At 36.7% G+C, this 69850-nt stretch overlaps 3 protein-coding genes and 2 long non-coding RNA genes across 5 annotated transcripts; 3 read left to right on the top strand and 2 right to left on the bottom strand.

Annotated features, from left to right (window-relative positions):
• Positions 1 to 18682: 18682 nt before the first annotated feature.
• LOC140991125 (FHA domain-containing protein FHA2) lies at positions 18683 to 28292 on the top strand. Its single transcript, XM_073461075.1, has 3 exons — positions 18683 to 19536; positions 27140 to 27297; positions 27867 to 28292. The coding sequence occupies exons 1-3, from the start codon at positions 18846 to 18848 to the stop codon at positions 28074 to 28076; spliced, it is 1059 nt and encodes a 352-aa protein (XP_073317176.1). The 5' UTR covers positions 18683 to 18845; the 3' UTR covers positions 28077 to 28292.
• Positions 20090 to 27133, bottom strand: LOC140991127 (uncharacterized). Its single transcript, XR_012177800.1, has 2 exons — positions 25943 to 27133; positions 20090 to 21116 (listed from the first exon to the last, which is right to left on the bottom strand). It is a non-coding gene; the product is annotated as an uncharacterized lncRNA (long non-coding RNA).
• On the top strand, positions 21108 to 26233 carry LOC140991126 (uncharacterized). Its single transcript, XR_012177799.1, has 2 exons — positions 21108 to 25257; positions 25399 to 26233. It is a non-coding gene; the product is annotated as an uncharacterized lncRNA (long non-coding RNA).
• Positions 28293 to 33803: 5511 nt separating the features above from the next.
• On the bottom strand, positions 33804 to 37080 carry LOC140991005 (uncharacterized). Its single transcript, XM_073460907.1, has 4 exons — positions 36883 to 37080; positions 36556 to 36669; positions 35579 to 35683; positions 33804 to 34189 (listed from the first exon to the last, which is right to left on the bottom strand). The coding sequence occupies exons 1-4, from the start codon at positions 36986 to 36988 to the stop codon at positions 33948 to 33950; spliced, it is 567 nt and encodes a 188-aa protein (XP_073317008.1). The 5' UTR covers positions 36989 to 37080; the 3' UTR covers positions 33804 to 33947.
• Positions 37081 to 58682: 21602 nt separating this feature from the next.
• On the top strand, positions 58683 to 59285 carry LOC140991227 (uncharacterized). Its single transcript, XM_073461167.1, has 2 exons — positions 58683 to 58850; positions 58899 to 59285. The coding sequence occupies exons 1-2, from the start codon at positions 58683 to 58685 to the stop codon at positions 59283 to 59285; spliced, it is 555 nt and encodes a 184-aa protein (XP_073317268.1).
• The last annotated feature ends 10565 nt before the right edge of the window (positions 59286 to 69850 follow it).

Here is a 69850-nt window from a genome sequence, read left to right as displayed (position 1 = left end):
CACATAAGGGATACATCTCATGGGGGTGGGAACGGGCCATAAACCAGGCCCACTTTAATAATATCAAATATTAACAAAATGAATAAAAACAGTAAAATATCCTAACATACACCTAACACATTGGTCAAGGCTCTCGATCATCCTTCATGCATTTAATATCAGATATTAACATCAATTAATTAAACAAATTTAATTAACTGATAAATCATATCTAATAATTTTATCACTAACCACCACAATTATTAAAGAATTTAATAAATTAAATAAACACTTTTATTTAATTTCCAATTAAATCAATAATAATTGATTTCTTGTAAAAACTCATTTTTACCATAAATAATTAAAATCATATTCTAATTATTTATTTTTCAAGAAAATTATTAATTTTAAAAATTAATTTTCAAAATAAAAATTGAATCAATTTTCAAAAATATCAATTTTGCCCAAAATTTGAAAAATCAAAAAATTGCACCCTAGGCCCAAACAGTTCAAGCCCATCATCCAACACACTTCCTGAGACGATCCCGGGCAGCCGCCCTCGCTGCCCGAACGTTTCGGGCAGTGGCGGCACCCCTGTGCGCGCAGGCGCGCACAGGCGAGCGTGGCGCTGTGCACTGCGCGCTGGCGTCCCTACGCTGCGCGCTGCCGTGCGCGTCCCTGCGCGCACGGACTGCCCGGAACAGTTCCGGGCAGATTAAAATTTTTTTTTTTTTGTTTTCTGAAAAAAAATAATTCTTATGGTGCATCTATTTTCTGATAATTTTCTTGTGTGGTTAGAAACAAATTATTCAATATAAAACCATACTATTTAGAAAAACCTGGCTCTGATACCACTGTTGGATCTCGGTTTTCTACGTGCCCAAACGCAGCGGAAGTTTTAAAATTTTTATTTTATTTTGAAAACAAAATAACTTTTGGACACTCGTATGGTTTTCACGAATTAAACATACATAGGATGTTCAGAAAATTATACATTTGTGAATTAAATCACTGGACTCCAACTAATCCGGTATAAACGGATTAGCTCTTGTTGATTCCTTCGAACTTTCTTCAAGAAATCCTCCTATCAAGTCCACGACTAGATAATGTATTCCTCTTACAATTTGCACTAGAAAATATGGAAGATATTTTACGTAGGAGATTGAAATTTGAGAGGCGGCTCATACTATGAAAAGAAATCAAGGAGGCCGAAATTTTGGAGGAAGAAGAAGCTGAATTTCGAAAATTGCTTATTGTGGTGGCTAGGGTTTTGACTCTCCATCCCTATTTATAATAATCCATGACCTAATTATTATAGTATAATAATTGAGCCCTTAAATTAACATTAATGGGCTTGATTAATTAATTGGAATAGTCCAACTAATTTAATCAATTAATCAAGGTCCATTAACAACTTTAATTATTTAATATGTTGGACTTCTACTCTTGCAAGCCCATTAAACTTATTACCAACCATATTTAATTTATTAATTAATAAGCTCAACTTTTGAGTTTAATAAATTAAATCATTTATAAATTCAACATTTTTATTTATTATGCAAATTATAAATTCAACTCCTTGAATTTATATCACCTCCAAAATTTAATATCTAATAAACCCAACATTTTGAGATTAATAAATTAAATACTCAAATTTTATACATTCAACTCTTTGAATTTATTCTCTCAAAATTTAATTATCATAAATTCAACTTCTTGAATTTACTATATAATATAAATTCAACTTCTTAAATTTATTCTCTCAACGGGAACAAACGATCCAGTACTTGTGTGACCCTCAATGGTTCAGAGATACAGCTAGCCGTGGGTTCACAACTCTTTGTGATTCAGGACATAATCCTTTATTCGGGCTTACCCTAGTTAGCCCCATTCTTTTCATCAACACTTTGATCAAGAATGTCAGAACTCATTTCTGATTACACCCATCAGATCATGGTAAGAGCGTCTAGTAGCATCGCCCCATGATCCCCTAAGTATCACTGATAGTGCCTGCAAGAACCAGTCGATTATGATTAACGTACATTACGGTCCCTTCATCTCATATATCCCGATCGAATCTGCAACCATTGGTTCATCGAGAGTTGCATATTAATTCGATAACTATTTGATAACTATAAATAGTGGCATCGCATGTACCGTTCGAGAACTCCTTCTCTAACGTACATCTCATACTCTGGCCAGAGATTCCATGCGCTATAATTTCATCAGATCACATAGGATATCCACACCCGCAGGTGAGCCGTGAATCCCCGACTACAATGCACTGGCTCCTATATGTTTCGCAACTGTACCCAACCTCGCCACCTGATGACTCTCCTGGAGCCAGTAACCGAGTCAAAGCACAGCCCTCGCATATAGAGCCTCAGTGTTGTCCCGGGTTGTAAGGACTAATGGTGTACAATCATAACCACGGACTTATCCTCTCGATGAATGATAACCACTTGGAAAGTCCGAGGGAGGGTAGTTCGGTATAATCATCATATGACTACTCACCTGCATGTTTGGACATCTCTATGCCCTTACCAAGAAACGCAGTACACAACATCACAGATGATAGTCTCGAGCTCAAGCGACCTTTATCCCTGTTTTAGGCGGCTAAATTGACTAGGAACGAATTTAGATCATACAGTATTTACAAACGAGTTTCAACATCGAATTACGATTCATTTGTATTAAAGTATAATCAAGGTCTTTATCTATGTTTGATAACATGGGTATACAGATAAAGAAATAACAAACCATAAAATAATGAATTATATTAAAATAAAGATTGTTAATTACAACTGAGTCAATAAAATCCCTAGTCAACAGTTGGCTTGCAGGGCATCTACTCTAACACCCAAGTCCCTGAACTCGCGCACAAAGCACAGCACCAGATATGTACATGCTTGGCCGAGAATCCTTCCTTGACATGAGCTCCATGTTTTCTGTTGGTAGCCCTCTAGCCATCGAGCCACCCCTTGAACCAGCCCACCAAGCACTCTCCTAGGACCCTAAGGACCAAACCTAGCTCAGCCCAAAGCCCCTGGCCGAACCTCTTTCTTCTTGCACAGCAGCAACAACGTGCTCTGTTCCCTTCAAGCTCTCGGGTAGGAGTCCCTCTTGGATAGGACTTCTCCCAGCCCACTTGTCTTGAGTCCTAGCATGGCTAAGACTCTCTCCCCGACTCATACCTGGTCCTAGCCCAGCCCCGGTCCCATCCGAACCCAAGCCAAGCCCTTAACTCCCAAAACCGAGCCCTCAACCCACATGTGATACCTGCTGGTTCCATCTACTGTTATGTTCATGATGTGCAACGTTTTCGTTGTGTTCTTTGGACTCTAACTAGTTTAAAAACATGCTTAATCCATACCCTAACCATGGCAGCCCCTTAACTCAAATTAAAACATGATTTTGGTAATTTAAAACACGACTTTAGAACACATGCACATGGAGGTACGAAAATTCAACATGCTGCTATGTTTTTCAGAAAAATTCATGCATAAAACAATTAATATGATGTGTTGATGGTTTGAAGGAAGAATAGGCGTGCCTTTACGTAATTTACGCACGAAAAACCGTTGACGATGACGAAGAACGGAGCAAGAACCTTGGCTAAGAATTTCCCTTGGAAATTCTCGAAAGTTTGCCTTAATTTCTAAGCATGTGTGTGCCTTGTAATCAAGGTATAGATTTCAGAAAAGAGCCGAGAAGAATTGTAGGGTTATAGGAGTTTTATCATATTATATATACTAATTAATTAGTAACAAGGCTTTAAGCCTATCAAGCCAACAAATTAAGCCCATTAGTCCAATTAAGATTTAAATAAAATATTAAAATAGTTTTTGGTAAAATAGTTGGTAGATTAAATAGCCGGGTTGCTAAAAAGTTCATATTTTTGTTGAAAAACCAACACCGATAAAATTTATATCCTGGCGTATAAAATCACCTCAAAACCCCTTATTTTCAAAAATAAGAAAAAACCCACATTAATATTTTAAATAATTAAAAACAATTATTTACTAAAAACATTTTACGTTTTTCAGCTCCCGGTCTCCGTTCTTCGATCGCAACTTGAAATTTCCTTAAAATACAGTTTTATGTAAAAATGGAAATTAAATCATATTTAACATAAAATCATGCATGTCACATAATTAAATAAGCAATTAATATCAATTAATTAACCAATTTCAGAATTCCTAGATTTGCATGCCATTGGTTTACGTCGTCTAAATTTTTGGACCTTACAATTCCTCTCCCACTTAAATAAAATTTCGTCCTCGAAATTCGCTTATACATACTAACCCTAAGTTTTGATTCTAATATCCCAAAATCCATGCTTCCGTTGCGCTACTCTGGTCAAACCGAAGCTCTAAAATGTTCTTATGTCTTCTTGATCCCAATTAATTTCTAATAACCAATTTAACATTGCATGCAATAGTAGGCAATATAAAAATGTTAAACGACTAGGTTACCCATGTTAAGCATAGTGTCCGCCCCCTTTTCCGCTTCTTTGGCATTCATAGCATATGCTCGTCCCCTAGTAGGTGCATTCTTCTTTGGGCAGTCAACGGCCTTGTGCCCTTCTTCCTTGCATATGAAGAACTTTGTAGTACCCCACACACATGGTCCATAGTGTAGTCGATTGCACTTCTTGCATGGTTGCCCTTCTGCAGGCTTCGGTGCTGCAGGTGGTGGCTTGGGTGGTCCTGGTTGTTGGTTTTGTCCTTGGGACTGTTGGGGCCCTTGAGGTCTAGGAGAACCCGTATAAAGCTTCTTGTTAGGCTGATTATTATTTTGATGTTGTTGCCTCTTACGCTGTAACTCAAACTCGATGTCCTTCAAAGATTGCTCAGCCTGATATGCATAGGTAACTGCTGTAGGATAATCCACAGGACACATCATCATAACCTTATCCCGAATGGTAGGTCGAAGGCCATCCATGAAATGTCTAAGCTTTTCTTCCGCATCTCTAGCAATAAGGGGTACAAAGTGACAACCCCTATCAAATTTCTTCACAAACTCAGCAACAAACACGTCTCCCTGACGGAGGCTCATAAACTCTCTCTTCAGCCGGCCTCTAGCATCAGCAGTAAAATACTTCTCGTAGAATATCGTCTTGAATTGCGCCCAAGTAAGAGTAGAAAGGTCAACACCGTGCTCGGCTCCTTCCCACCATAGAGAAGAGTCATCCCTCAACAGATAAGTGGTACACCTCACACGGTCCGCATCTCCCATGTCCAGATAGTGAAAGTGTACCTCGAGTGATCGGATCCAACCCTCAGCAATAAAAGGATCGGCAGTGCCAGAAAATTCCTTTGGTCCTAGCCTCCAGAACTGAACATATATGTCATGCTGTGGCCTAGGTGCCTGCTGCATCTGTTGCAACTGATGTTGCAGCTGCTGCTGCTGTAACTGCTGCTGCTGTATCTGTTGCTCGAAGAGACGAGCCATTCCTTCTAGTGCTCGAGTAGCAGCATCCCTCGGAGGAGGTGGTGGGGGTGCATTCCCTTGATGGTTCACATTGTTCTCTGCTCGGTTCTCATTACTAGGGGCACGTCTAGGAGGCATCTTATCTGAACGTTTTCCAAATTCTAACATAACCAACATACATTTAAATCTAGGTTTTCTAATCATGTGACATATCGTAATTCATTTTAGCAATTTAAGCATGCAAAGTGTACATACTCAAAAAGCTAGTAAACATATAGCATAATCATATTATTCATGTCATCATGCAGGTAACATCATATCGAGTCATATAAAAGCATGTAAAACTTACAAATTGAAGCTTGACGACTGATCTTTCCGGCGCTGATGGTGGCACAACCCTTTACAGGACCCTTGGCTCTGATACCAACTGAAACGTCTGCCCTTTTTATTGTNTGAAATAGTGTTGAAAATAAAATCGTCTACTGTTTTACCAAACCTAAAAAGCAATAATTTGAAAAGAATAGCCCATACTAAACCTTTCAAAAATCCCTCAAAAGCATATATAAAATGTCGTAAAAATCTTTAACTTAAAATCGTAAACTTAAATGCGGAAATAGAAGCGCTGGTCCTCGGGTTACGTGCACCGACAGTCCAGCAAAGTCACCCATCAAGACCTCCAACATCATAATTATTAATATCACCTGCATCAACACACCTAATGAGTCTAAAGACTCAACACATCCTACCTTTAATAACAAGTAATACGTAATACAGTTAACATATAACAGTGAAAAATACTTGTACTAAAAATATCATTTTCATGAAGATGCATAAACATAAACATTTTCGTAAATATTTTCATGATGCATAAAACTTTAAATAAAAACGTTTTCATAATCTTACGCATAAACATTTTCATATAAACATAAACATATTCATATTCATATCCATATTCATATCAACATATTCATGTCCTCATATTCATATTCATATTCGTGTATGTTGAATTCAGTTCGTGATTGTGACTCGTATTCTTGATCGTATTGGGCGATGGATCCATCTAAAGAAAACCACAGTACTGGGCGGCGGGGACACCAGCGACACTCTCACCCGTCAACTGGGCCTTGGCCAACGTATTAACATATTCATATTCGTATCACGTATTCATATTCGTATCACGTATTCGTATCCGTATCCAAGAAAACACGATCGTCGGGCTCCCACTGGGACCATAACCCTCACGATATTTCCAACATGTAGTAGTCACAATCCCTTGACATCCTTCAACATGTTATCATCACTTAATAAAAATCATGTATATACATATCGTTTTATTTTTGAAACCAAGCATGCAACATATCTTTTAAATGCTCATATTTAAATCATAAAAATCATAGATATTTAAAAATCGTAATTTAACATATTAAAATCATAAAAAGCCATAAACGTTTTAAAATCAACATTTTAACGTCATAAACATTTAAAATAACATTTTGACATTTAAATCATAAACATTTAAAATACCCATTTAACATATGAAAATCCTTAAACATTTAAAATAGACATATTAACATATAAAAATTCATAAACATCCGCAATCATTGAAAATAATCATGTTAGCATGTAAAACAACATTCAGGGCACTGCCATGACGTTTACTAATTTCTAGGTGTGAAAAGACCGTTTTACCCCTGGACTCGACATTTTACGTTTTTGACTTTTTCTTAATTCCATTAACTCTAACATGTCCCAAATAATTATTTAAGCCTACATTAATTTTCTCATATTTTTATTTAGCTTAAATCGAGGACTTTTAAATAAATCTTTAAATGTGACGTATTAATGCATTTTAATCTCGAATTAAATCAAACCTTAATATAAAATTCCCAAATTAAAAACTTAGACTTATAATAATTATTTAAGCTTAAACCAAATTTTCCATAATTTTATAAAACATAAAACTAGGCGTTTCAATTAACTCGTTAATTAGCGTTTCGTGCGGCGATTAAATCCCGAACAAATCCAAAACCCATTATTTTGATCCCAAATTTTAAACATAACATTTTAAAGATTTATTCTACCCTTCCAAGTCATGAGCCACCCCCGTGGACCCATGGATTAAATTTTACTTCTTAAATTTTCGTTTTGACACCTTATCGAACGCACCGAGCCATCTCTTAATTTACTCGAGCCACGCCCAAGCCACCTTGAGCCAAAACTTAGCCAACCTATCTAGGGACCCTACTGTGCAATCCCAACCCGTAAAACAAGCCCTAGCCCGTTCAAAAGCCCCCTGGAACTTGACCCGAATTCTGCATGTTTTTGTGTGTGTGTCTCCTAAGATATTTAGGACTCCTAATTGAACTAGGACACTTCCAGCCCCTAACCACTTGACCCCTCATGACCTTAACCTTCCCTGGACCATGCCCACCCCAAGCCCAGACCAACCCAAGACCCTGAACTCGCGCACAAAGCACAACACCAGATACGTACATGCTTGGCCGAGAATCCTTCCTTCACATGAGCTCCATGTTTTCTGTTGGTAGCCCTCTAGCCATCGAGCCACCCCTTGAACCAGCCCCCCAAGCACTCTCCTAGGACCCTAAGGACCAAACCTAGCTCAGCCCAAAGCCCCTGGCCGAACCTCTTTCTTCTTGCACAGCAGCAACAACGTGTGATGTTCCCTTCAAGCTCTCGGGTAGGAGTCCCTCTTGGATAGGACTCCTCCCAGCCCACTTGTCTTGAGTCCTAGCATGTCTAGGACTCTCTCCACGACTCATACCTGGTCCTAGCCCAGCCCCGGTCCCATCCGAACCCAAGCCAAGCCCTTAACTCCCAAAACCGAGCCCTCAACCCACATGTGATACCTGCTGGTTCCATCTACTGTTATGTTCATGATGTGCAACGTTTTCGTTGTGTTCTTTGGACGCTAACTAGTTTAAAAACATGCTTAATCCATACCCTAACCATGGCAGCCCCTTAACACAAATTAAAACATGATTTTGGTAATTTAAAACACCACTTTAGAACACATGCACATGGAGTTACGAAAATTCAACATGCTGCTATGTTTTTCCGAAAAATTCATGCATAAAACAAATAATATGATGTGTTGATGGTTTGAAGGAAGAATAGGCGTGCCTTTGCGTAATTTACGCACGAAAAACCGTTGACGATGACGAAGAACGGAGCAAGAACCTTGGCTAAGAATTTCCCTTGGAAATTCTCGAAAGTTTGCCTTAATTTCTAAGCCTGTGTGTGCCGTGTAATCTAGGTATAGATTTCAGAAAAGTGCCGAGAAGAATTGTAGGGTTATAGGAGTTTTATCATATTATATATACTAATTAATTAGTAACAAGGCTTTAGGCCTATCAAGCCAACAAATTAAGCCCATTAGTCCAATTAAGATTTAAATAAAATATTAAAATAGTTTTTGGTAAAATAGTTGGTAGATTAAATAGCCGGATTGCTAAAAAGTTCATATTTTTGTTGAAAAACCAACACCGATAAAATTTATATCACGGCGTATAAAATCACCTCAAAACCCCTTATTTTCAAAAATAAGAAAAACCCACAATAATATTTTAAATAATTAAAAACAATTATTTACTAAAAACATTTTACGTTTTTCAGCTCCTGGTCTCCGTTCTTCGATCGCAACTTGAAATTTCCTTAAAATACAGTTTTATGTAAAAATGGAAATTAAATCATATTTAACATAAAATCATGCATGTCACATAATTAATTAAGCAATTAATATCAATTAATTAACCAATTTCAGAATTCCTAGATTTGCATGCCGTTGGTTTACGTCGTCTAAATTTTTGGACCTTACAAGATCCCTTCTTCTTTTATCAATATAACTCTTTTGGCGACTCTGGGCAGTCTTCATCCTGTCTCGGATCTTGACCACCACATCTGCATTCTGCTGAACAATCTCTGGACCAAGTTCTGCTCTTTCACCAACTTCATCCCAATGAACCGGTGATCTGCACTTCCTTCCATACAGTGCCTCGTAGGTAGCCATACCTATAGATGCTTGGAAACTGTTGTTGTATGTATACTCCACTAGAGGTAGTTTCGATTCCCAATTTCCATGGAAATCGATCACACAAGCTCGTAGCAAATCTTCTAAAATCTGAATCACTCGCTCAGACTGGCCATCTGTCTGCGAGTGAAAAGCTGTAATGAAGAGCAACTTCGTCTCCATGGCTGCATGTAGACTCTTCCAAAAGGACGATGTGAACCTCGAGTCCCTGTCGAACACGATAGTAACTGGGATTCCGTACAGTCGAACGATCTCCCTGATATAGAGCTCCGCATACTGCGTCATGGAGAAAGTCGTCTTCACTGGTAAGAAATGCGCTGGCTTAGTGAGTCGATCCACTATAACCCAGATGACTGACCTCGGTAACCCAACAACGAAGTCCATAGTGATATTCTTCCATTTCCACTCAGGGATAGGGAGTGGCTTAAGCATCTCTGTTGGCCTCTGATGTTCAGCTTTCACTTGTTGGCAAGTGAGACATTCTGATACTCATCGGCGGATGTCTCTCTTCATGCCTGGCCACCAATACAGAATCTGCAAATCTTTGTATATTTTGGTACCTCCGGGATGAATGGAATACGGAGATACATGTGCCTCTGACAGAATATCATCTCTGATGGAATCAACATTAGGCACCCACATTATCAGACACTGAGTAGAGTACACTGCCCTTGGCTTCATCCTTCAGTCTCCATTTCTGCAATCGCTCATCTGAAGGCTGTCCTCTATGGATTCGGTCTAGTAAATCAGACTTGACTGTCAAATTAGACAGCCTAGGAGCTCTGCCCTCACGATAAACCTCTAGGCCAAACTTCTGAATCTCAGACTGAAGGGGTCTCTGTACTGACAACTGTGCTATGACTGCAATTTTTCTGCTCAAGGCATCTGCCACAACGTTAGCTTTCCCTGGATGGTAGCTAATTTCGCAATCATAGTCTTTCCCCAACTCTAACAAACGTCTCTGTCTCATTTTTAATTTTTTCTGCGTGAAGAAATACTTGAGACTCTTGTGATCAATGAATATCTGACATTTTTCGTCGTACAAGTAGTGTCTCCAAATCTTCAATGCAAAGACAACGGCGGCTAATTCTAGATCATGAGTCAGGTAATTCTTCTCGTGCACCTTCAACTGCCTGGAAGCATAATCTATAACCCGACCGTGTTGCATCAACACTGCGCCTAACCTGAGCTTAGATGCATCGGCGTATAACACAAAATTACCTTGCCCTGATGGCATGGCTAGAACTGGCACTGAAATAAGAGCTTGCTTTAAAGTATCAAAGCTCTTCTGACACTCTTCACTTCACACGAATTTAGCATTCTTCTTGGTCAGTGAAGTGAGTGGCACTGCTATTGACGAAAATCCCTGAATAAACTTACAGTAGTAGCTGGCTAAGCCCAGAAAACCGCGGATCTCTGACGCATTCTTCGGCTCAACTCATTCCTTAACGGCTGCCACCTTTGCTGGATCCATCTCAATCCCACTGATAGACACTATGTGACCAAAAAACGCTACCTTCTCCAACCAAAATTCACACTTATTGAACTTCGCAAATAATTTGCGACTCTGCAAGATCTGTAAGACCGTCCTCAAATGCTGGCTGTGCTCCTCATGGCTCTTCGAGTAAATAAGAATATCGTCAATGAATACTATGACGAATTGATCAAGATAAGGCTGAAATACTCGGTTCATGAGGTCCATGAATATAGCTCGAGCATTCGTCAGTCCGAATGGCATTACTAAGAACTCGTAATGCTCATACCTGATTCTGAAGGTCGTCTTATGAACATCTTACCTTCAGCTGATGATACCCAGATCGAAGATCTATCTTAGAAAACATTGTAGCCTCCTGCAACTGATCAAACAAGTCCTCGATCCTTGGTAGTGGGTATTTATTTTTTATTGTTATCTTGTTAAACTCTAGGTAATCGATGCACATTCTCATGCTCCCGTCTTTCTTCTTCACAAATAGCACGGGTGCGCTCCAAGGTGAGAAACTAGGGCAGATGAATTCTTTGTCCAAAAGCTCCTGAATCTGCTGTTTGAGTTCTAACATCTCAGTTGGAGCTAATCGGTACGGTACCTTAGAGGTTGGCACAGTGTCTGGCATAAGATCGATTGCAAACTCCACCTCTCTCTCTGGTGGAAGACCCGTGAAGTCATCTGGAAAAACGTCAGGAAAATCTCGGACTACTGGTACCTCAGATATAGACGGAGAGGGTACGTCAGGTGCGGAAAGAATGCTGGCCAAGAAGGCCTGACACCCCTTAGAAATAAGTCTCCGCGCCTGCATGCAGGAAATCATGCGAGGGAAACCTCTCCATCTGTCTGGCTCAAACAGGAACTGTTTCATGCCCAATGGTCTGAACAACACTGACCTCCTCTGAAAATCAATAAGAACTCTGTTCTTCGTCAACCAGTCCATTCCCAAAATAATATCAAATTCTGACATCGACAACACTATTAGATCGGCATATACCAGGTGGCCCTACAATTCTACATCAATATCTCGGACCACACTAGTAGCTGATAGCTCTTCCCCTGATGGGACTGTCACTGAATAGATCACGTCGAGCCCAATGGACTTGAGGTCCAAATAATTAGCGAATGTTTCCGAGATAAAGGAGTGAGTGGCCCCTGAATCTATCAGGACCTTTGTGGTTAATCTCTTTATGAAAATGTTTCCTGAGAGACATTAGCACAACACAAACTTATAACCCAAAAATTCAAACCTTAACCCCACGCAATGAAAAACACCTGAAATATTAACTAGCACACTAATAATCCACAATTCAATACGAAGCATGCATAACAAGATTAAATATTGTGCTGAATTAAATAATTTTACCGGTCAACAACGTCGTGTCTGGGTTCGCCTCCTGAGCATGCATGGCGAACACTCTACCCTGAGTCGGCTGCCTCCACGGTGGGCAGTCCTTTAACATGTGGTCACTTGCTCCACATTTGAAACATTTGTCTGACCCATATAAACATTGCCCTGGATGTTGGCGGTGGCACCTCGGGCACACTGGATAATCATCGGGCTTCTGGGGAGCCTATTGCTGGGGAATAGGACCCTTGCCTTTTTGTGGTCCCTGAAAAGGCTTCTTCCATGGCTGCCCCTGGAATGGCCTCTTAAACTGAGGTCATTGCTGCTGCTGCTGTGGTACCTGATAGGGCCTCTTGCCCTGTCTATTGTTCTCAATGTCCTTCTGATGCTGTTCTGCCGTCAAAGCTCTAGACACGGCGTGTAAGTAGTAGGACCAGCAACTCGGACATCACGGCGCAATATCGGCCGCAATCCATCCATGAAATGTCTCGGCTTCTCCCGGGCATCATTAGCTATCAAGGGTACAAAGTAACACCCCCTCTCAAACTTTCTCAAAAACTCTGCTAACTTGTTGTCTCCCTACCGCAGCGCCATGAACTCCCTGGTCAACCTGGATCGTACTTCCTTGGTGAAGTACTTGGAGTAGAACACTTCTTTAAAACTGTTCCAAGTCAAGTCTGCAGGTTAACTAATACTGACGCACTTTCCCACCAAAGCCTAGCGTCACCTGACAGAAGGAAAGTGGCACATCTAACCTGGTCTGCATCCTACAGCTCAATAAAATCAAAAATCACCTCGATGGATTTAATCCATCCCTCAGCCACTATCGGGTCGGTAGTTCCCGAAAACTCCTTCGGATCCAACCTCCGAAATCTTTCATACACAACTTCAGGTTGGGGCCTCGCCCCTGCGTCAGCTGCAGCTTGGTTACCTGCAAACTGCGCGAAGAACTACGTCATACCTGTAAGCATCTGCGCCTGCATATCCGAAGGTGGACGAGGAGGAGTGACCCTCTCTTCATCTTGGGCTTCTCGGTTCTCCTCCTTTGCTTCGTGGTTAACCATACGTCTAGGAGGCATACTGTTCTAAAATTTACCCAACACGTAAACCCAACATGCATGAACATAATATCATAACATAAGATGCACGTAATTTCAATTTAAATATGCACATGCTGAAATCATGACTTGATGCTTACTAAATGAAATAATTCAAAACATTAAAACTTACAGACTTGAGGTGTGGCTTCGTGAGCTTTTCGCAACTGGCAGTAGGCATAACCCTTTACAAAAACACCGCTTTGATACCAACTGTAACGTACAGAAACTTTTAAACTAATTAAAATTTGCGGAAGAATTAAAAATCTTCTTAAATACGAAAATAAATTATCACTTCAGTCATCAACTCATTATTCATTCCAAAATATTTGCAACAAAAGATCTCAAATAAGGTTTGATAAAACACTTGTTTAAAAAAAATCGTAAACGGTAACGTGAAATCAAAGTATTTGAAACTTTTCATAAATTCTTAAAAAGACTTGGGCGGTCCTCGGGTTTAGCCTCCTGCTCAGTCCAAGCCAGCTCCTTGGTCCCCATCCTTAGTCTCCTCAACATCCTCCTCACCTGCATCGATCAAGTCTAGTGAGTCTAAAGACTCAAAACGTATAAACTTGAATTAACAAGTAATATGTAATAAAACCACACGCATCTTCAAAACAGAGCGTACTTACTAGAAACATGAACTTGAACATGATAACAAAAACGTGCTTGGAACTTGAACGTAATAGCATAAAGTAGACGTGCCATAGTCATGAAAATTTTCGTAACATGCTTGCATCATACATACTTGAGCATACATAGCATAATTTTACGTAGAGACATGTTTCAAAGCAAGTGAACAATACATAATGTGCCTGATCAGACCAAACCACAGTACTGGGCTGACAGGAAAAATCCACTGCCACATACATGAGATCTCCGTTCATGCTTTAACGGGTGGATTGGTCCCTGATCATGATTTACCGCTTTTCAATCCTGATCTAAACCCGTTCATGCTTTAACGGGGTGGATTGGTCCCTGGTCATGCTTTACCGCTTTCCAATCTCGTACATAATTTGGTCACAAGACATTTAGCATACCTCAAAAACTTAAAAATATTTTCTTTTGCACGTCGAATATACTTACAAAGCGTTGAGGGTGGAGTCTCGTTCGGGGCCACTGCTGCACATACTAACAAGATTTCAAGCACTTAATTTCCATACTTAGACATAATAATTGTGCTCACCACCCAAAATGACAATTTTCTTATGACGTTCTAAATCGCTCGGGACTTGACCTCATTTAATCATTGTAATAAGCCATGACATCAACCCCCGAAACAAATCCTAAAATGATGTGTGAACATTTCCCAAAACATAGAAGACATGAGCCTAAAATACTGTTTTAAAAAGTCATAGCCGAGCGCCTAGGCGTTGGACGTTGCGGCAGTGCCTAGCGCCGCGGCGCTAGCATTGCCGCATGCCTAGCGCTGCTGTGCCACAAGGGCAGCGCCGCGGCACCGAGCTTGCGTAGAACGGGCGCTGCGGCGCTCCCTGGCGGGCGCTACAGTGCTAATCCTGCGCACAACCAACCCTAAATAACACTTTTTGATGCAATTTTAAAAGTCACGCACAAACGACTCGAACCGATGCAACGAGACTCATCTTAGGACGCTATGACAAGGATTTAACTCAAACAAATGCTCCCAAAACAACGACGCACAACAACTACGCAACATAACCCATAAACATGAATTTTGATACCAAAATACTTTCTATGACTTCTAATGCAACCAAGTGCTTATCGACCCGAGACGAAACACCAAACATCAACCCCACATCATACTCACAATACTTAAAAGCAGCAACAGTCATCCAACGTTCCCAACTAAGCCTGCAACAAATAAACTTCAAGAATACATCAATAACATAATTTTCATAAAACGCAATTTGAGCAGTCCCACGAAAAACGCCATAACTCACTCAATTTTTATCCAAATATTTCGAATTTTATATCAAATAGAGGGTATCAAAATGTTTACGATTTATATGTTGAAAATTTTTCCAAAAACAAGACCGAAAAATTGCAGTACTCGAATATACAGCAAAAACGAAATTTTTAGATCCAAAAACGTTCAAAATTCGATCGAAACATTCCCTGCTCAAACTTTGCATATCACACATGGATTTTTACGCATAAAAACATCGCAACACATACTATGACATGATCAACGCAGTAAAAATAGAATATACATGTCTTTTGATATGAAAAACTCACGATACGGCGATACCGAAGCGGAAACGGAACGAGAATTGATCCGGGACGATTGTGGCTGGATTTCCTTGAATAAAATACACGAAAATTTGCTGGAGATTGGAGAGGGAGGGGCGGCTGCTCTGAACTCAAGGAACCCTAGGTTTCTCCAATAAAAATCTGAAAATATAATGTGTATGTGTGTGTTGTGTGTTTAAGCGTGTAAGTGTGTGTGTGCGTGTGTTAGTGATGTGTGCGTGAGTTTTGGGTTAATTAGTGAATAAAATTGTGCTTAATTAATAGTTAACAAACTAATTAAAATACTAACCCCTTTTTAACTAAAAAGAAAACTCTCTTAATTTAAAATAAAAAGCACAAGTAACAATTACTTCAAAGTTTAAAATTTTAAAATCACCTAATAATTAAATTAGGCTTTTAAAATACTAAAACTAATTAAAATATTTAAAATGCCCCAATCCTAATTTAAAATAAATTACCACATTTAAAATCGTCAAAAATCATCGTCGGTCTCTTTTCCTCGATCTCGCATCGAATAATCGCTTGAAACATGAAACTCGAGAAATGATTTTAACGTGCACCACATAAACATAAATAGTTAAAAAAAATAATGTATTTAAATAAATCATGAATGGCAAATAATCAATTTAAATTTTAAAGAAATGATTTAACAGTTAATTAAGTGCATGAGTTTTACGTGTACTGATTTTGGGCTCTACACAAAGCATGCTTGAAACGATGCACAAACACGAGGGACTCGAGGTGGAAGCCGGAGGGCGTTTCTTTGCAAGAACAAGCCCAAAGCTGTGCCTTCAGCTGGTGTTTTTCTCTGAAACCGAGGGCACTGAAATCTGAATGGGTGTGTCTTCTGTTGGGGAGGGGATTGGGATTAGGTTTAGGTTAAGGGGTGGGTTAGTGCTAATCAAATAATAATCACATGTTTAATGGGCCCTAATTTGCTTAGTAAAGGTTTAAAAAGATAAGTAATCCCACTAAGCTTAAAGTTAGGCCCATTAAATCCAAACGCACTCCCGAAAAATATTTCGTGTTGATAAGATTTTGAAAATATTAGTCGAACCCTTAAAAAGTCTCTCGATTCGATAAAATTTGCGTACCGTTAAAAAATTAAAATCTTGCAAGTAAAAATACCCAAAAATTCCCATTTTTGAAAAATACACTTAAAAACGCTTCAACTTAATTTATAAAAATAAATCGTGTGATAAAAATGATTTTCCTGAAAATTCTCTGGTCTCCGATCCTCGTTCTAGAAACCCTATTGAATGAACTTTCAAAATTTCGTGAATCAAATCCTATCATGCATGAATTATGCATAAAATACATAAAAATAATTAAACACATAATTAAAAAAATAAAATCCTAGATTTCATGCATTCAGGTTACGAGAATTAAATTCCTGGACCTTACAACTAGCTGGACTGATGGTGCACACAATTCGAGGATCGACACTAGTTTTTTCGCACTTATGTTTATGACTTATGCTAATGATTTAAGTTACTTTTAAGATTTTAATGCTTATGATACTTTTGAGAGGTTTTGAGAGGATGCTAGAGTTAAGTTTATTTTTGAAAATGTTAGTTAGATTTGGTTGACGATTTACGATTTTATGTTTCGAATTACTTTTCTTTGGATTTTCAAATAATAGTTGGTTGATTTATTTTTAAATGGTGCAAAAAATATTATTTAAATATATTTATAGATAGGTATGGATTCGGCCGAATAGATGGAAAAAAAATTTCTACTACTTTTTAAGAAAAACGAGTACTGGACATTTCATATTATGTCAGGCGAAGCATGTTTTATGAAAATGTTTATGAAGGAAAGTTACGTCATATTTATTTATGCCTAGGTAATTTATGTATCAAGTATGTTTAAATTGCATGATTTTTTATTATGTAGTATTCGTTATTCATGGTTTTTTGCATGATGAGTCTTTAAACTCACTAAACTTGATTTATGCAGATGACGTTGTCGAGGAGACTGGAGGTGATGATCAGTGAACAGGCTCGAACCATAGGCAGTGCACGATCGATGGACTTGCAGTTTATAAGCTTTATGCATGTTCAAACTGATTTAATATTCTGATTTATTTTATTGCATTTTGGTTGGGAAAAAAATTATTTCTTTGGATGTTTTAAAATATTTTATGGATGTCGACGTAAATCATTTTTTTTACGCATCAAAATATTCAGAATTTGAATTGTTTATATTTTTTTAATTTTCAAATTTTAGTTTTATTTGTTTGGAATTTTCGAAAATGATGTATATGTTTTAAGTGAGTTTAAAAATTAAGAGTTATGGATATAATTATATAGAATTTTTTTTATTTTTCGCATATTTTAAATAATACGTGAGAGTCATTACAAAAACAATCAATCCATACGCCAAAAAAAAAAGTCAATGATTGACATTTGAAAAAAATTATTATTTATGTCACAAAATAACAAGTAATCAATATCACAAAAAAATCATAAAAGATTTCATTGTCACTCATTAAATTTTACATAAAAAAAATCACGTACTCAAACAATATTAATAACATGAATATAAACTTAATTATAAAAATTAAATAAAAATGTAAAGTATTAAAAACACATCAAATACTAGTTTTCAATTTTCAAAAAACAAATTTTAATAATAAATATATTGACGTAACAATTTAAAAAAAAATTAAAATTTTCAAATACGGTGAGTCGACCCACTCCATCCTATCCATGACCTAAACAAATTGATCCGTTTTGAATCGTCTCCAAACAAGCCACTAACAATTTAACACAATCAATTTTTTTTTGAGTGATACTACATATACATCCATATTTGTAAATCAATTTGTACAACATAAAAAATTCAATACAAAAATTCAATTTGTCACAATCTCACTATATANCAATAAAAAGTAATACTTTTAGCATAAAAAATAATATTTTTTCATAAATGATCCAAATAAGATATTCGACGCACGAAATTGATCAGTGAGACCGTCTTATAAGAGTTTTGGTGGATTGTTAGATAGATAGATGTAACATGATGATAATAATTATATTTGGTAGCATGATTATATCGGAGTCTTGGGCGGAGCTTTCAAACCAGATGGCCTTTAATTTGTTGATTTTATGTTTTCATGTATTTCTAATTTCTCAATCCAAATTCCTAATTCCAAATTGAAAACCCTAATTTGTTGTTTTTTCGCCTTCTACAATACACCATAACTCAATTCTGAACAAAACAATGGGGAGCAGCGGGGGTAGCGATGTGGAGGCTGGGTTCGCTAAGCTACAAGGTGAAGATTTTGAGTACTATATGCAGACGTACTCCATAATCCTAGGTCGCAACTCCAAGAAGTCTTCAGTAGACGTGGACCTTTCCTCTCTCGGCGGTGGAATGAACATCAGCCGCAACCATGCTCGCATCTTCTATGACTTTCAAAGGCGTCGTTTCGCCCTAGAGGTCCTTGGCAAGAACGGATGCTTCGTCGAGGGTGTTCTGCATCTCCCTGGCCATAACCCTGTTAAACTCGACTCACAGGACCTGCTCCAAATCGGAGACAAAGAATTTTACTTTTTGCTACCGGTTAGGAGCATTCTTGGTGGGCCTATTGGTCCAAGGCACCATGTGGGTAACTATCAAATGGGGGGATCTGGGAATCAGTATCATCATGTTACTCCGAGTCAGCAGCAACATTTGGGGTTGCCGCCTCCTTCCGGAGTTGGAGGGATGGGGTATGGCAAGCAGGGGAGGGGAAGGGCTGAGTATTATGAGGAGTACAACGAGGAGGAAGGTGGTGGAGGCGCTGGTGGTGGTGTGGATGATGCGTCTTCGGGAGGCAAGAGAATGAAAAGAGGTGATGGAGTCGATGGTTCCTATAGTGGTGTTTATGGATATGGTTCTAGTGGGAAGGCTGGGAGCTCAGGGCGATTAGGTAAGTTTTTTACACGCAATTTGATCTGTTACATTAAGCCCCCGTCAAACTATGAATTTGGAAATTTGCATTGTTTGATGTTAGAATTTGAGTTTCACGTCTCTAGCTTCTACAATTTGAAATGTGTATAATTTGCATTGCATATTGCATATCATATCTTATGATTAAATTTATTTATCTGCCTCCTTGACCGTGGGCTCCCAAAATTAAATAATCTAGCTGTTGATAAATTTTGGTTGACTCAGGCATAATGCAGTGTTTCTGAAGGCATTAGGCACCTGATTTCATACCAATAATTTTGGTGGAATTCTTGACTCAGAGGCCGCACGTTTGAATGTTGAGTTATTTGTTCTGTTTACAGTCTATGGTGATTGGAAAGAGTGGAATCACTGAGGCCAACAAATTATATTCTTTGGCTTTGGTTGATGGACCGTGAATTTGAATTTTGCTTTTGTCATCTTTACCTGGATGTTTTGGTCTTCAGATAAAATTTTAGAATTTGCCTAGAATTAGATTTCTGGTTTTAAATGATTGTTTTTCTTTTCTTTCCCTTTTGCCCTTTTGCTACCCTTGTATGTGTTCAAGATCTTGACCTGCTAAATTTGGAGTACATTAAACCATTGTCTTATTCAATTTGTTAGGGGTATTGGATTCGAGTAGATGATTAAGAAGTATTTTGCATCTTCAGTACTCATTCTACTTATGCCACCATAGGCAATACTTCTTTTCCTGTTTGTCAGCTCTTTTTCTGTTCAATTTAGGTCAAAACAGCTTTGCAGTAGTTTGATGTGTTCGTTGCATCTAACACACGCTGCACACTGCACATTCCGCCGTGTTGAGCTTTCTCACCTTGGAAAGTATCATATTTAGGTATTCCATATTCAAGGGCGTCACTTAGAAATGGGATTTAGGCTTCCTAATTTTCATTGGTGAATATTGCTTTTTCCTGACAGACAAACAAAAAAATAAGTTTTTGTTTTTATTCGATGCATAACTTCCCTAAAACATCCTTTGTAGAAATTGTGTCTGAATTGCCATCCTGGAGGATAATTTACTTATCCCATCAACTATAATTCGATTTTTTTAATTTGATCTCTTGTTGACGTGATTCATTTGACTGCTTTAAAGGCTTCAATTATCTTTGATTGATTCATTCGGTAAACTTTTGTCTCCATGCGGACTTGACAAGAGTTTGTTTCACATACCATTCCATAATGTTATAATCTATGATATCATATTTTCGGAGAACTCGATCAGTATTTGTTAGATCATTTAGTATTGGTGATAACAAACAATAACTTATTGTATTAGTTCTAGCTTCCTTTTGATATATATTACAAGTACTTGAACGATTAAGAAGAATCCATTTAACCGGTCATGTAATGCTAAGTTATTCAACCACTTTATCATCAGAAGCGTAATTGATCTACTCGACCGCTCATGCGCACTAGTCTCTGGCACATGGACTACTCGACTTTTTTTATCCAAGAACATTAATCAACGGTCAAATAAAGTTATCTTCAGATACAAGCCACATATCTTACAATGATCTCACCTACTTTATCAGAAAAGTTGGTAGACTGATCATGCGCGACAAAACATGATATTAGTAGATCAAACTGTTTTCCTTAAAAGTCTATAAGCAGAGCTAGTTACTTTTTGCCGTCAATGTTCGTTTCTTCTCATATTTGGTAAATGTCAAACTGGTCATTAATTAAAGTGTAGGATATATAAGGAAAAGTCGGCGACAACAATACTATTGCAATAATGCTCATTAATTGAGCTACATTGAAACGTTGAATGAAAAGATTGAAGAAGTACTGTATATAGAGAATGCCAAGAAAACAGAACAACAACAAGATTTGTACACACTTGAAACATTCTCTGAAAAGATTTCCGAGCACTCGTCATCCTCACAAGATATACACTGCTCAACAGTCCACTCATCAAAGAACATTCATCAGATCTTCAAGGATTATCGAGGGCTTATGTCAACTCACTCGGTCGTTTTTGCCAAGATCGTTTGAAGAGTTTTTCGACAGATTGAATCGAAGGATTAATTATTTTACTTCATTCGTGTTGTATTGGTTGTTAGACTGCGAGTCTCAAATGTTTGTGAGAATACTAGGAGTTTCAACTTAGGCATTTGATAAGTCCTAAGATTGAAGTGGGTTGTTACAAAGTGTTGTAAAACCAAATTCTTCCAATGAAATCCTTCTTAAGTGGAAGGAGTGACGTAGGAGCTTGAGTCTCCGAACATCCATAAAAATATTTGTGTCATTTCCTTGTCGCTTTATTAATACTCTATATTTGAGTATATAATCTTCATAAGAACTATCAGACCATTTTCCACACAGATTTGTGGTCTGACCGTTTCTTAAAGTGTTGATAAAATCAGGTCTTGTATAGCTAACACTCTCTAGATCGGTCGCATTATTTTACAGATTTTAAACAAAATTTTAAAAAGAGTTTATTCAGGCCACTTAAACTCTTATCCGATATTAACAAGTGCTATTAGAGCGGGTTTTTCACAACTTCGATATTTATATACTCAAATGACTTCTTTCAATAAGATTCAAATGTTTTCTAAAGAAGATTACGAAGACTAGAAAATTCGTAAAAAGGAACACTTATCTGCACAGAATGATGACATGTGGCATGTTATCACTGAAGGACCAATGAAGATTGTAAAGACAAATACAACCGTAGCAATATCTGAGGGTGCTCCACAGATTGTGGAGAAACATCGATTTGAATGGATCGTCGAGGATAAGAATAAGGTCGGTCAATCTTGACAATGTGGCCAAAGATATCTTTTATAAAACTCTCTATTAAAATATGTTTAATAAAATTAAAACTTGTTCAACAAGTAGAGAAATTTGGGAGAAGTTGACTCAACTTTGTGAGAGAAACGACCAGACAAAGAAGAACAAGCTAACCGCGGCCATTCAGAAGTTCGATATTGCCAAGATGAAGCCTGAAGAAACTCTTATGTATTCAACAACTCCTCACAGATTATGGGATCCAGTCGATTGAAGCTCCTATATTTTGCGACAACAAAAGTGTTATTGTCATAACATACAATCCCGTGATGCATTTCAAAACAAAGCGCATTGATATTAGACATTACTTCATAGAGAATCATGTCATAAAAAAGGAGATTCGACTGGAATACATCTAAGCCGATCAACAGACAGCAAACATTCGCACCAAAACGTTATCGGATGCTAAGTTTTCTTACTTTAGAAACATTATTTGTTTGGTAAACCTATCTTAATGCATATGTTAAGGGGAATAATCGTTGACATTTCATCATATTATAATGAAGTAAAGACATGTCAAGCGTGATAAAACAATAGTCCAGCTGGCACAAAATGTTTTTCATCAAAATGGTTGAATGACTTTTGGAAACTGTGATTTTATCTGACCCTGACATTTAAATGTCTTCATTATTATATTTAAATTGATTTGAGGGAAAAACGTTTCATATTAAAATTACTTACAACTTTCACACACGGTTTTATTTCAGTGATGTTTCATCTGTCCTTTTAAAATTTCAAAATTCAAATATCCACAACAGTACTGACACGCGTACTGTTGTGATTGTCTCATTAAATCAAATATATACCTCATTTTCTACCTTTACACATGTTTACGCACACAAATATTTTCAAAAGCTTTCTGCAAATTTAGTTCTCTTAAAATTCTCTGTGCTTTCATGTATTTCTTCTCAAATTTTCTTATCAGATTCAAATGTCTATCCAAAAGACTTGTCTTACCATCGATTTTGAACCAATTATCTCCATTAAGAACGAGACTATCTCTTCCGTTCTGGAGATGCTCGAAGCTTCCGATCTGAGGAAGTTTCTGACCTGCGACTCCACTTTCAATCCATCTAGTCAAGCAGTACTTCGCCTCTGCGAGGATGGAGCATGAGAGCATCATATGCACAATCGGAGCGTCAAACTATATCATCTTCCATCAATTTTTCGGAGATGCTCTGGAAATGCTGACAACCGGTATGGCAAAGTTTCATATCTCCAGACGGAAACTCCGAAATATGGAGCATTGAGTTCTCTCGGGCCAGCAGCCGTATGTCTATTCCGACAGAGAATCATGATCTGAAGATGGAATTTAGATTCCTTGCCAATATTGTGGCCAAAGCCTTTTTTAGCCAAAGTAGGGGCATACGACAAGACCACCCACGAGAATTTCCAGTACATAGCGGTGATAGCATCGAAGATCGGTGTCAACTGGTCTGATATTTTATTTGGGACTCTTTGCGAAATGACCAAAGGAAGGTTCAGTTTGCAGATCTGTCATCTGCTTGAAATTTTGAAGGTGACGTTTGCTATCACCGAGATGCTACATCCAAAGAAATTGCTCAATGTTGTGACCGTCACCGAATTCCTGCAGAAGAACACTTCGTTCACTGCCACTGAGCAATCACTGACAAAGGCAGGTGCTGAGCGACATGCTCTAAAAAGAAGGCGGCACCGGCCAGGGCACCGATCAAAAAGAAGATGGTATGCTCTGAGACCGATGAAGAGGATAACCAGGAGAACGTCTCTCTAAAACAAGTATTCACCAAGCCCCAAATTCTGTCCACTGCATCAAAACGTTCGAATACTGATGACCCCAAGCGGTCAAAGGGTGATGAGCAGCCCAAGAAGAAGAAGATCAAGTAGGTATCCGAAGTGACTCAACCGGAAACTGCTCCACAAGTCCAGCCCATTTGACCGGCGGCTGACATCCGAATTTCTGAAGGTGTTCTTCCTCAACATCCACTGCTCTTCCATTGGACCCTAAGAACAAGGGTAATGCAACTGCCATCAAACTTTCCACTGCTGTTCAGACATATGTCGCTCCGACACAGTCCCAAGTATTAAAGGCGCTGGCAAAAGGAATGAAGATGTTTGACAGATGGTTTGAATATCGTTCATCTGTACTGTTCAAGACCATTCTGGAGGACCTTCTAAAGAAATTGGCAGTTCTGTAGGGGGAAGATTCTGGATTGGCCCGAGACGGATCAAAATAAAGTAGCTCTCGTCCGCGGGACATATATCTATTTTCAACTAACGGAAAGCCTTTTCCGATTGATAATAATCCTGCGGCAGTCAAATTTTGATGCCAACAGCCCACCGCTTCCGATGATGTTGCCGTCATCTCACAACTGGAGTCGGATGTCTTGACCATCGGTTTCAAGTTCGCATGGACACAAATCAAGATGCCAGTCCCAAAAGTGCATCTCCTGAGATTAGTTTTGAAGAGAAAGTCTCCCGGTCCCCACCTTCTCCGAAGATTACTACTCATCTTACTTCTCCTATCATCTCTTCTCCACCGGTCGAGTTCGAGATTCCAAAAGATGCCTGTCCTATCCTCCCAAGTCGTGAAGGCACTTCTGGAGCATGTGGAGACGGTAAATGACAACGAACACGACCGGTCGGATTCAAACAACACCTCTGATACTGAACCCTCAATTAAACTTGATCCAATTGCGATCGATGCACACTTTACAAAGGTCAACTTCCATCTTGAGAAGGTTCGAAAGTTCATGGTTGACTTTGATGCTCGTCTGCTAACTTCCGACATTAGAATCTCTAATCTTCGCCAAGCTATCGTACGAAATTTCTCAGAACTTAAATCCGACAAAAGTTGCATGGACGAAGTTAAGAGTACAAATAAGCACACCAACGATGTCATAGTCACGTTGTCTAGACAGTTAACACAAACTGCACAAAGACTTGGGGATTGTATCAACGGTCTTCAGGCTACCCTTGGCACCTAGCTGCAAGAAATTATAGATCATTTTCAGAATGTTGATGCAAAAAAAGGGGGCAGAAGAACAACGAAGGCAAGAAGAGGCTAGACGGCTACTAGACGAAGTTAGAAAAAGAGTAGCAGCTGAAAAGAAGAAGAAGAGAGACCATCAGAAGAGAAGTGGTGGATCCGGTGGAAGCTCCTGGGTTAGAAGGTAGATTAGATTTTATTCATTGTGACAATGAAATTTATTATCTCAATTAAATTCATTTTTCTTTTATCGCGTATTATCTCTGAGGCTCAGGTTTTGTCTCACCAAAAAAAAAAAGAAGTTAGATCCTTTAGTTTTGATGATAACAAATAATAATTTATTGTATTAGATCTAACAGCCGTTTGATCTGTATTACAGGAACTCGACCGCTTCAGAAGAATCCATTTAATCAGTCATGTAAAACTAAGCTATTCAACCGCTTCATCATCAGCAGAATAATTGATCTACTCAACCGCTCCTACGCGCTAGTCTGTGGCACATGGACTAATCGACCGTTCTTTTTATCCAAGAACATTAATCAACGGTCGAATAAAGTTTTCTTCAGATACAAGCAACACATCTTACAAAAATCTCACTTACTTTATCAGGGTAGACCGATCATGCACGATAAAACAGGATATCAGTAGATCAGACTGTTTTCCTTAAAAGTCTACGCGCAAAGCTAGTCACTTGTCGTTTCCTCTCAGATTTAATATAGGTCAAATTGCTCATTAATTAAAGTTTACGATATATAAGGAAAGGAAAGCGACAACATTACTATTGCATTGATGCTCATTTATTGACCTACAGTCGAACATTGAATGAAAAATGCAAGAAGAACTATATATAGAGAATGCCATGAAGAGAGAACAACGACGAGATTTGTACACACTTGAAGCATTCTCTGAGCACTCTTAATCCTCACTAGATATACACTGCTCAACAGCCTACGCATCAAAGAACATTCATCAGATCTTCAATGGCTTCTATCAACTCACTCTACCGTTTCTTGCCAAGATCGTTTGAAGAGTTTTTCGTCATATTGAATCGAAGGATTCATTACTTTACTCCATTCGTGTTGTATTCGTTGTTAGACTGCGAGTCTCAACCATTTGTGAAAATACTAGGAGTTTCAACTTATACAGTGTATAAGTCCTAACCTAAGATTGAAGTGAGTTGTTACAAACCAAAGTCTTTTAGTGAAATCCTTTCTAAGTGGAAGAAGGGGTTACATAGTAGCTTGAATCTCCGAACATTCATAAAAATACTTATGTCATTTCCACAGTTATTTATCTTATTAATCCGTTGTATTTGAGTGTATAATCTTCATAAGAACTATTTGACCGTTTCCGTACAAATTTGTGGTCCGACTATTTCGAAGTGTTGAGAAAATTAGGTCTTGTTTAGCTAACACCATCAAGACCGGTCACATTATTTTTGACAACTTTTAAAGAAAATTCTAATCCAATTCTAATAGCATATTTTTTTGGCTGTTTGTGATTGGTTCAAATGTTTTTGTCACCACGAGGAGGTCATAAGTTCTTAAGTCGTCTTCACCTTTTTTGTTCCATTTAAAATTTTAGGCATTTAACCACATTTTATTGGGTCAAGACTCAAGAAAAATGGGAATGCAAGGTAACTAATAAAAAACTAAATTTGACGATTTGATAGTGTGGCATCATCCCTTCCAAAAATGGTTCAAAAACAAACAATTCCCATCCTAACTCCCAAAAAAAAAAAAATTACAATTGAGGGATAAGATATGTTTCTATCAATCCACTATAAATTGAGTTGAATGGAAGTTGATTGCAGATAAGAAGGCTGAAGGGAGATTACGAGTGGATAGGGAAGCTGACAATCAGCAGCTCCTTCAGTTGGAAGAGAAAGATGTTGTATCATCAGTGGCAACATTATTGTCCGATTTATGTGGTCCTGGAGAATGGATGCCTATGGAGAATCTTCATTATGAGGTTGTTTATTTGTATTAACTTCAATTTGAACTCTTAAGCCCCACTCTTCTCAGCTTTACCTATCAATAATGGTCAGGGAGTTCGAATTTATTGGAAATGGTCTTTGTTTTGACATTAGATGTGTTGTATCCTGTCATTATGTTTGTAACCGCCATTCAAATTTCCATATTTTGTGTGTTTCTGGATTATATTTTCAAATTGCATCTGCAGCTTGTTGATTGTGAGCTGTGACTTGCAGAATGAGGTTTGTTTGGTTTGATTTGAAGTCAAGTGATGAGGCTTTTAATCAGAGTCGATATCTATATCAAGCTTTTTAACATGTTAAATGGAGTTGAATATAATATAGTGCACCCGAAAAATTGAAGCATGCATACGGAAGCTTTTCTTTCAGATTTTATTCGAAGGTCTAGTAAAGAATTGCTTTTTCCTCTGAGGAATCCAAGGCCCAAACATAGATTCGATGTCATTCTGCAAATCTTTCTTGCTCAATGATGTACATACTATGAAGTTTACTTGTTGGCAAGTGGCAACGTGATGTGACTTCAAAAATCAGCATTTTTACTGTGCAGTTGGTGGAACAATTCAGTAATATCTGGCATCACAGTCGTGTGAGAAGATACCTGACATCTGAGGATTATTCCGGTCCAGAAGTCAAAGGAAAACCATGGTACGGGCTGCTCGTTCTGGTGAGGAAATATCCGGAGCACTTTGTTATCAACACAAGATCCAAGGGACACGTGACTCATGAGTTTGTCTCTCTAGTCTCACTAGTCTCATGAATTTGCCAAGTAAAATGTAACTAAGCTCATGGTGTTGAATGAATATAAACTCTGCCCTGTATTCATAACACATCTATTTCTCTTTCCCAAGCAATATGCTGTTTTTCGCATGTCGTTTATCATGTACGGCCATCAGCCATTCACTCTATATGATCCAGCCTAGTTTTATATATTTACTGTTCAGTTATAATAGAACCTGCTAATTTTATTTGCTTAGTTATGGTTTTATGGGATAGGATGAGATGATCAATATGTAATACAAGTAATAACAATATATATATGAATATTTTGTCATATACACCGAAGTTATATATGCATATAAACATTTTCTTCTCCGTTTGATTGTGCTTGTTTATGGGTTAATTGGTCTAACACATATTGGAGTTTGTCCATGCCTTTTCATGATTTTTTCAGAAAACATCAAATATCAAAGAAAATAATTTTCCGACTTTTGACCCTCAATATAATTTTTTTTATACTCACCCGTAAGATCTAGTTTTCTACAAGCTCTACTATGATTATTAATTAACTCGTCGAGTCGATAAATAATAACCCTTATTTTATATAATCTATTAGGTATGTTGGCAGAAAATTCACTAATGACTCTTTTAGATAGATTATATTGCCAGCATAAATTATGGAATTATATTGTTTTAATTAGTTTCAGTATGATTGATATGAATAAAATAACATGCGTATTAAATTTGATATCTTTATTTATTAATATGAAATGTTTGTGTACATATATCCCGTCTATTTATGTATAATATTGATGTACTTGTTAGGCAAGTGGAGGGACCCACGCAAATAAAATATTCAGAATATTTCATCCCACATCGGAAGGTTTACAAAAACTGCAGGAAGAACTTAGTTATAAATAGAACTCGATTCCTTCAGTTATTGTATCCCAAAATCAAAAGCTTTTTAGCTTTGATAAATAGAGAGTGCATAGAAAAAAAGAGTGTATTTTTTCTTGAGTGCGGGAATTCTCTTGTGTGAGTTAGAGAAATTATTTTCTCGTTATATTCGGGTTGGGAGTGTGAGAAATATTGAGTGTATTGGTATATACACTTGTTGTAATATTTCTTCCAGTTATAAAGTTGCAGTGCTCCGTGGACGTAGCCTATATTGGGTGAACCACGTAAATCTTTGTGTTCTTGTTGGTTATTTTATTCCGCAAGTTTTGGGGTACTATTATCATCTTGGTCGACATCGCTTCGGTGTAATTCCCCAACAACTGGTATCAGAGCCTTGTTGTGAAAATTCTTAAGAATTCTGAGTATGCTCTGTGGTTGCAGCTTTGTCTGATCTTCCACATCAGAAAAGATTTTTTAGATTTTTTGCTAAGGCTAGAGAAGTGATGGCCGGAGATGATGGATCGGGACCGGGAATCAACAAGTTCGACGGTACAGATTTTTCGTTCTGGCGGTTACAGATAAAAGANTTGGGAACCGATGCGGGCAGCGGTTAGCAACTCTGTTGGAAAAGGAAAACTACAACTCAATGATGTTAGAGATCAAATCCTAGCTGAAGAAGTTCGCAGGAAAGACTCGGGTGAAGCAACATCATCGAGATCTGCTCTAAATCTTGATAACAGAGGAAGAGGCAGGAGTGGTGAAAGGAGTTCCAACCGATGGCGCGGTAGATCCAAGTCAAGAAATGGAAAAGACAAAAACATCTCTGAAAAGAATATGAAGTGCTGGAGCTGTGGTGAGACTGGTCACCTGAAAAAGAACTGCAGATCAATGAAAAATAATGCCAATGCTGTCACTGATGAAGTACATGATGCTCTGCTATTATCCATGAAAAGCCCCGTTGATTCTTGGGTTATGGACTCGGGAGCTTCGTTTCATACCACTGGTGATCGCGATGTATTTGATAATTACATCGCTGGCGATTACGGAAAAGTTTTCCTGGCTGATGGAAAACCCTTGGAAATTGTTGGTATGGGTGATGTACGGATGAAGATGTCAAATGGATCTGTCTGGAAAATCAACAAAGTCAGACATGTACCAAATTTGACACGCAATCTGATCTCGGTGGGACAGCTCGATGATGAAGGCCACAATGTGACCTTCGGTGATGGTTCCTGGAAAGTGAACAAAGGAGCCATGATTGTTGCTCGAGGAAAGAAAACTGGAACATTGTATATGACTTCCAGTTGCAGAGACACATTAGCAGCTGTGGATGCTGGAGCCAATTCAAGTCTATGGCATTATAGACTTGGACACATGAGTGAGAAGGGAATGAAGATGTTGGTGTCAAAAGGAAAGCTACCAGAATTAAAGACTGTTGAACACCAACTATGTGAAAGCTGTATCTTTGGAAAGCAGAAGAAGGTGAGCTTTTCAAAAGGCGGTAGAGAACCGAAAGCAGCAAAGTTGGAGCTGGTTCATACTGATGTATGGGGACCATCTCCTGTGACATCCCTTGGAGGCTCGAGATACTATGTCACATTCATTGACGATTCGAGTAGAAAAGTTTGGGTTTATTTTCTGAAAAATAAATCTGATGTTTACGAGACCTTTAAAAGGTGGAAAGCCATGGTGGAAAATGAGACCAACTTGAAGGTGAAGTGCTTACGGTCTGACAATGGTGGAGAATATGAAGATGATGAGTTCAAGAAATATTGTGCACAGAACGGGATCAAGATGGAGAAAACCATTCCTGGTACACCTCAACAGAATGGTGTAGCTGAAAGGATGAACAGGACCTTGAATGAACGCGCAAGGAGCATGAGATTGCATTCTGGATTGCCAAAATCATTCTGGGCTGATGCTGTTAACACTGCAGCATATCTGATCAACAGAGGACCTTCGGTACCACTGGACTACAAAATACCCGAAGAGGTTTGGAGCGGCAAAGAAGTAAACCTTTCTTTCTTGAAAGTGTTTGGATGTCTATCCTATGTTCATATTGATTCAGCAAGCAGAACAAAACTTGATCCGAAATCAAAGAAGTGCTTCTTTATTGGTTATGGAGATAATGAGTTTGGTTATCGTTTCTGGGATGACCAAAATCGGAAGATCATTCGGAGCAGGGATGTAATCTTTAATGAGAAACTTCTGTACAAGGACAAGTCAGACATTGGAGCTGGAGATGAATGTCCTGAAGTCGAGAAGACTGATGAAGTGCCATTGACAAACATTCCTGTGAATGAATCGAAAACCAGTAACCAGGAAGATGAAGAAGAAACTGCACAAGATGATGACCCAAAAACTCCGGTGATTGAACTCAGAAGATCTTTGAGAACCATTAGACCACCTGATAGATACTCCCCTGCACTTCACTATATTTTGCTGACAGACAAAGGTGAACCGCAGACTTATGTAGAGACAATGCAAAATGATGATTCAACCAAGTGGGAGTTGGCCATGGAAGATGAGATGGATTCACTGTCATCCAATCAGACGTGGGAGTTGACAGAACTTCCGCAAGGCAAAAAGGCGTTACATAACAAGTGGGTGTACCGGTTAAAAGAAGAGCATGATGGTAGCAAGCGGTACATGGCAAGACTTGTTGTAAAAGGCTTCCAACAACGGGAAGGAATTGATTACACCGAGATTTTCTCTCCGGTGGTTAAATTAACCACTATCAGGACTGTACTTGGACTAGTGGCGAAGGAAGACTTACATTTGGAGCAGTTGGATGTAAAGACTGCGTTTCTTCACGGTGACCTAGATGAAGAAATTTATATGAAGCAGCCACAGGGCTTTGAAGTACGGGGAAAAGAGAGAATGGTGTGCAAACTTCAGAAGAGCTTGTACGGTCTCAAACAAGCTCCAAGACAGTGGTACAAGAAGTTTGATGGATTCATGAGTGAAAATGGATTCCTAAGGTGTCAAGCTGATCACTGCTGTTATGTGAAAAAGTTTGACGGTTCTTATATCATACTACTGCTATATGTAGATGATATGCTGATAGCTGGAGCTTGTCTGGAAGAAATTGATAAACTCAAGAAAGATTTATCAAAGGAATTTGCCATGAAGGATTTGGGTGCTGCAAAGCAAATCCTTGGAATGAGGATCTTCAGAGACCGGGTGAATGGATTCTTGAAGTTATCTCAAGAAGAGTACGTGAAAAAGGTGGTTAGCAGATTTAATATGGATGAAGCTAAATCTGTGAGTACTCCTTTGGCTAGTCATTTCAAACTAACCAAAGCACAATCACCATCGACGGAGCAGGAGCAGGCTTATATGAATAAGGTTCCTTATGCTTCTGCTGTCGGAAGCCTCATGTATGCAATGGTGTGCACAAGACCAGACATAGCACATGCAGTGGGAGTTGTGAGCAGGTTTATGAGTAATCCAGGAAAGCAACACTGGGAAGCAGTTAAGTGGATTCTCAGGTATTTGAAAGGTACTGCTAGTTGTTCTTTATGCTTCAGGAGATCAAAATTTGGCTTACAGGGTTTTGTCGATGCCGATATGGGTGGTGACCTGGATGGCAGGAAAAGTACTACTGGATATGTGTTCACATTAGGTGGTACAGTTGTAAGCTGGGTGTCTAAGCTGCAAAAGATTGTTGCGCTTTCGACTACTGAGGCTGAATATGTTGCAGTTACAGAAGCTAGCAAGGAGATGATATGGTTGAAATCCTTTCTGGAGGAATTGGGTCAGAAGCTTGAAGATAGCACATTACACTGTGACAGTCAGAGTGCTATTCATTTAGCAAAAAATCCTGTTTATCATGCTAGGACAAAGCATATACAGGTTAGGTACCATTTCATCAGATCAGTGCTGGAAGATGGAGTCTTGATGCTGGAGAAGATTCCTGGAAGTAAAAATCCAGCCGATATGCTCACGAAGACGGTAACCATGGACAAACTGAAGTTGTGTTCAACTTCAGTTGGACTGCAAGTATAAATGGAGATATATGAGCTGCTGCACTGATGGTGTGAAGACATGATTGAAATCAAGTCTTCAAGTGGGAGAATTGTTAGGCAAGTGGAGGGACCCACGCAAATAAAATATTCAGAATATTTCATCCCACATCGGAAGGTTTACAAAAACTGCAGGAAGAACTTAGTTATAAATAGAACTCGATTCCTTCAGTTATTGTATCCCAAAATCATAAGCTTTTTAGCTTTGATAAATAGAGAGTGCATAGAAAAAAAGAGTGTATTTTTTCTTGAGTGCGGGAATTCTCTTGTGTGAGTTAGAGAAATTATTTTCTCGTTATATTCGGATTGGGAGTGTGACAAATATTGAGTATATTGGTGTATACACTTGTTGTAATATTTCTTCCAGTTATAAAGTTGCAGTGCTCCGTGGACGTAGCCTATATTGGGTGAACCACGTAAATCTTTGTGTTCTTGTTGGTTATTTTATTCCGCAAGTTTTGGGATACTATTATCATCTTGGTCGACATCGCTTCGGTGTAATTCCCCAACAGTACCTATATGCATGCGCGTGCTACGGACTCAAATATTGCTGTATGCTCTAATGTCTCGGGCCTAGATCAAATCAAGCCCAAGAGTCAAAAGCCTTGGAAGAATCTAGACGTCGTGAGGAGGTGGAGAGTGGATTGTTAGAACGATTCGGTTATTTTGCTCGAGTGTTAACTAACTTGTGCTAGGCGTACTGACTAGCTTTTGAACAGGGTACAAAGATTATCTCTGGGTCAGTATAGTTCATCTACTATTATTATACATAAATCGTGGTTGCAACAACGTCTTGGTCGTACCCTGTCCTAACTTATCCGTATCATTGTTATTCTTGAGAGAGAAAAACGAAAGCATAAACACAGTTTTCATACATGTCCGATATGACTGTGTAGTAAAGAAAGGAGCCGAATCCTTGTAAGTCAGAAGATCAAGATTCACATCCAGAAGTAAGACAGACAGCTAATAAAGAGGAACTAAAAGATATATCAGGATTCTTCTTTGTTCAGATTATGGACAGTTCTATATATGTCTTGTTCCCGAGCACGTTTCGCAGCAACTGCTTCATCATCAAGTACCTGTATTGGTGACCACTCCGGCACCTTGAACCAACCGCTACTTTTATCACTGAATTCACTTATGACAGGTCTTAATTTTATTGTAGCATAATCAACAGCCGTCCCAACAGCAGCAAAAATAACCGAATATCGAACAGCACCAGCTTGACCAGCTAATTAAACATAACCAAGAGAAGTGACTAACCGTTCAATTAATAAGAATGAAATATGCAGAACATAAAGAAAATTCAAATGAATCCAAAAGGTTCAGACATTCACAAGAAAGGCTGGTAATTATTTTAAATGTACTCTCATTCAAGAGCTATACATATGAATGTATATCATGCCATATAGGTCCGAGATACTACAAAAATTATGATAGAATTTGTCATCTTTACACTTATCTCTCCCGCTCAAGTTTTATTATTAAACGTCTAATAGTAACAAACCAATCTCTTTCTATGAATAATATCGCTTCTTTGTACCACAGATTCATAGAAATGCAGACAAAGAAGACACAAATAAAAGATTTCGCCAAGGATGAACAGAATTGGAGGATTTATGAATAGTTAGTTGCATGAGTACTGATACTTTCCAGGTATTCGCATCAGAGAGAGTTGATGTATGAGACAGCAAGATCAAATATGAATATCCATGAACAAAATCTTGAGCAGAAGCTAGAATAAATAATGAGGGGGGACCCTAAATTTTGCATTCATGCAAGGGGAGAATAAATAGTAAAGCGAGAAACCACTAAATAAACAAAAGGAAGTTGGAAGTAAATGTAAAACCAATCTAAGTTACTCTTAATGCAATCATGCATAATGTAATGCTATGCAACTATTTGGGTTCAATAAAGCTCCTTGCTTGGGTTGTTAAGCTATCACATGTGTGAAGCACCGGGCGCTAGCATTTTTTAACTAAAATTATAATTGATGATATTGACAGAGTTCAAATATTTTAAACTTGTACAACATCCCAAACCTCAAATTTGGATAGTCATGACATAAAAGCAGTGACACATGACACTAAGGCCTTTTGTTTCTACTCAACAAGGCATATATCATATATATTTGTTATGAACTATATATAAGTGTTCTTTTTGAACCCAACCTACGAATTTCAGTAAATCAATCCCTATCATGACTTCGCCCATTAGAAACACAAACCACAAACAAAAAAAATCAAGCATGTCTTTAATTTTTTTAGAATAGAGTGTTCATCACATGCAAAACCTATATAAAGTACCACAATAATTTGTTTGCAAGTTTTGCATTCAACCAAGTGTGCAATTTAAAAGGCTGGAGATTAAGAGCTACTACAGATAAAGAAGCACTTGGCTTTAAAAAGTGCTTTGTTAAGCATTGTTTCTATTTAAAAACAAAAAAACGAAAGACAGTAAATTTTATTTCTTTTTGGATGGAGCAGAGATTTTTGGCTTCAAGAGAAAAACAGAAGTAAAAAATAGGTCCTGGATTTTTTTTTGTTTGAAAAGGCCATCCAAATGCCATAAATCACTTGATACAGACAGGAAATTTAATGCTTAATTTTCAGATTCTGACCTTGAAGGCGTCCAAGAATAGCTCCGCTGCCAAGGCCTCCAACAACTGAATTCAGCAAATCATCTGGTTTTCCCGTTCTACTCACCCTGACAAATTCACGTGAACCTGTGAATTAAAGAACTAAGATGAGTAGTTTGTAGAATGAGCTGACAAATAATACATTCATTTGCTTGGTGTACAAATTAACCTTTCCTTATTTCTATTAATCTGTTCTTAGAGACATTACAGAAACAATTTTAGTGATAAATAAAATTCTTTTGGGGTCTCAAGACTCTCAACCCTCGTGGTCTTAAGTCCACTGTTTTATGGATAAAGATAAAACTTTTGGACAACAGTATAACTCTCATCTAACAAATAATGTACTTGGTTGGCCATCCAAGAACAAAGTTCAAAGGAGCTTATCATGGTCTTCTCAACAAGAGTTCATTGTGTCTGAAATCAATTATACACGGAGAGACTCTTCACCTTTGTATTCCAAAAATAATGCAATTCTTGATAATACACACACACACATATAGTGATTCCCATAATAAGCATAGACATAATAATATTGTAAAATTTAGTTATAATCTGGATTATTGGACTGACCTAAAAGGAGAGAGCTTATGGATATTTAGAACAATGAATAAATTGGCATTGCTCCAAAGAACAAATTTATTAAATAAATACATATCTCAGAATTCATCCCTAGTTTATTCAACTCAACACTACAATGAGAATCCACTTTTTCAAAATATGATGTGATTTTTAATTTTTAACAAGAAAATTACTGCATAAACGCATCCACGCGCAAAGCTGAAAGCCAAAATGATGCAAGTCAAATAATTTTAAATCCATGTCTCAAAACCATCAATTCAAGCAATACCTTAGGTAATCGCATTGCAAGAAACGTAACTGAAAGTCAGGTAGACCAACATTACTTCATAGTACAACAATTCAAATACCAAGAATAAAAGGTTCAAAAAAAAAAAATTTACCGCAATAACAACCGGTGACAATCGCAAAATTAGATGCATAAGCTGCCGCTGTTTTAGAAAGGCCAATAACTTTTCCATGCTTTGATATTAACCCAACTCCTCCTCCAGCAACTCCTAATATATACGAGAAACAAAAAGAAACAAATAGATCGTTTCTTAGCACAAACGGGTGAGCTTTCCAATCACAAAGGTAGACTGAAAACATAGTTTTGACTTTTAAGTCAATGCAGTGGTGGAACAATCAAGAACAACCGTATCAAAGAAACATTGATTGAGCGAAATTAATGGTGGATTTGAAATTAAGTGATGAATACAAGAAGAAGATACCTGCTAGTAAAGTAGGGATGAGAATCCGGTGTTTCCACGTGTCTGACGAGGTCACACTCGAAGGAGAAGGGATATCCTGATCAGGGTTGTCGTCAATTGCTCCCATTTCTTAATCGGACGGTGAAAGTGGCGCGGTTGCGCAAGGCGGCGATATGTATTTAAGCTCCGACGCCCGAGCGTACGAAGCTTAAATTTTGCATCATTTTTTTTTTAATGAAATTACATTTATTAAAATAGGTAAAAGAAGAGTACAATTACAACTACATTGAGTATTTCCAGACTAGAACAAAGTCGTAGATCATAACGATGACACTACACGTCATCTATGACATATATCGCACTCGGAATACAACGATAAATTAAAAACTTGATCTTCTTAATAATAGCATCAACATCCCGCTTTTCGTTTTCAAAAATCGCCATATTCCTCGTGTTACAAACATGATATATTGTAGCTGCAAGTGTCATACATCTCATTTTGTTAATCGTTGAGTTGTCTCGGTAAACACCTCGAAAGGCTTTGAAGACAGCCGTTGCCGATCTCACATCTTTCTTCATGCCCAACCAATCTCGAATGATACTAAAAATACTCGGCTCTCTTGATTTTAGTAGATTAGAGCAGAGATGAAGCAAAGCAGATTAGCGTTCCAGTTCAGAACTATCAGATCAACGTGCATCATATCAGAATAATGTAAAGCTTCAGAAGCAAAGCAACAATGAAGCTCAAATTAGAAATTATCAGAGAAGCCATTATCTATGAGAAGAAAAGTTACGAGAAATAGGCTTCAACAAATCAGAAAATAAGAAGAAATTAAAGAAATACCTCAGAGAAGCAAATGATTAGATCCAAACTGGAGCTGATACATCTCAACACTCTGAATATTTCTTAATCCTAAATCTGATAGTCTTCCGAACCTGAACAGTTGCTTTCAATCTTAACAGCTACTAGATCAACGGATCAACATAGCATTTGAAATACAACAGTATTTGGATGAAGAATAATAAATAGTACGATAAAAAAAGAAAGTTTGTAAAAAGATTATTCTGTGAAAAATTTGGTGGCAGAGTGTGTATCAGATTTGAATTTAAGATTTCTGACAGTTGGAGTCTCAAACACTATAAATACTTAATCTTGGGTCATTCATCGGTGGGTGATTTTTGAAGTGTATCGTAAGTTGAAAAATAAGAGATCACAACGAGCAAGGAGCCACAGCTTTAAAAATCAAATCAGAAAACACAAGGTTCCTTAGCTGATCCAATAATAAACTCAAAACACATAAATTATTCTGAGTGTGTATAATTTGTATGAGCAAGCCACAGTGTTGTAACACTTTTTGTCACCTCGCTGAAGCCTCACTCGAAAATCGTCATATTGGGCGATCTAGACGTTGAGTTGAGCTGAGTTGAGAGCCATGTCATCTTATTTGTGATTTGGACATTGTGCATCACTGAATATCTATCAAGAAAACAGTAGTAAGGATGACATGCTACTCTTTCTAAAATTTGATCCAAAAATAGTAGAGGAAAATGATCTTTTTTAGTGATATCATTCAATTTTCTATAATCAATACACATACGCCAACTAGAAGGGACTCGACTTGTTATCATTTCACCTTTGTCATTTTTTTATCACTGTAATGTCATTTTTTTTGGAACTATTTGTGTTAGGCTTACCTACTTACTATCAGAAATAGTGTAGATTATTCCAACATCAAGTACTTTGAGAACTTCATTTTTCACAACATATTTCGTACGTGGGTTTAGTTTCTTTGTGGTTGTTGATGTCTTATCATTTTCTTATAAATAAAAATTTTGTGAGTGCAAATTGATGGATTAATATTTTTGATATCTTTTAGTGTCCAACCAATAGCATTTTTATGTCTTATAAGCATATCGACTAATTTAACTTCTTGATCACTTGCAAGTTTAGAAAATATTACCACCGGATATGTTTCATCTTCTCCAAAAAATGCATACTTCAAATCTTTTGGCAGAGGTTTTAACTCCAATATTGGTGGTTCATCTTTGTTTTCATATCTTGTCTCCACTTCTTTCTCTGATCATAGAAAAAAGTGATACCTCTTAAAATCATCAAAAATAATTTCAATATTTTGTTTAAGAGTATCAATTGAACAAATATTCAATTGGTCACGAGTAATCTTTTTTTTTTTTTTTAATGTTTTCTTCCACAAGGATTTCAATAAAATTTTAATCTTCACTTTCATCTTCTTTGTCATGTACCGCTTACAAAGATTAAAAACATTAAGCTCCAAAGTCATGTTCCAAATCGTAACTTTATTATCTCGTTCATGCAATTTATCAAAGCAGAAGTTGCTAAAAATAGACGACCCAATATGACAAGAATTGCAATACAAGCTTCGACAAGTTGTGTATCCAAAACTATGAAATCGATAGGATATGCAAATTTATCAACTTGGACTAACACATATTCTACCATACATTGTGACACTTTAACATATCTATCAACAAGTAAAAACGATACTGAAGTATATTTTAACTCTCCTAGATGAGTTCTTGATAAACTAAATATAAAAGTAAATTCACACTAGCTCCAAGATCAAGTAAAACTTTTTTAATCTTTCGTTCTCTAATAATACATGAAATAGTAGGACAATCAGGGTCTTTGTATTTCAAAGTAATATTATTTTGAATGATTGCACTTGTTAAGCTAAAATGCTTTCTTCTTCAAATTCAATTTTTTTTCATAGTGCACAAGTCTTTCAAAAATTTAGCATAAGATGATACATTTTTATTGCATCTAATAATGAAATATTGACTTTTACCTGCTTAAAAATCTCATATATATCCGAATTCAAATTTGATTTTTTTTTTCAATACATGAGGAAATGGTGGTGACAATGTCTATTGAACTTCTTCTTCGCAAAGTATGAGTTCCACTTTCTTACTTTTGGATTAGATTGATCATCATCAACTTCACAAATTTCAGGAATATATTTTTAAGAACCTTACCACTGCGAAGAGTAATTATAGGTTTCTGATCCATTAATTGATTTCCAGAAGTTCCAGTTTATGAATGATGGTTTTTTGGATTAGGTTATTGTTGTAAAGGAAATTTATCAGTCGTTGTAACTGATAGAAATAGTCTTTCTTTTTATAAGTTTAGAATAAAGTTTTTGCGAAGTTGGTATTAAGAGTTTCAGTAGACGGTGTCTATGTCATACTAAAATGAGTGTTTACATCAGCTGTAAATATCGAAGTCTTTTAATGAATAACTTTTAGAAACAAAAGAAGAGCATATGTAGAAGGATTTTAGCCTTTGAACTTCCAAAAACAACTCTTGTGCATTTCATTATCTGCTTCAGTGATTTTCATTTTTCATAAAGCTTTGGTGGACTTATTCCACATTTATTATATCAGTTGTCTGCTGAACTTTGAAGGTCACGAACTGAAACATCCACTACTTTTTAACATTAAAATCTTACTATTTTTTAAAATTCGAAACTTTTATATTAAAATGACTCAACATTTCCAAAATTCTAAATGCATAAAAATCCATAAAACGTCACCGCCAACATCATATGTCAACATTCAAAGATGTCCAAAATTAAACTTCATATTAAAGCATAAATCTCTAAATAGAAAATCCTCAAAATCTTTTCGTAAAAACTTTAAATGCTAATAAGTAAATGAGAAAAATCAATGTCCCTCGGGAGTGTACTGTCGGACTCGATCCACCCAAGCGTCAGCGGCTCCCTCAATCTCATCCTCACCTGCAACCATCCAAACCTCGTGAGCCTAATGACTCAACATGTTCTAATCATGAGTAAAAAATAAAACATATACATGCACACGCATAAAAATCATACTTTTATTTAAATAGCTAGCATAAATAAATCATAAATAATTAAATCGTAAAGCTTTCCATCATCATATATCATTTTAGGTGAAGTTTGATCCTTGAAGTGACTAGCTGTAATCGTATCATCATGTGGTCGACTGATCAGTCTTAGCTCACCATTGCGCATGGGGACGGGCACTAGGCCTTGTCGTAAATGGAAATACGATCGTCGGGCTCCCTCTGAGGCATTCTTCCGTAAACAAGATCCCTCTGGGGCCTTCTCTCTCACAATATTCACAATCATATCATATCATATTTGTCACAGTCAATTCACATCCTTGAAAATATTTTATTTCCTTTTTATTCATAAAATATCGTGTCCTTCAAAATTCGTAAAATAGCATTTTACAGGAAAAATCGTACACCTTTAGCATATATCGTAAAAATATCATATTTCATCATAAAAATTTTAAAATATCATTTGGCATGTATTATGATTCTTCGGGGCACTGCCGGACCTTTCATACTACCCAGGACGCAAAATGATCATTACCCATGGACACCAAAATTCTCGATTTTGACTTTCTCTTACCTTTATTGACTCGAGTCTATACCATAGTATCATATAAGCTTAAATTTGACTTTTAATTTTTTTCTTAGACGTAAACCCGAGCATTTCTATTTAATAACTAAACCATGAAGCGTTTTTAACCCGAATAAATTCAAAATTTTATATTTTCTTCCTTAATTTTAAACATAAACTTTTCATCCCTAAACTTAACATGAAACCTTAAAATACACCCATAAACATTTTTTAGACGTAAAATTAAGCTCCTCAACTAATTTCTCAATTCGTTTTAAAACTTAATCGTACGTCCTGATTTTAACCCGTATCGACTCAAAACTTAACCAAACTTGAACCATAGCTTATCAACACCTTACTAACCCTTTTTCATCCCAAATAAAGCCAATTAAAACCCTTGAACAAGGCTAGAATCATGCTGGAAAATTATGGTCATTTTCGAAAACCCTAGCTTGCACAAACCCTAAACCCTTCGACCCTAGACCATGGCCGACCCAACCAGCCCCTAGCTGACTATCCTAGGACCATGTGTAGAACCCGTAATTAGACTGCGTATAAGCCATGCATAATTCTAATTTTTTTTTTATTAAATTGAATTCATTGCATGAGTATTTAAATGCATTCTTTGAAGCTAAGTATTTCATTCAGTAGTTTAAATTTTATTCTTTTCAGTTCATTAAGTGAGGCCGGACCGGAGTTGGAGTAAAGAAATAAATTTTAATATTAAGAAAATATTCTTAGAATTTATTTAAGATAAATAATAAATCATTTTAAAATAAAAGAAGGTTTAGGGATTTATTTAATTAACTTGAGATAAGTAGCAAATAAATTCTTTATGTCCAATAATTTAATTAATAGCCTAAATTTAAATATGTGACCAATTGAGATAAGTTAATCTAGACTTATTTTAGTTAAGAAATTATAATTTATCATGATAGTAAATTTACCTTTAAGATTTAAATATCTAACCATGTATGCAAGATAATGTTATTCCTTAACTAATTAATTAATACTTAATGGGTAGATAAAACTTTAAATATTTAAAATACATGAATTAAGCAATATTTCTACCTAATTTAGCATTCAAAATTTCGGCCCCCTCATTATCCAACCCAATCTTGATTATTTTGGCAACTCTCCATTGATATCATTTCCTTAATCATTTCTTGGTTTGATAATTCCTACACTTTTAATCCTCATTAATTGATAATTAAGCAATTTTCCTACCCCATTTATTTAGTAGAAAAATCGGCCACCCTTGTTTAAGATTTAAAAATATTTGACAACCCATTTAATTAATAGTCTTCCTATCTATTTTTATTGGGAGATAATTATATCACAACAAATCTTCTATGATAATTAATGGAGCAAGATCCCACCCAACCTAGCTAGATAAAATCGGCCATGTTGTTTTTTTTAAAGATTTAATTGTGATTTTTATTTCAACTCATTCTTTATTTATCCCCTTAAATATTCTAGATAGATTTATCCTCCCCAACTTTTAAATCACTACCAAGATTTAATTAAACCAATTCTCCCTTTGCACCTAGACCTCAAAATCGTCCTTATGCACCTCTAATATCCCCAAGAAAAATCTTTGACATCATTCTTTTCCTTATCACTCAAACTAGTAGATAGAAAGAATATTTTCCCTTCCCTTTATCTTGTATCTTCCCATTTAAGTTCCTAGACTCCCTCCCACTCCATAATCTCGAAAATTCCAGCCTCCTTCAGCACTGAAAAACCGTGAGAGCATAGGGTAAAATAAGGAGGAAAAACAAGAAAGAAAACAAGAGAAGTAACTCCGTCTCCTCCGCGCCGCGTCGCCGTATTCTTTCGTTTTTCATTCAAACGACATCAAGGCATGTATATGTTTTCCTTTTCTCTTCAATCAAGCCATATAGGTATTTTTAAACATCATATGTACACGATTTCATGCAAGAAAACCGAAATATGACAGCAAATTTTTGTAAAATTCTGCACAGATTTTTTTAGCCTTCCTTGTGCACTTCACGTTTTCTGCTGTTTTGATGGTTCAGGTGGTTGGCTCGATTCCAGTGGCTCGGCGCTGCATCTAGACATGTACTAGGACATGTTAGGGTCATGTAACAACGTTGGTTCCAGCCCCTTCACGCTGGAGATAGAGTTTTGACAGCAACACCCCAAACATGTCACTTTGTGGATCGAAATTGGCATGTGTATTGTCAAGGGTGATGCTTCTGATCTTGGCTGCCCTAGGGGCTATAGCCATGGTTAGAACATCTCCTTGTTATGTCTAAGACATGACCAAGTCGCCCTTTTGAGGCTTGGTCCACGATGGAATCGGTTTTCAAATAAAAGAAACAAGAACAGATTTTCGGCCCCTTCATTTTTCCTGCATGTGTAATTTCGGTTTTGGTGGATGGTGTGGATCTGGTTTGGCCTATGGCCCTTAGCCACGGTTCATACCATACCCCAAGATGTCTAGGTCGTGCCATGGTCAATGAAATGGCCACTGGAACGACACGAGACAACGAACAAAGCAAAACACCCCTCACGCGCGCAAGGGTGCTATCGGGTGGAACTTTTCTGATGTTGCTGGAATAATTCGAATGGTGGCTGGCCTAGGGCCCTTAGCCATGGTTCAAATCATTCCTTGGGATGTTGTGGAGAGGCTCTGGTCGGTGGTTCAAGCCCCAATGGCCAAAAGTCTCGCAAACGACGCGATGCAAGCGAAGTTGCTGCTGCTGGAATTTGACAGCAACTTGCTGTGTCGGTTCGGAGGCTCGTTTGAGTTCTTGGTTGGCTTTTAGCCTATGGCCTTGGACTGGACAGTGCCTCATCGAGTTAGGAAGGCCACGTTTTTGGCCGTTCGTGATTCGGATCATTTTTGAGGTCGTACGAGAATTTACGGTGCGATGTGCCAAATTGACTCTCGAAAGAGCGTTTCATGTTTTGGCCTCCATTCACCTAGATTTCGGCCCTCACCATTTTAGGAGCATAAATTCATAATTTTAAGTGTATTTTAATCATGACTATACGTTGGTTCAGTGTTGGTTCGGGTTGGCTCGGAGTCATGATTAAATACGAAGTCGTCGAGCGTCATTGTCGCATTTTTTTTACTTAAATTGCATAGTTGGTCAAGTAGAAGCTATTGCATATTTTTCATGGCATATTTAGGTTGCAGCGAGCCTGGGAACGATCCAATCCAGTTGGTAAAAATAATACAGGATATTTCATTATACAATTTAATTATATTACGTGCATGAAAATAGAAAATACTTATTTTGAGATTTATGCGATATTGCTTGTGGTCAATTCACTATTTTGGGAGCACTATTTACTCGGTCGCCAGTGACCGATCAGTTCAGTTTGGTACCACCCGGTCGCCAGTGACCGGTCAGTTCAGTTCAGTTTGATACTCCCCCGGTAGCCAGTTACCGATCAGTTCAGTTCAGTGCAGGGGCCACATGCGTAGACCATAATCTCAACAGAAAATTATTACCAGTTATTTCAGTACAGGGCTCCAAGGAGCAACATTTTTACTACGATTTTAATTCAGTCATGCACGTATTATAATTGCTCAGTACATGTTATTTTCAGTATGCCCCATGACTTGATATTTTATCCCATGCAAAATTTTACTAGTATTTACTCGTTACATACGATATATGCATGCTGAGTCTTTAGGCTCACTAGACTTGATTGTTGTAGGTACTGATGAGGTCAGGGCCGAGGGCGGGGACCAGTGAGCCAGCTTGGGTCAGCAGTAGTGGCACCCGAGGACCTCAGTTCAGCATTTATTATTTTATTTCTCAAACAATTTTTAACAGTTGTGGGATACTCTTAAATTGTTATTTCGCAAATAAATCTTTTCTTCCGCTGCCATTTTGAATATCAAACTTTGTTTAGCGGTTTAATTATGAATGAGGCATTTTGATTATTTAAAAAGAAAATTTTTAATTTTTCCGCAAATTTTCAAGCACGGATTTTTAGGCCTTCACACCATGACTAAACCCTAGAAACCCTGCTGGACCAAGTTTAAAGAGCCTAAAAACGACGTGCAACCTTTATCCTCTCTTTCCAACCGTTGCACAGCCCATCGAGCACCATGAATAGACTCTCTTAGGACCTTGAACACATCCCAAACAGTATCTAGCAGTCTCCCTCGCCTAGGACCAGAAATGCAAACTCTAGCCCCATTTGATCCCAATTTTCGTTTAACATCTTGCCTTACATGTACAACCATTAATCATGGCCCTTAAACATACTGAAATTCATCCATTCCCATAGCCCTAAGATGGCAGCCCCTTTGTGCATCATAATCATGAGTTCGAATGCATGAAAATCAAAATTTTATCTTGTACAAGCCATAAAAACGAAAATAATAGGATGGTTTCATATTATTCATGCAAACATGATTAAACACACATAATATGGTTTGAATGGTGCAAATAAAAAAAGTTTAGAAACGTGCTTTTGCATTTAAAACGCTCGAAATACGAAGACCGAAGCGGTGGAACGCCGGTGATGAACGGATGACGATTTCTATTTTTTTTTCTACCCTTTTTTTTGACAAAACCTGTTGGAACTTTTCAAGTTCGCAATCTTAATTTTGATGTTAACAAAACTTGTTATTTTGTATTACTAATGATCTACCTTAAGTTTGTAGAAGCTAGGATCAGTTTTGGGGAATCTAAATCGCAAACTGAAGACCCAACTAATCGCACAAACTGAATCAGGCGAACTGATATGTCAATTGAGAAGTTCAGCTGATAGACCAGTTGATAGGTGGTTTAGCAGGAGAACCTCAGAAGGCTGGCCAGCCGAAGGAGTGTTCAACTAATGAAGAAATCCAGCTGATCAGTTCAACTGAACGAGAGTGAAATCAGCTCAACTGACGAGTCAGCTAATTTCACCAGCCCAACTGAATATAAGTTCAACTGACTAGTTCGAAGAGTCAGTTAAGAATCTTTAAGTTTTAGATGAAGACAAACTCATTCAGTGGATTCTAGCTATACACAAAGGTACAAAGTAATTATCCAAAAAAATGACAAAAATGGACGTTGCATCAGAGCATTAAAGACAAAACATTTCAGAAGGACAGTCGGAAAGTCGAGACACAGAGTCCAAGAAACGAATTCAAGATGCAACTGATACAATAATTGAGTTTTACTGTACGATCAGTTTTCCGCCTATATAAAGAAGAGATCAGTGAAGACGTATATACACAGAACGAGAGAGACCAACATACAACACATGAGAAAAGAAAAGAGAGGGACACGCTAAATGCTTATCAGCTTTCAAGAAGCAATCAGCCCAGAGGGATACTTCAACGTGTTATCAGCTTAGTTTAGAAGCTTATTTCCCTCAGTGTGTGAGAACACCCTCGTTCAGTTCTCACACACGTACACTCTCACCACCATTCAAATATAGTCTTGCACAAAGACGTTAAAATTGTGTATGTAGTATTTCTCACATAGACGTAAAAGAAGTGTTGGATGGAAGGTGCTGCCCTCAGTATAGACTAGGAGTTCAGTTAGGCAGTGGGTAAGTCCTAAGTTAGGTGGGTTTGTACAAGTAGTTGTATAAATCAAAGTCTTCCAGTGGATCCTACCCGAGGTGGTAGAAGGGGTGACGTAGGAGTAGTTGAAGTCTCCGAACATCCATAAACATATCTTGTGTAATTAACTGATTAACTGTTATTTTCAAACTGACTTAATCAGTTAGAGCATCCGTCAGTTTAGTTCTTACCATAACTGAACTGATATATGCGACAACTGATCCCTTGCTTTTCAGTTATTCAGTTTACATAAGTTAAAATGTTTTCTAATATAACAGTCTTTTTCACGAAGGCTTACTTCGAGTTTCTTCAGCTTGGTTTTAAACCAAACGCGATTTAATTCATCGGTGTTAACATTCTTAGAACACGAGCTATTCTAGCTCATTGTAGAATATAGTGTTTGAAGCATCTTCGAAGGAGATAGCATAGACGATCCTTCAAAACCCCATCAAAAACCCATCTTGGGATGCAAGGAAGTCGAGTGATCGTTGTTGGAAGAAAGAACGATGAAGAAAGTCGAAGAACGAAGGAGAAAAAAATCCGGAATTCCCTTGGAAAGCAAAGGAAATTGGCCGCTGTTTTCTTCAATGTTTCGGCCACTGTTCCTTCAATTCATGTAATATGTGTGTGTGTATGTTTAGGTGTCGGACTTTTTTAAAAAGAATTTAAAAGGTTTCCTAAACACTTAATTAATGTTCTCAATTAACCATATTTTTTAAATAATTAATTAGGTCCATTAAGATTAATAAAATCATTAGGCCTCAAATTAAAAGAGTTAAAAATATCTATTTCCAAAAATATTTTATGAAATACATAAAATCTCTTGCTCCGTTAATTAATTTAAACTTGACCTTAAGAATGCAATAATTCTTAAAATATTTAAAATAAATATTTTCTTAACTAAATTAAAAATTTAATTTTTAAATCTTTAACACCTTATTCGTCTCCGATCATCCGTCCCCTGCCAAGCACCGATATTTGTCTGAAAATCTTTAAATTATGAAACCAAGAAAAATTATACAAATAATCATTTAGTCACTCAAAATATATAATTCACGCATCCAAAATCATTTAATTAAAATATTTTAGCAATTTAATAATTTTCATGCATGCGGTCTACGTGGACTAATTTTCAGACGTTACACGAAATGACTTCTGCTATCAACACTAGTAAAGGTCATTAATAGTAATTTTAGAAGAAAACTTTGTGAGGTGTTTTTTTTTACACGAAATGACTTCTGCTAACTACAATTGAGAGCCTCAGAAGCTTAAAAATAATAGTGGTACATGGCATACGGATTATTCCTTGAGATATGAGGCCATGTTCACTGTCTTTGGAGAGCAAGGTATGTCATGTATATATATCTGGCATGATGTCAATGTTCCCATGAGTTGATGGTCACTGATTTTTGAGATGTTTATTGAATCATTGATTTTTCTGGAACCTCGATGAGATTGTACCACTGAACTTTTGTAATGATCAGTGAGTTGAGTTGTTTTCGCTCATTGATATTGTATTATTTTGGCTCCTAAGATTTTGTAATGCATATGTGGTTTATTTGTATTGGAAGACATTATTTCAATGATGAACTCTATGCCATACTTCATTAAGATCGAGATTTCAAACACAGAAGTGCCTTGAATTCTATTGTAAATTCTTAAATATCTATTGAACTTGGCTCGTACCCACGGATATATGATTAGATTATTAGACTATTTAGTGTTAGATTAAAAACTAGATGAAATTCTAAGATGTTGCAGAGTATTGGGGATATGATGATTAAATGGCAATCGTACAATTAAATAAAGAGCAGTGAGTATTCTATGATGAGTGTACTAATGAACTCAAGAAGGTTTTATCTTAATATTGTAGCGAGAAGATTTTATGAGGTTATATTAACAATCTTGCTGAGACGCCCTATTAGAAACTAGTTTTTTCTTGGTAATGGGTTTAGTTTGTTTGAGGCGTAATGATCACATCAACTAGTCAACGTGAGAAGTGTTAGAGTAGTTTTTTAACGAGCCAACTTGTGGCTTTGATTTTATTGACCTAATATAAAAATGATCTTTATTTTAATAATATTTTACGATTTTATCTAATTATTACATTTAATTTATTTGTTTACTCATGCAAGCTGCATAGATAAAATTCTTGAATATATAATAGATATCATGATGAGATCTGTCTCGCAACGTAAGATTATAAAACTCATTTAAAAGTTTACCGTATATTCTAAACAGGTTCCTAGCATCTATGATGTAAACGTCATGTTTCATTGGTAAAAGCGTGGAGATGTTCATTCATACAGATGAGTGATTATTTGATGATTCACTAAACAACCCTCCCTCGGACTGTCCAAGTAGTTCTCATTTATCGAGTGGAATAGTCTGTGGTTATGGTTGTACACCATTAGTCCTTTGACCAGGGACAATATAGAGGCTCTACGTACTAACTTTCACTCTGATCCGTTTACCGAATCTAATGAGGATCATCAGGTGACGAGGTTGGATGTAGTTTTGAAATACGTAAAATCAAATGCATTTTAGTCGATGATTCATCGTTTGCCTATGGGTGAAGATATACTATATGATCTGATGAATTAATAGTGTAAGAAGTCTCCTAACTAGAGCAAGAAATGTGTTTTCGAGAAATTTGTTTTCCTAATTGGACATACCGTGTCACTATTATTACTAAAAGATACAACACATCGTTATCGAATTCATATGCAACTCTCGATATACCAATGATTGCAGATTCGATTGGGATATATGTGTTGAAGGGACCGTACTGTACGCTAACCAAAATTTAAGGTTCTTGCTGACACTATCAGCGATACCTATGGGATCATGAGGGGATGTCACTAGACGCTCTTATCATGACATGATCCGATAGGTTCAATCAGAAATGAGTTCTGACATTCTTGATCAAGGATTTGATTAAAAGAATATGGCTAAATTAAGCTAAGTCCGAATAAGAATAAATGTTGTTCTGAATCACATAGAGATGTGAACCCACATCTAGTTGTATCTCTGAATCATTGAAGGTCATACAAGTATCGGATTCTGTGTTCCCGCTGAGGAAGTCAAAGTTCAAATAACTGAATTTGGCGACTATTATTTGATGGAGATCATGTAGAATGCTTATAAAAGAGTTTATAAGTTGATTCGATAAGATGAAAGAAATTAAAGTTATATTAATTTGTAATTGAGAAGGAGAGTGGATCTGCCTGTATTAGTAAATGAGTTCACAAAACTGGCAGCTGCCAAATATAGACAGTGAAAATTTTGATTTTCGAAATTTTCAATTTTCATTTTATGAACAAGACTTGTATTCTTGATAGATCGACGCCATAGGATCATCAATCGGGGTTATAATGAATTCAAAATTATTTATTTAGTGAATTTGAAATTTACTAATTAAATAATAACACTAGTACTAGTGACTATTAATATATACAAAATTCTCATAAATATTCTAGAGGGGTCTAGAATTAATTAAAAAATAAATAAATTAAATAAATTAAATAATGATTAATTAATTTAATTAATATCTACGCGTGTGTTAAATGTGAATGTGTAAATATATTAAAGTTTACATATACACTTTATATGGAGATATCAAGATGTGTATAATATAAATATATCATGCATTATAAAAAATTGATAAATACATGATATTAATATGAGAATTTTAATTAATGAAAATTAGAAGTCCTCTTGAGGCCAAGAGTCTTGGTGACATACAGCTTGAGTATTTATAAATATGGTATCAATGGTTGATAAAATAACTGCTTTTTGCACACGATAATAACACCCAAAATTCACCAAAATTCCTCCCCCTTTCAATAAAGCACTCGACCACTTCATAGATTTCCACCAATATTTTGACTGAGACATTTTCTTGTGCCGTCGTCCTGCGCCGATACCTTGACTCTGGATTTTGGAAATTTGGATGATCTAGTCTCAATGCTAGTTTTTTGCGATTAGCAGTGCAATCCAAACAAGGAATAAACTCTCTGATCGTGAGCCAAATCTGACGATCAAAAGACGGAGATCCGTTCGATGAGAGATACAAGAAGGGTCATATTCGCTAATCCCTAATTGGTTTGGAGTCCAGCTTTATTTATGCACAGGTATACAATCCAAATATCTTAGGGATGTTTGAATAACATTCGACGCCCAAGGAAAGTTTCAAACATCTATATTTAAATTTAAAACTTTCGTTGTACCTTGGGTGCGAGAAATCGGTACACCAACCAGAATAATCATGACTTCGTCAAAGCTAGTTGTATCATGTCTTTTGGTTTAGGAGCTTTTATATTTCGAGGTGGAACAAAATTAGACATATCAGAACAAGTGGTTTATAATGGACTTCTATATCAACTTGGGTTAATAATTCTTACGAAATAGTTGTTATATGGTCCCATTGTGCAGTCGCGCGGACCTGGGCTCGAAGCATGAAACTATCACAAGCACATAAAAGTTAGCTGAGTATCCACCTCAAGAGTATGAAAATATATAAATATTTGAAGATACTATTTTGGTGGAAAGGGATGAAAAGAAGTGTCTAAAAATTTGTCTACTTGTCTAGTTTGTTAGCAAGTCAAAGTAGAACATTGATGACTATGAGGTTAACTTCAAAACATTCCTATTCTGGAGTAGAAGTAGGAATATATGACAATGGATTTTGATGGGATCGGTTCCAGGCACCTGCTGGGGTGCTTCAAACATTATATTCTCAATGAGCTGCAATAGCTCGTGTTCTAAGAATGTTAACACCGATGAATTAAATCGAGTTTGGTTTTAAACCAAGCGAAAAATACTCGAAGTAATCCTTCGTAAAGAAAGCTGATCAGTTTAAAACTTATAGCTTGTGTAAACTGAATAACTGAAAAAAGAGGATCAGTTCGAGTTTGTATCAGTTCAGTTATAGTGAGAACTGAACTGATCAAATCAGTTTTATAACAATAGTTAAACAGTTAGAAACACAAGATATGTTTATGGATGTTCGGAGACTTCAACTACTCCTACGTCACCCCTTCTACCACCTCGAGTAGGTTCTATTAGAAGACTTTTATTTATACAACACCTTGTATAAATCTACTCAGCTTAGGGCTTATGCTATTGCCTAACTGAACTCCTAGCCTGGACTGAAGGCAACACCTTCCAACCAACACTTGTGTAACGTCTATGTGTTAAAAGAGTGCATACACAAGTTTAATGTCTTTGTGCAAGACTCACTCAGCTATTCAATAGGCTCGATTCTCTGTGTATATGTGAGCGATGGTGTGTGTGTGTGTTTGAGAACTGATCTATGAATACAACACGAAAGTGTTCTCATACACTGAGGAAATTGTGCTTCTAATATAAGCTGATAACACGTTGAAGTGTTCCCTCAAATTTGAGCTGGTTGTTTCTTGTAAGCAGATATGATTTATGCATGCCCTATCTTCCTCTCCTTTTTGTTCTTCACACACTTGTTGATGGTCTTGATCTTGTATTTATAGACGCAATGTGACTATACATCAAGACTCATCAAATATGTTCGTTGCAGTTTGAATCCGTTCTTCGAAATTTGTGTCTTGTCCTTTCTTACAGCCATTATGGAACGTCTCGACTTTAACCTCTGCTGCAACGTTCATTATTATCCTTTAATCGGAAAATTTCTTTTATACCATTGTGCAAAGCTGGATTCCACTTAGATAAGCTTTTCTTGTTCTCCAAACTAATCGACTCCTAATTAATGCTCTGAACTGGTCAACTGATCTAGTCTTGATCTGTTCTGGTGAAATCAGTTGGCTCGTTAGCTGAAGTGATTTCCCTGATTCAGTTGAACTGGTCAACTGAGCTCTTCATCAGTTGAACTCTTCATAAGCTGGTCGGGCTTCTGAAGGTCTTTTGCTGAACCACCTATCAGCTGAACAATCAGTTGAACCGGTCTTTAATATTTCAGTTGGACTGGTTCAGTTTAGGCAATTGGTTGACATTTTCATTTTGCGTCTCGATAGATTCAGTTTTGGCTCAGTAACTGATTAGTTCGAAGCCTGATCAATTTCAGCTTTCGGCGTAATTAGGTAAATTCATTAGAAACAAAACAACTAGTTTTGTTAACATCAAAATCTAAATTGAAAACATGAAATGTTCCAATATATTTTGTCACACACTTTCTGCAATCATCGATGAACTATGATTCTATGTGGGTAGTTTTTGATTGACTCACCCAGTCAACACACTTTATTCTTTACAATTGAGATCATAGTTTTTATCGCATGTCAAAACTCTACATTTAGGATATTTTTCAATACCATAAAGTACCATTCGGTAGAGTCAGCGATCAAGATCGGCGTTTTTCTTCAAGATTATGGAATTTTTTAAAAAATCATTAGGCACTAATTTGAGTCTTTACATCTAGAAATCGATGGACAGTATGAACAAACTATTAAAGACATTTTTTCAACTTGTGCCATGGATTTCAGACCATCTTTGTATGATTATCTGTATCTTGTGGAATTCTCTTATAACAATTTTTATTATACACGTATCGGTATGTATGATAATTATTGAGGAATTTTATGCATGGGAGACATTATCGTATTCTTTTGTTTTGGGATGAGGTAGGTGAGCGACCATAATTGGTACACCAATAAACTTACAGTATGGAAATTATTAAAAAGAGAATTACTATTGCACAATATTGTAAAGAAGGATATGCAAATACAAAGCACGGACCGCTATAGTTTCAGCGATAAGAAAAGGTATTTTTGAAAATTTAACTTTTTAGAGAGTAATGATACATGGGCATAAATGAGAATTAGCTTCAAGGTTTATCGGAAATTTTGAGATCTTGGAATGTATTGGGCATTTGGCTTACATATTGGCGTTACCACCTTATCTTTACAATATCCATATATCCATATTGTCTTTCATGTATCATTGCTAAAGAGATATTTAGCCTATGAGTCACACATTTTAAATCCGATGGATGTTCAACTCGAGGTGGAATTGATTTATGTGGAAAAACCACCAAGGATATTGGATTGGAAAGAGAATATGCTCATAAATAAGTCAATACTGCATGTTTTAGTGTAATGGAAATGCGGAGACCAAGACGAGTCAACTTGGGTGTTAGACATCTGCATGTGCGAGGGGTATCCTCAACTATTCTGAATTGTATAGTGTATTTCCGGTTTTACTTGTTATTTATCCATAGATGAAATTCAGAAAATGTAATATTTTTATGGAGGAAGAATGTTATAACCCGATACTTAAAAAATCGGAGCTTCTGAACCTGCTTCCGAACCTAGTTCAAAGCTTCCGAACTTAGAACAGAGTTTTGATCTTCGAATCTGGATAAAGCACATTATAGCATGGCAAGTGGAAACACAATTTGAGCTTCCGAACTCCTCATCCATAGTAATCCAGCATGGCTAATGATAGTTTAACACGCGTCCTAGAGATCAAAACTTCTGACGGGCAGAATTCCATATCAATTAGTAAGAACTCGACACGCAGCACAGGAACGGTTCGACCTTCCGAACCAAAGTCCGGAACTTCCTAAATCCCCTAGTTAGGCCATTCGTTCTTTACTTCTCCTCTTCTTTCCCGACTTCCAGCTGTTTTTTTAGGCTTCTCTAGCCAACTTCTATAAGCAAGTCGAGTCACGAGGTACTTCCAAAGTAGGCTGCATCCTGAGGATCAGTTGGCGAAGTAATCATCCCAAGGGGATAAATATGGATGAAGGTATGATCTGAAATCCTTTGTAATAGTTGGGAATAACAGGAAGAATTATAAAGCATTTTTAAAAATTATGCATCTGGAAAGGTATAATATATGGTTTGGTTGTAATGTCTACGTTCAGACGAGTAGGCATTACCGATCAATATTAGATGTATGCAAGTACTAACTGAGATGGCCAACGAAACATACATTCTTATGTGTTTCATAATTATTTGTCATTATATTATATATGTTTCTTGTCACGATTTGTACGTTGCATTGCATACCACGTTGGATCTTTATCTTTGAGATAACCTTGATTAATGGGGCTGCTCAGCCATTTTTTCTTGGATGATGAGGTATGGAGAGCCACCCACTAGTGCTATGGTACAGAGTCCTATGGTGGCTCGGGACATTGCAGGTCCAAGATCTGATTAAGTTTGGGAGCCACCCACTGGTGCTACATCATAGTGTGCTACACACTTAGGTACCTCTAGGCTAAGCATGAGATTATAGACTTGATCCTTGGTCAAACGAGCATACTTGTATACATGTGTTTCATATAGGTTTGTATATTCATATTGGATGATTAGTTCTCTCACATCCTTGTTTTTATCTTGTACACTTCATTCTCATGAGAAATGTCTTAGTTTGGATGGATTAGATGATCTGGAAAGTGGCTAGGCGAGAACAATTTCAGACTAGATAAGGTTTTCTTATCAGTTTTTGATTATTTAATTATTTTGGTTGAAAAAATATTTAAGTTTGACATTACTTGTGGGAGTTTAGAAGCCCGTTGGGAGTTTCATTGTATTAATATTTTATTACTTTGATTTTTGCTTGAACTTGAACCTTGAATTTGTTTTCATATGCACTATTGCGTTGTTTTCATGAGAAAATCATTTGTTTTATAAATAGATTGCTACTTGTTACTTAATGTGATGCGTTTTTTCTTGTTTCTAGCACTAGAGATTTGAAATATGCTTTTTTGCTCTTTTTCTATGAAATAAGAATAGCTCTAATGTGAGACGGTCTCACAAATCTATATCCATGATTCAGGTCGACCCGATCTATACCTGTAGCAAAAATAAATACTTTTGACATGAAAGGTAATATGTTTATGGGTCGGATCAGATCGAATATTAATCTCACAAAATTGACTATTGAGATAATCTCATAAAAATTTCTATGATGAAATAAATTGTAAAGTCTGATAAATTCGAACTACGTAACCTGACTGCATGCAATCTAGGGTTTACTAAAAGATGTGTTTAATTATTCTTAAAGCCCATGATTATTGCATGAGTATGCATGTCATTTCATGTTTTATTTAAAGTTTCATGCATTTGAGCTTTAAGTTGCATTTCGCGCTCGAACGAGGAACGAAGACCGGGGATTATCAGGAAAAATATTTTTATTAAATAATTATTTTTAATTATTTAATATATGGTGTAATTAAGAGAGAATTTCGAAAATGGGCCTTGTTTGTGTATTTTTACTCGCCGAGTCGTATTTTAAACCGGTACGCAAACTTTAACGAGTCGGGGGACTTTTTGAGGGTTTGGACAACATTTTCAAAAACGTACCTAAACGAAATATTTTTCGAGAGTGTTTTTGGGCTTGAATAGTTTATTTTATTGGTTAATGGGCCCAAAACCCTTTTTATCCCTTTAACTTTCATTAAAGGTCCATTAGTGCATAATTTTTCTACTTAAACTCTACCCTATCAAACCCTAACCCAACTTCAAGCTCACGGCCGCCCTCCCCTAGCAGCATCAACCTCTCATTATGTTCCAGCAGCCATTCCCTTGGCTTCTCTTGAGTTTTTTTTTAAAGGAACCCCTCCCCGCTTCTCCGGTGCACGTTCTACACAAAGGTTTCGAGCGTTTAATCGCAAAGGCATGTCCTAAAACTTTTTTCCTCATCATTCACATCATTTTATGTTTAATTGTGTGTATTTACATGATTAGCATCAGCCTCAACATTTTTGTGCATTTGGTCCGAAAATTTCATGAAAAACCTCCACCTTTCTTCACGTAATCTCACGATTTTGTTACGATTGAAGGACTGCCGGATTTGTGACGTTTAAGGATCATGTTACACCAATTTTTTGAGGAACTCTAGTGGGTATATAAGTTTTGGATCGAGAAAGGTAGGCCTGAATGACTATGCTTTGTTCTAGGGTTGAGTGATCACTAGATCGGGTGAATGCGGAGGGCAGTGGTGCAGAGGACGTGCCATGGACGTGGAGTAGACCCTATGGGTCTGAGTCACGGCCTGGAGTAGCTCGTGCACGGCTGGTCTCGGGTTAGGAGGAAATCGAAGAAGCTAGTCTCGATTTAATGTTCGGCGAGCGAGTTTCGGATGCATTGTGCACTACCGTGTGCATGGGCTTAGAATCCATGGTTAGGTCCATCCAAGAGGGTCCATATGTTGTCTAGGATGGGTTGGTTTGAGGGTGGTCCAAGTTGGTTAGGTGTAGAGTCGAGTTTCTAGCTTGATAAGGTAACTAGGGTTCGGTCCTCTAGGGTGCAAAAAATTTCAGCGGTTGGTCGAGGTCTTCTGAGGGGCTTAGGTGGTCTGAAATAAGTGATTTAAGGGCTGTCGGCGTAGGTTTGAGTCATGGTTTAAGTTTGGAAAAGTTTGTTTGAGTTTCGGGTTAATTCGGATTAAAACCAGGATCCCGGTCCAAGTTTTAAAACGAATTATAGAAATCAATGCTTGGGCTCGAGTTTACGTCTAGAAAATGGTTATAAATATGTTTTGATGTGTTTTAAGGTGTTCAGTTGCCTTCGGGTCGAAAATTTGAGGTCCAAGGGTAAAATGTCAATTAGGGTTTCCAGCGCCAAAATGGTAGGTACCGCCTTGATAACAAAACTACCTGTTTTTAATGTATATGTTATCATGAACATGAATTTTTATGTAAATATGAAAAATATGTTGTATGCTTGATTTTAAGGAAATTTATGTATACGCATGATTTTTATAAGTGATGAATATGATAACATGTTTTGAAGGATGTGAGTTGGTTGTGACTAACACGAATACGAATATGATGACATGTAAGAGCCAGGCTTAGTGGATGGGTAATACTGTCGCTGATGTCCCCGCGGCCGGGTTCCACGGTTATACGTAGATGGATCCATCGAATAGAGCTGATACGATAGTCACACTAATGAACTAAATTCAAATAAAGAAAACGAATACATATATGATGATATGTTGAGACATGTTTTGACACTTATGCTTTATTATGATATGTTTAAGCTCAAGCTTTTAAGATCATGAAACGTATGTTGATCACAGTACTTTTCACTGTTGCATGTTATGTATATGTACTTATTATAAAGTTTATGATGTGTTGAGTCTTTAGAGTCACTAGGTGTTAATGATGCAGGTGAGCATATCAATGTGGAGACTGGAGGCCCCTAAGACTGAGTAAGCAGGGCATGGTGTGCGCACGCTAACCCGAGGACCATATTTTCTGCACATTACGTTTATGAGTTAGGAGTGATATTGGACATTTTCATACTCTTTATTTTATATGTTGATGGTTGTCATGATTTTTTCCCAGGTTCCATTTGTGAATTATTTTAAACGACAGTTTAGGGTTGACGGTTGTTTCGTTTTGTTAACTACAGTGTTTTTACTGTTAGTTGTATACTTTTATTTTAAAATGTAAAATTTCTAGTTGTTATTGCATGCATGCATAAAATGTAATATTCGAAAATTAGCTTTCAAAAAAAAAATTTAGTAGACGTTTCAGTTGGTATCAGAACAAGGGTCATGTATAGGGTTGTTCCACCGCCATCTTCTGCAGCTCAGTCTTCAAGCCTCAAACCTATAAATTTAAATGTTTTAATGCTATCACCTGCATGTTTACATGATATATGATTTACAACGATTTACAGTACATGTTTAGCTGTTTATAAGATTTAAGGATTATATTTTTTGAAAAATAGATTAAATTACATGATGGGTTACGTTTAGAATTTGGACTGTATTCAGATATCATGCCTCCCAGACGCGCTCCCAGCACTGATCGTCAGGATGATACTTCTGGAGGCGGTAGAGGGCTTCCACCACCACCACCGCCAGGAGATGCAGCTACCTGAGTCATTAAGGGTATTGCTAGACTGATGGAGCAAGCACATCAGACTCTGAGGTCCCACACAGATGTCTATGAGCACTTCCGACGGCTCAACCCAAAGGAGTTCGGGGGTACTACTGATCCGTTTTTAGCAGAGGGCTGGATCCCGTCTCTAGAGCTGTGCTTTCAGTATCTAGACATGAGAGATAGAGATCGGGTCAGATGCGCCGCATATATGCTGAGGGATGATGCACCCCTTTGGTAGGAGGGAGCAGCGCATGGGGTGAACTTGGCTACCCTCACATGGGATCGGTTCAAGGAGGTATTCTACAGTAAATACTTTCCAGCGGAGGTCAGGGGTCGCCTGACGAGAGAGTTCATGAGTCTCCTACAGGAAGACTTGTCTGTGGCAGAATTCATCAGGAAGTTCGACAGGGACTGTCACTTTGTGTCCTTTATTGCGAGGGATGCCGCCAAGAAGCTGAGACACTTCATGGATGGCCTCAGACCAACTTTGCGCTGGGATGTGATGCTGATGAGACCGGCGAGTTACGATGAAGCCACCACTTGTGGTTTTCATGCAGAGCAGGCCCTCCAGGATATCAAAGCCGAGATACAGCGGAAGAGGCATCAGGCCCAGCCTAGTTCATAGCCACAGAAGAGGCAGTTCACGGGTCCACCGAGGCATCAGGGGCAGCAGAAGCCCCAGGGACAGTTTCAGAGGCCAGGACAACAGAGGCCACCACAGGCACCAGGGGCTCCTAAGTCAGCAGAGAGGCAGCCCTGCAAGCAGTGCAACCGGTTCCACTTCGGCAAGTGTATGTAGGGAACCTTCAAATGCTTCATATGCCAGGAAGAGAATCACAAGGCAGCTAATTGCCCTAGGAAAAAGGGCCCCATCATTACCTGTCCACTGAGCCTTGGCCTTATGTGTCATCGTATCATCGTATTAGTCACAATCAACTCCCATCATTCAAAACATGTCATCATATTCATCATTTAATAAAATCATGAATATACGTAATTTTTCTTTGAAACCAAGCATGCAACATATTTTCATAATTACGTAAAAATCATATACGTGATACATAAACATTTAAAAACATGATAAATTGGTGCTCAGGGCACTGCCAGGACAAAAATCTTGACTCGGGTGCAAAATGACTATTTTTCCCCTGGAAACCCAAAATGACCGTTTTACCCCTGGACCTCAGCATTTCGACCCGAAGCTTACAAAACTCCTTAAAATCTCCCAAGCATATTAAAAAGTATTTCTTAGACGTAAACTCGAGCTCGTTTTAAAATTTAATCGATTCTTTTTAAAAATTGGACCTGGGTCCCGGTTTTAACCCGAATCAACCCAAATTTCAACCAAACTTTTCCCAACTTGAAATATGACTTAAACCTACATGTCCAGCCTAAAAACCACTTATTCTAGCCTACGAATAACCCACGATACAACCCCGAATGTTGCTGGAATTTTACTGCACGAGCTAACTCAAGACCCTAGTGCACGAAACGTTATATACTTTCGATCCTATCTCAAAACCACACGGACCAATACCTAACCAGCTATACTGGGACCATGTTCGAACCCAAGAGACTCCCATGGACCGATACTCTCTGAACCTACTGCCCAAAACGTCAGCCCCGTGCACTACCCTAGAAGTCGCGCCGCACAATCTATCGAACCCTCCCTCGATCTAATCCCTTCGGTCGACTCCTAGACTACGACCAGCCGTTCCTAGCCCCATTCCAACCTTGTCAAGGACCCCAGAGGGTCAGCTCCTTGGTTGGAAACAAGCCATGCACAACCACACAACCCCAAACCTTCGATCTCGCCAAACCCGAGCCCTCATACACTGAGCATCGATCGGCCTCAATGATTTCGACCCTTAGCCAACTCCAGCCCCTTGCTACCTTAGTTCATGATGTTATCAGTCCCTTAGCAACATGGAATTGGCAGCCCCTCGCACAAGATCAAGAAAACGTGAGTTGCACACAAGATAAACGTATTTACGTGTCAAAACCTTTACGAGAACGATGCTTTAAAGAGGTGCCAACAAAAATTCATGCAAAAATGTAAACATCAACATATAATCATGGTGTAAATGATGAGAAAGGAGACACATGGCATGTCTTATCGATTAAATGAACAAAAGCTTGATGATACGTGCGTGGGACGTGAAACGGAGAGGCGGGAGGAATCTTTCTTGCAGAAGCCCACAATGGCCGAGGTATTGCTAGAAAAATCACGAGAGAATGTTGCCGATGGGAGGGTAGGGGCGGCTGCTAAGTGGAGAAATATGTTTAGGGTTGCTTAGTGGGCTTTTAAAATAATTAATTAAGCACTAATGGGTCATAATATGAAAATTAAAGGATAAAAAGGGTTTTGAGCTCATTAAGCTTAAAAATAAACCCATCACGCTCAATAACACTTCCGAAAATATTTCGTTTTGATATGTTTTAGAAAATATTGATCGAGCCAACAAAAAGTTCTCCGAATCGTTAAAATTTGCGTACCGATTAAAATTATAACCCGGAGAGTAAAAATACCCACCAATGTCTATTTTCGAAAAACAACCTTAAAAACACTTCATATTGATTAATTAAAAATAATCATTCCATAAAAATATTTTTCCTGCTAATCACGGGTTTCCGTTCCTTGTTCGAGCAAGAAATGAAACTTAAAACTATAATGCATGAAATTTTAAAATAATCGTGAAATGAACCCTACTCATGCAATAATTATGCATTAAATGCACAAAGTAATTAAACACATGATTTAAATAAAACCATAGATTGCATGCATTTATGTTACGTAAATTTAAATTTCCTGGACCTTACAGGACATTTTCATACTCTTTCTTTTATATGTTGATGGTTGTCAAGATTTTCGCAGGTTCCATTTGAGAATTATTTTAAACGACAGTTTAGGGTTGACAGATGTCTCATTTTGTTAATTGCAGTGTTTTTACTGTCAGTTGAATACTTTTATTTTAAAATATAAAATTTTCAGTTGTTATTGCATGCATGCATAAAAAAGTAATTTTCAAAAATTAGGTTGAAAAAAAAAAATTTAGTAGACGTTTCATAAATAATGTGTCGAAAGGTGAAGAGAGTGAAACTCAAGCCTTTTGGGCCCAACTCATCACCCTAGCCCAAACCCGTCTCAAAATATAAAACTTGTTTATAATATTATATATCATATCATATCATTCTTGTCATTCACTTACATACAAAAATATTTATATCACAAAAACTCTCTCTAGGAATGTTGTGATAGTTCTTGAGGCCCTCTTTTGTTGCGTAAGATTCTTCATTGAGCAAAGTTTTGTTTAGATTATGACATTGTCTATTGGGCTAAAACTAAAAGCATAGGATCTAACATGGTGAGTTGAGTTATGTCAGATACTTATAATCCAATTTGGAGAGTTAAATAGATATTTATAACCTTCTCTAGTAGGGTGAAACTAGAGGAAATCGTTGGGAAAGTTTATGTTTAATATTTTTAAGACTTTTTATCTGCTTATGAATGATTTTAAAATATGATCTTGTTCTATATAAAATACTATGATATTTTTAAACTTGAAAATATGATCACTCCATCTACTGAGTGATAACCATATCACACACCTTTTACGTCTTTCTCAAATGATGATAAAATTGAAGAGCATGAATGCATTGAGTTTTGGGATAGCGATTTGGCATAGAGCCATGTTGTTTTCTTTATTCTTATTGCGTTAATTTGGATATTGGTTTATAAATAAAGCTGGATGGTTGATTTAGTTGAAATTTAGATCAATAAAACACTTGATTTTTAGTTGAATAATATTTTTTAAGATTTGTAATGATCCTGGCTTAGTGTTCTTTTGGTGAATTTTTAATTATTTATTCCGAGGACACTTCCGATGTCAACGAGTGTCCTTCTCAGGGCTTGACAAGGATAGTTTGTTTGATATTGATCTCTAGATTATAGCTTCGAGATGATTTTATCAATATCCATGTCTAGTTTCTCTATTTCCTGGAATGAAACAAAAATTTAAAAATAGTCATTTTAGTCTTCAATTTTGCATGTTTTTTTTGGGTCTAATTTAGGTTTTTATTCTTGTGACTCCCTTTTTTTGTTGGGTTTTAGTCTTTTTTTTCCGATATCATATCAACATTTTCTATCGTTACATCAGCACTCCAATGAAATAAGACTACAAATTAATAAAAATAAATAAATTAAAATGTACATAAATAAAGCCAAATTTTGTTAGATAACAAAAAATATATATATATATATATATATATATAACTTCTTAGGCTCCGTNTTTGATAGATAATTAAATATTTATAATTATAATTTATATTTATTAAAATTAATTTAAATATATTTATCAGAAATATATTTGAAAATATTACGGTAATCATTAAACAAAATAAATTAGAATTTAATACAGATTTATTTTCATAAAAAATTAATTAACAAGATTAGAAATTTATAAAAATTTAATTTAAGATAGATTTGCATTATAATTTATTTTCTTTAAAATGATTAAAAATAATAAAAATTTATGAAATTAATTTATAAAAAAATATAATAAAAATTTAAATATTATATTAATTATTTAATTTTCACTAATTTTAATTTTCATATTATATTGAAAAAAACAATTCAAAGGTATTATGGTTAATATACAATCTTATCATTATCACTATTCAAAAATTATACATTATCACACTTTTGAGGAATGATATTTAATCACACAAATAACATAAATAGTGAGGGCTTTCAATCATAATCAAGGGCCTCCATGTTAAATTAAAAATGAACCAAACATGATATAAGGGATGATTATTTAATAATCATTCTCTTATCATGGCTACCAAACATAACCTTACGGGACAAATTTGACTGTTTTCCGACAAAAAATAGACGATTGTAGACAGCATAATTTGTAAGGTGTTTGTCACAACAAAACCCTTGCAAGATCTATTTTGACAATTGAAAATAGTTATATAACGAACTGCTCTTGGGGTTTGAATTTCTACACTTACAAATCCATTTAATCAAACATCACAATACAATTGGGTCGAATCTCTCATCTCTCCCCTTCAGTGAGGAGATGAATGTCTGTTGCAATGTATTTTAGAAGTTAAAATGGGGAATGTAATGTATGATTGGTTATATTTCTTGAATGATATCACAAAAATTTTCGGGCTATTTAATTTTAAGGGGTAAATTTATTTAGCTATTTTAATCATCTCTGTTACATTTTAAATCGCAGCTACCCCTCATTGCGAAATGTTTACATTAATTATTATTAAGTAAGTTTATATAATATCATAGTAAAATTGATCAGTAACTGTTCACTTACTATATATCATGTGTGTACGTAGGAAAAAAAAACACTAAAAAATAATGGTTGGATTATAAACTTTGATATATGAGTGCCCTTAAATATATCGAACTCATATATTCAATAATCTTATAGATTAGGCTGCTCAGGGAACGTTTGGTCTATGCTACATTAAAAGTGTTACTCTTTGTGCATTTTATATAAGATGCATGTTCTTGTGAATATCTATTATTGTTTGTTTAGAATCCAGATATTCACGCGAACATGCATCTTGCATCTCGGTGTAGCATTGAATTAAGATTCGGAGAAAAAGATACCAGTTATATATCCACAAATGTTCATCTCAGATGACAAAAGACATCCCATTTTCCTAGTTCCTACAAATGTAATACTAATGAAAGTTTGAAGTAAACTAAAGTGTCTCTACCACAGATCAACGACCTGAAGTTGGCCTTCGGACTACCCTCCTTTTAAACAGTATAACGTAATAGTAATCAGCAGCGATTCTAGGGTCCAAATTCTTGTAAAAGCATATCGAATCACCATGTCTCAAACTGTGAGTCCGAACGAACCTCCTCCAGTCCCCAGCAAGCGTATATAATATCTGATTCTCATAGTTGTAGCCTGTTAACACCATTCTCCACTGTGTATCTTGTTTATCAAACACCATAAGGGTCGATTTTCTAAATGAGTCTCTTGTTTCTTCGGTCATTTGAGGGCAGGACGGTATCGTTGATGCCTCCTGTTGTGTGAGATTTAACTTTCCATCTTGTGCGGACACCGCGGATGAGCTTAAATTCTTATGAAAGCAATATGCCTCTGGTGGTAATCTCCTGCATGCAAGTATTCGTCCGGTGCTGTGATCAGTGCATGTGGGGGAGCCCAAAAATTTGACGGGCTTATCTAGAAAACTAAATAATATTTCACCGTAGTGTTTGTTGGAATTACATTTAATTTGAGAAAGATATACAAATTTAGAAACATCACTAAACTTTTCTCCGAGGAATAATCCTTCAAATCAAAAACCCATATATTATAAATATACACATTAATTTTGGTGGCTTCATTTCTTATGTACATACGCACAAAAGGTCGATAAAGAACGAATGAAACAACTGGAGAAAAATTTATAAAACTCGATACGTATAAAATGAAAGGATTGATCAACAGCTACCTGGAACCTGGTCCCGGCATCTGATTGTCTCCTGGATTCTGATTAGCCTTCTCCACAGACATCGATCCTTCATCAGGCCTATAGCGTTTCTTGATTGGTAAAACATCTAGAGAAAGATCAGATCGGTTCGAGTCTTGAGAAACAGGTTCTGTTTGATGGTTCGACACAGATTCCGTCTTTCGATTTGGATTGTCTCTAAATCTATTGGAAGTTCTTCTGCTTCTCCTACCAGTTATACCACGTCGTGTACTCTCTTGAGATCTATTCGCTGTTTCACTATAAGAAATATTCAGGTCAGGGATGAGAGTACGACCACTATCTTGGCCTGAATTAATATTTCTTCCATCCGCCATTGTAGATATTCTTTTGGTTTCTGGATATGAGATTTCTTGATTACGTATTGCAATGTTTGAGGGAGAGGCATTAACGAAGTGTTGCAGTGCAGTTTAAATTTTCAGCGGGAGGAAGTTTTGTACTTCTGGTTCCTCTGCTGGCCGTTGGGGAAAAGAACAATGTGTATATTATTAAGGGCGGCCGTGGGCACGGGTACTCGATTTACCCGATTGGATCGATTAATTGAAATATATACATATATTTTATTTTTTTAAATAAATAATTGATCAAAGTTAAAAAAATAAAATATTTTTCTTTTTGAAGTTAGTTGGATTCGGGTAATTCTATATGTTGGGTTAGAGATCGGCAAGGAAAAGTCCTACCCGATGTCCTATTGGTTTTTAAATCAGTTTATGCAATATTAAATAAAAATTTTGGAAAACTGCATATTATTAGTTTCGATATTATCAAATTTTAATTTTTCATATTTTTTTATTGTTAGTAATTTTTCGTTGAGATTGTTAATGTGTCCCTATATAATTTAGTATTATATCAACACTGTATTAGTGACACATTTGTATCAAGTAAAAATAAGACTAAATTATTAAAAAAAAAAAAATTGGTTGACTAGAACTTAAATTTGACAACATATACGGTCAAAATCGCAAATAAGTAAATATCTTGGATCACAAAAACAATTTTTCCTAAAAATTAATTTTACGCAATGAATTAAATATTTTTTCTATATTTATCGAATTTAATTATTCAATTTTTTTTATGTCAAATTTTGTTATGTCTTACAATAAAAATATAATAGACTAATTTATATATATATATATATATATGTATATATATATGAATATATATGTATAATTCGAATTTCCAATCCCGATATTTAACAAAACACCAGTACTTTGTGATTATTGTCTTTATTTTTATTTTATTTTTGAGATGATTTTTTTTAGTTTTCGACTTATTTAGCAATATATAATTACATGAAGTCTTTGTTACAAATTGCAATATTAATAATATATTGTAATATCATAATTGTTATTAATTTAAAGGTTTTTTCACCATAAAATTTAACCATTTTTTGAACCAAGAAATCAGGCCCAACCCAAGGAAGAATGGAGATTGACTTGTTATTGCGGTCTTTAATTCACTGATAAATGGATTTAGGAAGGCCATTGAAGATTGTGGCTTGGTCGACTTGGGCATGAAATGACATATGTTTACCTGGGAAAAGAGTCGGGGTACGAACAACTTTGTAGAAGAAAGATTGGAGCCGATCACTCTTGGCTCCATCTTTTCCATAATGCATATCTCACAAATCTTCAAGAGTAAATTCTGATCACACTGCTCTATATTTAAATCTGGAATTGTTGATGACTCGGAGAAGACGAAGATTTTGATTTGAAAATTCTTGGACATTCGATCCAGAATGTAAGATCGTTGTTCGACAAAGTTGGGAGCAAGAAGAACAAGTGTCATTTCGGACTCGAATTGCTAATTGTGGGAAAGAACTGCAATCTTGGGGAGATAGGATAAAATTTCGGTTTAAATATTTGATTCAACAATGTCGAGATAAGATTAAGACACTATAATATCGATTCCTAGATTGCAGTTCTTTCCCACAAGGAGGTGGTCGAAATTTTTGGAGTGTTTTGTGAGTGAATTTTCGAAATTGGCTTATAGTGGAGGCTAGGACGGGTGTCTCCTATTAAATCATAAAAACTTGATCTAGTTTCTTTAATTATAGGTTTAAAGTTACGTAATTAAATTTAATGGTCTTAGTTAATTAATTTGACTAGTCTAACTAATTTAATTAATTATTATATTAAAGTCTATTAAGAACTTTAATTTTTTAGTATGTTGGACAGGTACCCCTACAAGCCCATTATACATACTTCCCACTACATTTAATTTAATCTTTTATATAAGTCAACCTTTTAGTTTAATATTTTAAACTCTCAATTTTCATGAATTCAACTTCTTGAATTTATTCTCTCAAAATTTTAATCATCATAAATTCAACTCCTTGAATTTAATATCTCATAATTTTATATAAGTTCAACTTCTTGAATTTATTGTCTCAACAGAAACAAATGATCTAGTGCTTGTGTAACCCTCGATGGTTCAGAGATACAGCTAGCCGTTGATTCAAAACTCTTTGTGATTCAGGACATTTTTCTTTATTCGGACTTACCCTAATTTTCCCTATTCCATGTACCAACATTCGACATGAGAATGTCAGAAATCATTTTCTGATTAAACCCATCGAATCATGGTAAGAGCGTCTAGTAACATTGGCCCATGATTCCCTAGGTATCACTGATAGTGCCTACAAGAACCAATCAGTTATGATTAGCGTACAACATTGTCTCTTCATCTCATATATCCCGATCGAATCTGCAATCATTGGTTCATCGAGGGTTGCATATTAGATTCCATAGCTATGTGATACATTCATGAAATATTCATAGTGTCATCGCATACACAACTAGAGAACCCTTGTCCCTAATATACATCTTACACTCTGGCCAAAGATTTCATGTACTACTATTTCGTTAGATCACATAGGATATCCACAATCGTAGGTGAGCGGTGAATTCACGACTACAATGTACTGGCTCCTACACATGTCGTAATTGCAACCAACCTCACCACCTTGTGACCCTCGTCGAGACGGTAAACGAGTCAAAGCACAATCCTAGTATGTAGAGACTCAATGTTGTCCCGGATCGTAAATACTAATGATATAAAATCATAACCACGGACTTTTCTTCTCGATGAATGATAACCACTTGAAAAGTTCGAGAGAAGGTTGTAAGTACAACCATCATATGATTACTCATCTGCATGATTGGACATCTCTATGCCTTCACAATGAAACAAGGTACACAACATCACAAATGCTAGTCTCAAGCTTACGCGGCCTTTATCCTTGTTTTTAGGTAGCTGAATCGAATAGGAACGAATTTAGAATATACAGTGTTTACAAATGAGTTTCAAGATCGAACTACGATTCATTTGTATTAAAGTATAATCAATGTCTTTTTCTATGTCGATTGCATTGGTATACAGATAAAGCAAAACGAAACCATGAAATGTAAATTATATCAAAATCAAGACTGTTTATTACAATTGAGTCAATAAATTATTTAGTCAACCGATGACTTACAGGGCATCTACTCTAACACATACATGGGGAGAGGGCCTTGAAGAACTCATTCAGATCGTGTGAGCACCTGCTAAGGTGCTTCAAACACTAAATTCTCCATGAGCTTCAATAGCTCGTGTTCTAAGAATGTATAAACCGATGAATTAAATCGAGTTTGATTATAAATCAAGCGGAAAATACTCGAAGAAATCATTCGTTAAGAAAAATTGATATATTTTATATCCTGTGTAACTAGATAACTGAAAATTATATGGGATCAGTTCTGGCATATATTAGTTCAGTTATGGTGAAAACTGAACTGAAGGATGCTCTAACTGATCAAATTAGTTTGAAAACAATAGTTAAACAGTTAAATACACAAGATATGTTTATGGATATTCGGATACTTCAACTGCTCCTACGTCACCACTTCTAACTTCTCGGGTAGGATACACTTGAAGACTTTGATTTATACAAACCCACTCAGCTTAGAACTTACTCTACTGCCTAACTGAACTCCTAGCGTAGACTGAAGGCAGCACCTTTCAGCGAACATTTGTTTAACGTCTGTGTTTCAAAGACTACATACACAAGTTTTACGTCTTTGTGTAAGACTAACTCAGCTGATCTTTTAAGCTCTACTCTCTGATATATGTGAGTGATTGTGTGTGCGGGTGTGTGAGAACTGAACCCTGAATACAGATCGAAAGTGTTCTCACACACTGAGGAAAAAGGGCTTCTATACTAAGCTGATACATGTTGAAGTGTTCTCTCAAATCCGGACTGATTGCTTATCTCTTAAGCTGATAAGACTTTTTAAGCGTGCCCTCTCTTCTTCACACACTTGTATTTTTCTCGGTCTTCACTAATCTTCTATTTATAGGCGAGAAACTTATCGTACAGTGAGACTCAATAATTGTATCCGTTGCAGCTTGAATGCGTTCCTTGAAATTTGTTCTCGACTTTTCCGACAGCCATTCTGTAACTTTTTGGCTTTATCCTTTGCTGCAACGTTCATTAATGTACTATTGATTGTACAAATGCTTTTGTATCCTTGTGCGTAGCTAGAATCCACTTGGATAAGCTTGTCTTGATCTACAACTTATTGATTCCTAATTGATGCTCCTAACTGGTCATCTGAACTGATCTTCAGTTGGGCTGGTGAAATTAATTGACTCGTCAGTTGAACTGATTTAACTCTTTTA

The sequence above is a fragment of the Primulina huaijiensis genome, chromosome 13 (genome assembly GCF_012295235.1).
Source record: "Primulina huaijiensis isolate GDHJ02 chromosome 13, ASM1229523v2, whole genome shotgun sequence".
In the NCBI taxonomy this organism is placed as follows: domain Eukaryota; kingdom Viridiplantae; phylum Streptophyta; class Magnoliopsida; order Lamiales; family Gesneriaceae; genus Primulina; species Primulina huaijiensis.
This window is presented reverse-complemented; position numbering and strand designations above follow the sequence as displayed.

Coding starts and splice junctions, on each gene's coding strand:
- LOC140991227 (XM_073461167.1), top strand. CDS start 58,683: ATGGAGCAAGCACATCAGACTCTGAGGTCCCACACAGATGTCTATGAG. Junction 58,851..58,898: donor ACATGAGAGATAGAGATCGG/GTCAGATGCGCC, acceptor CCCCTTTGGTAG/GAGGGAGCAGCGCATGGGGT.
- LOC140991125 (XM_073461075.1), top strand. CDS start 18,846: ATGGGGAGCAGCGGGGGTAGCGATGTGGAGGCTGGGTTCGCTAAGCTA. Junction 19,537..27,139: donor TGGGAGCTCAGGGCGATTAG/GTAAGTTTTTTA, acceptor AGTTGATTGCAG/ATAAGAAGGCTGAAGGGAGA. Junction 27,298..27,866: donor TGGAGAATCTTCATTATGAG/GTTGTTTATTTG, acceptor TTTACTGTGCAG/TTGGTGGAACAATTCAGTAA.
- LOC140991005 (XM_073460907.1), bottom strand. CDS start 36,988: ATGGGAGCAATTGACGACAACCCTGATCAGGATATCCCTTCTCCTTCG. Junction 36,670..36,882: donor CATCCCTACTTTACTAGCAG/GTATCTTCTTCT, acceptor CGTATATATTAG/GAGTTGCTGGAGGAGGAGTT. Junction 35,684..36,555: donor TGTCACCGGTTGTTATTGCG/GTAAATTTTTTT, acceptor TTTAATTCACAG/GTTCACGTGAATTTGTCAGG.